The sequence below is a fragment of the Diadema antillarum genome, unplaced genomic scaffold (genome assembly GCF_040938485.1).
Source record: "Diadema antillarum isolate AM-2024a unplaced genomic scaffold, OU_Dant_1.0 seq00000660_RagTag, whole genome shotgun sequence".
Lineage (NCBI taxonomy): Eukaryota > Metazoa > Echinodermata > Echinoidea > Diadematoida > Diadematidae > Diadema > Diadema antillarum.
The window spans coordinates 306,879-378,967 of NW_027271572.1; the positions used below are offsets into that span (position 1 = coordinate 306,879).

At 37.8% G+C, this 72,089-nt stretch overlaps 1 protein-coding gene across 1 annotated transcript; it reads right to left on the reverse strand.

Moving 5' to 3' along the window:
• Positions 1-938: 938 nt before the first annotated feature.
• On the reverse strand, positions 939-42,010 carry LOC139736652 (putative neutral ceramidase C). Its single transcript, XM_071647400.1, has 17 exons — positions 41,713-42,010; positions 38,805-38,957; positions 37,685-37,861; positions 34,802-34,929; positions 33,239-33,316; positions 30,186-30,408; positions 29,215-29,301; positions 28,516-28,620; positions 24,695-24,776; positions 21,855-21,967; positions 17,182-17,316; positions 15,535-15,633; positions 13,724-13,819; positions 11,536-11,679; positions 6,275-6,334; positions 3,229-3,311; positions 939-1,137 (listed from the first exon to the last, which is right to left on the reverse strand). Exons 1-17 carry the CDS (start codon positions 41,863-41,865, stop codon positions 939-941), a joined length of 2,115 nt encoding a protein of 704 aa, XP_071503501.1. The 5' UTR covers positions 41,866-42,010.
• Positions 42,011-72,089: the final 30,079 nt, after the last annotated feature.

Below are 72,089 nucleotides of genomic sequence, written 5' to 3' on the forward strand. Positions count from 1 at the left end.
TTACCACATAATTTGAGACTTTAATATTTATATACCTATTGAGCACACTTTGGAAAATAAGTTGAGATTAAAGTTAAACAAAAATATGTTCTGTTCGATGCTACTTACAATTGTGTATTGCCTGAGGCTTTATCTCAAGAAAATGCTTCTAATCAATGCCAGAATATGAAACTAGGTGTATGGATAATCATCAAGGTTGTGAATGGTATTATCACAATTTTTGCCATTGAAATCTTGGATGTAGACATTACAGTACAATTAACGTTCTGCAGCTTGTATTCTTATATATCCGAAAGTATATTCACGATAGTAATTTGAATAGATTTATGTATTATTATATTTGTGTATAATTATGAATATATTTGCAAATTTTTTGTGACTTTTAGGTAACTATTCCTGAATGGAACATATCCTACATCAGTGATTCTCAACAGTAAAATGAAGACCACAGACACCATCACTGGGTACTTTTTACAGATTCAATATATGGAGATATAAGCCTGCAGCGGCAATATGGCGGCCATTTTGCATTTAATCATATGCAAATATATGTAGAAATGTATAAAGGGAAGCTTGACAGTTACTGCTGATATCTATAATTGTATTCCTTGACCTAGAAAACATGGGTTTAGAAACCAGAATCTATTTTCTGCAGGTTTTATGTCCAGATATATAGACATGAATACTTATAAGGTTGTATGGCGGCCATTTTGCATTTATGCAAATTAGGCACTGATCCACCACTCGAATTTTTGGGAACTTTTAATATGTTATTCTAATAGCTCTTCCAGGTCAAATGCAAGTAGAATCATTTCTGCTGCAATTAGTTGGGGGTCATGTCATATTTTGACTGGCCTATAATGGGATGTGAATGAATTATGAGAAGCTCATATTCTTCCAACCAATCACAAAATGACAAAATCATAATGCAGACAATATCACCCTCGTACATAGTCACTGCCGACCACATCAAAGTAGCTGGAGCAACCATCGTAAGACCTTGTAAATACGACATTCTTTGTGTAGCCGAAGTGGCAGAGGCGGTAGGTACCGAGTGGTTCATCCATGGGGATCTCCCAGTAGACTGTGGCTTGCCATGGAGTGATGTGACCATTATGGTCTCTCTCCCAGTAGAACCTGTCAACCATGAAAAGAATACAGACAATGTGTAACTCACCACCATTCCAATTGCAGCATTTTTTTAATAGAAACACTCAATATCTTTATTCAAACATAAGTTAATGCTTAATGATGGAAAGACTGAGTTTCTTGTTGTGGGGACACCAAGACAAGTAGCAAAGCTGGATATTAGTAAGATATCAGTTGGAGATTTGGAAGTTAAACATTGAGCTCTGTGAAAAACCTGGGTGTATGGCTTGATTCTCGTTTAAACATGGAGAAGCATATATCAACCACATGCAAGTCTGCTTTTTATATGTTGCATAACTTGCGTCACATTCGTAGATATTTGAGCCAGGAAGACGCTGAAACTCTTGTTCACGCATTCATTAGCAATAGGCTTGATTATTGTAATGGGCTATTGTTTGGTTTACCAGATTCACAGATAACCAAGCTTCAGCGTGTACAGAATGCATGTGCGAGACTTGTGTTCAGTTCGTCAAAATTTTCACATATTACACCTGTTTTGAAGAAGTTACATTGGTTGCCAGTAAGACAGAGAATTGTATTTAAAATTTTGATACTCGTTTATAAAGTATTGTATGGTCAAGCACCTGGTTATTTATCAGAATTGATATCAATGAAATCACACTCATATTCTCATAATTTACGAAGTACACAGGATAAGTTGCTTCTAAAGCAATCTCACTTAAAAACGAAAGTAACTTTAGGGGACTGTGCCTTCAGCTGTGCTGCTCCAAAACTTTGGAATAAATTACCTGAGAAACTGAGGAAGGCATCATCACTTGTTGTCTTCAAATCTTTATTGAAGACTTATCTTTTTTCAGAAGCCTTTGATTAATTTGTTATTTATTTTCGTGTGTCTAATCAGTGACAGGAGCTCTGTTACATCACAGCGCAGTAGAGTATATTTACATAGTAGCTGCGCTATACAAATTTGTCTAATTATTATTATTATCATTCAAAATATTTCAAACAATCGCGCTCACCCGAGTATCGCAAGTTCAACTTCCATGCATTCTTGCAGACTTTTACCTGAGATCATTGGAAACTTGGGGCAGGGGCAGCTTTGAGAGCTGGGGGCATGGTGTCCATTTGCATGTTCCATCAAACTGGTAAAAAAAAAAACTGCCAGGCACATTGTACTTTATAGAAGGTTGGACTATGCAGTTTGGAAAAAAAGACTAAAAGTTCTATCACTTCTGATTCTAGAGAATATTATTAAATATTCCTTGATTTAGGAGGTTTAGGCCCCTGGGGCCCCCAAGGAAAGCATATGGTACCCATTTACACACTTTGAGATCCTATCTCCCCCCCCCCCCCCCCCCCCACACACACACACACAAATGATACTTGTCAAGTTTGGTGAAAATTCATTATGTTGTTTTCAGCAAGAAGATGAAAGTGTACAATTTAGGTCTGCATTTGGATTTATCACTTCTGGTTCTAGAGAAGAAGATTTGTAAATATTCCTTAATTTTTGTTTGTTTGTTTGTTTGTTTGTTTGTTGTTGTTGTTGTTGTTGTTTTTTGTGTGTTTTTTATTTATTTATTTTTTTTTTTTTTTGGGGGGGGGGGTTGGGTCCCTAGGGGCCCCTAAGGAGAGAATGGTGCCCAGTTGAACAAATTGAGATGTTAACCCCCTGGCACTCTACCTGGCAAGTTTGATTAACATTCATCAAGGGGTTTTCAAGAAGAATATGACCATGTACAATTTAAGTCCCCATTTGGACCCATCCCCCCCCCCCACTCCCCTGGGTGCACGGTGCCTGCCCATTTGAAGAAATTGAGATTCTATCCCCCCAAGGGATACTACCTGCCAAGTTTGGTAAATATCGTTCATGGGGTTCCCAAGAAGATGAAATTGTAAAAAGTTAATGCATGCCCGACGCACAACACATGCATGACAGACAATGCACGACAGACGACGCACGATGGGCGCCGGACGAAGAGCGATCGCAGTAGCTCACTTAGCCTTCGGCTCAGATGAGCTAATAACAATGCAATGTACTAAGGTAAATAGACCCCATTGCTTTCACTATACACTTGTAGACCTACTGTAATACTAGATTATATTATTTCCACATACCTTGTACACCAGTCATTGTCGGTGTAGAAAACCTCCCGCCGTAGACCAGTCCCACGTTCAACAGTCAAAAATGTATCCCCCAACTACAAAAGACAAGTAAAGAGCATTGGCTTGGAGAAGGTATATCTCCTCTATCATGTCTGCTCAAACTTTGTTGATGGCATGATTATTGACAAACACGAGCTGCTTTTCTTTTTTTTTCAATGCGTTTGGATATCACAAAAAAAATGTGACAGATATTTTGCAAATAACTCAGTACACATTTTGTAATGACCTTTGCATCTTGTTGATGCTCTGTTTGGTCTTCTTTTCCTTCTCATCTTTGATTCATTGTAAAAGATATACCAGTACACATTTTTCTTCTTTTTTTTTCAAGAAATGCATGTCCATACTTGAAATTATACACAATCCTAATGCATATTCTATCTTTCTTTTTTAGAGAAAGAGAGAGAGAGAGAGAGAATTAGAGAACTTTCACTCTACGTTCAAGTTGAAATAATTGAAGAGTAAAATCAAGTACACAGAATAGCAAATGTTTCATTTCATTCAATGAAGATACAAACATTACAAAATTTTGAAAGCTCACTTGACCATTTTTTCCCCCCAGTTATACTGGTCTCAGTCATAGAGGCAAGTGATGACGTAATTCTCCACATTGCATATACAGTCTGATCTCTCCTATCTGGACATATTGGGACCAGCGCTCATCCAGATTAGGGATTTCGCTGGGTTTGGGAGACTCGATGTTTAATACATGAAGCTTCCTACCCAATGGTAGCTACACATGTTACTTATTGCAGGTAGCGTACACTGTGATCACTTGGGGGAAGAGAATGTGTGAATACATTTTATTTAGATGAAACTTAGATGTGGATTTATGCATATTATGTTGGGTTTAATATATAATTCATACGAGTTTGTGTGGGAATTTCATTTTGAATTTGAAATCCCCCTTTTCCACATAATTATTAGATTGAAAAAAAAATCATGCTGACATCGCATCCTGATATCAGAGGAATCCGGATAAAGGGAGGCTGGAAAGGAGAGGTCAGACTGTAATGTAAACATTTCGTCATGGGTGGGTGGGTCAGTACGCTGGCCGTATGCTGCGTGCAAATGAAAGAGGTGATCTTTAGCACCCACGCGCAACACACGGAGGTCACACTTTTGGCGTTGACTTGTGTACTTCCTGTAATGCAGAGTTACTGTGCAGCTAGCATGAGCAGAGCGTATATACGGTACTAGTAATCCATCTAATTTTTCCCTTTTTATCATGACTAAAACATTGTCACTTCACAATAGCAATGCATTTTTAGAGCTTAGCAACATGAAATAATTGCTGAGAAACTCTACAAAACTACTGTAGTTTGGATATAAAGGCAGTGCTACATGATTTTTGTGTACGACCAAATAGAGCTTGTGCTGTGCCAGAGTAGTCGACACATTACGGAAATTAAATAGCACTGCCGCTATGGAGTTTTTACAGTTATAAAATATATATTACAGGGGAAAATACATTAAAAGTCTCTTGCTGAACAAACAAATCTTTGATATTTTTTTTCAAAAAATGAAATCTGGGGGAAACTAGATATATCGCTACGGCTACTGATATGCCTCCGCCATAATGCATGGTTCTCCTAATAGGTCTATAGTACAATGTCTTGACAATGTGTGATGACAGTTTCACACAATTGGCAAAATATTAAAATGACAGGTTTGACACAAATGTGCTGAATGTTCACTTTCCTAGAACTAGGTTCAATTGGATGAATGATTAAAATGTCAGAGTGCAGGTATTTGGGGAACTGATGATTTTTACTTGACTTTTGACCCTTTTATAAGTTTATGCATTGAGTAATTTTCAAGGTATTGAGAAAAAGTATAATTTCAGTATCAAATGGGAAAATAGCATTATCTAAACCTGGCCTTTGACCTTTGACCTCACAGTTCCAAAGAGAATCACTGTTAGGTTGAACATGCATAAATATGTAAGTTTCATGATGATACCTTGAGTTACTTTCGAGATATGGAGGAAAAAGTGCAATTTAGCACTTTCACTTGACCTTTTACCTTTTGACCTTTGACCTTTTGGCAAGAAACTTCCCCAAAAATATATATTGGGTAATACATGCCATACATCAAGTTTAAAAAAAAAAAAAAAAAACTTCAGGCATATATTGCATTTTAAGGAAAGTAGTGATATTTTGAGGAGTTGACCTTGACCTTTGACCCCTGACCTTTGACCCATGACCCCCAACTTCCCTAGATAATCACTGCCCATCGGTACAAGCATATATACTAAGTTCCATGAAGATACCTTGAACCATTTGCGAGATATGGAGAAAAACATGAAATTTCAATTTTTTTTCACAAAAATAACCTGTGACCTTTGACCTTTGACCCTGTGACCCTATAATCCACACAAAGTATTATCCCCCAAGGATATACCCTCATACCAAGTTTAATGTAAAACCACCACACGGTTCTTGAGATATCGACAAAAACAAAACGGGACGGACGGACGGACGGACGGACGACCCGAAAACATAATGCCTCAGGCCACTTCGTTGCGGAGGCATAAAAAAACTACCATCATCATTAACATCAATCATTACTGACGAGTTAAATGAATTAGAAATTATGACTTTCGGAGAGATTAACATTGGTACATCACTGACAAAGGTTTTCCACAGTATGACCAATTACATTTCAACCAAATGGAGGGATGTGTACCTATGACATCATTGCTTAACTTATTTTATTTTATATGTGATTGTGACCAAATACCACCGTTATATCAAAACAAGTGAAAAACAACTTCTATGTAGTAAGCTTAATGACACTGAAGCATTTATTGTCCTGTCTGTTTGACTTTTGCACATTCCTCTCACTGAAGTTAATCTGAACTAAATGCAGTTTTTGCAACAACAAGTATCAAAAGTTCCACAAGATGTTCTACTTCTGGTCAGAATAACAAGAGTAATAATAGACTAAGACAGCCAATGTAACCATTTAAATTGGTGTTCAGAAATGTGTCCCTTTTTACCATTTTAACAGGATCGTTGCGAGGACTGACTGCCCAGAATGTAGCTGTCACGACGGAGCCCTGAAAATATCAACGAAATCATTGTAAAAGCAACGGACACTCTTACATTCAGTGGGTCGTCACGGGTTGGTCAAATACCAGTCGGCAATTGAATGAACATAATCATTTGGTAGAGGAATATTTTGATTTGTTTGCCCATGGGCAGAACATTTTGCAATGTTTTGCAGTGTTCTGCAAAGGGGAAACATTCTAATTTTCTTGCATTATATGGCGAGGATACCAACTGACAGAATGGTGACAGTTCGAACACAATTCTAGCACAATTGACACCAGCCTTTGCAATGCCTTAAAAAAAAAAAATGTCCCTCAGGCTCAGCAGACTTTCTGAGATGAGTTGAAGGTATGTTCTCAAAGTATGTTGACTAACTGACTAAAAATAAATATTTGCTGCCTGGAATATGCAGAAAATTCTAACTTCCTAGTTTGAAATGCTACATTAGGGAAGTTTTCAGTCTCAAAACTTGGTCTTGGGAGTTATAATCTCCCTCACCAGCACTTAAAACGTTGCGGACAAAGCATTCCATATGTTTTCTCCATCAGCATCAATATAGCACATCTTTCTTCAATGATGCAAAGTTGGCTATCTGCTCTGTTTACACTCTAAAGCGGGGTTCCCACTATCACGATTGACGCCACGATTGAAATCGTGGTCTTAATCGTGCAGCAAGCGTGGTGGTCTTATCAGATTGTATCAGATCTTAAGGTCAATCGTGGCAATCGCGCTAATCGTTGGAAAATTTTGGACAGTTCAAAAATTTGCTACGATTAACACTAATCAGGCTGGGGGGGGCGGAATCCGCCCCCCCCCCCTCGACGTTTCGCGCAATATCTTCGCAACGCGATAAGCTCTCGCCGCGATGTTTCATGACTTTTTTCTTTCAAGTATCGCGCAACTTTTGAGACCCAAATTGTTGCGCCCGCGCGTACCGTTTTGACGCGACGCCCGTTCGAAAAAAATTTGTCAACCCCAAAATTGCTCCAAAACGTGATTTTGTGTACAAATCCAATGCAAATTGTGTTTTTTCAATTAATTCACATAGAAATTCATATCTTCACTTAGAATGGCCGAAATTAATTTATTTTAGCATAATAATGCTTCGAAAAATGTCTGTGACAAATTTTGGCCAAAAAACAAACAAAAACAAAAGGTCAAAAAACAAAGAAATACATAAGAAATTCAAAAAACAATAAAATACATAAGAAATTAATTTCGATACAGATTTTTTTTTATCCTATGTCTCAGAAGAATGATACAAGAAACATTTTAAAAGAGAAATTAGCTTAATTGGAGCATTAATAAGTGATTTAGAGCCCAAAACTGATGTTATGCATAAATTACAATAATTAATTAATATAAAATATAAGAACAATTTTTTGGAGAAAGTAACCACACATTTTGATAGAATACGTCGCGGGCGTCGCGTGTGCCGATTTTCGGCGCGATCGTGCGTTCCATAGGCGAGATCTGAAGGGGGGGCGGAATCCGCCCCCCCCCCTCCCCCAGATACTAGTATAGCATAGCCAAAAAAGCCCAGCCTGATTAGGGTTGTGATCATCGCATCAGATCGTCTAGGATCGTATCCAAACGCAGCAAATCTCTTCTCATCGTGCTTCTTAATCATGTTGATCGGAATCGACTTTTTCACTTCACTTCCGCTTATTATTATTATTATTATTTGCCCATTTGCACCTTATTTTACTCATACATTGATTTATTTTGTATTCTGATAGGTGGTAGCCTGCATCTTTAGATCATTATTTCCAAACGGTAAATTGTATGACGGTGTGGGGTTTAATTGTCGTAATTTTTAAGGTACATTATCACAATAATTTGTTTAAATGATTTCATAAAATGAAAGTTGTATTACAGATTTTTAGATGTTTTCATACATTATGTTAATGATGTTTTCATTATTGAGTCGCTATTACCATTATACAGACACACAAAACAGGATATGGGATAACTTTTGTAACGAAAACAAAAAATGAGCAAAAATAAAATGGCAATTGTATGTCTGCATGTGTTGACTAACGTCAGTACAAAGATGAGAATAATTTAATGTATCCTGCTTGAATGGGTACATATCAAAGGCAAATGGTTGATTTTTAAAAGGATATTACATTTTTTTGTTGTTGGGGGGGGGGGGTTGCAGTATCCTGCTGTTTGTGTATCGTACATAGTAATTAAGAGTTGTTGTTTCATCAGCCATCGTGTGACCCCTTTACATCTATTTTGATACTTTTCAATGTCTTTTTTGTATGTTTGGTAGAGCATAATCTTAGAGGAAAATGGTTATTTTCAACTCTCATTATTACTGCAAATGTAAAAGTGACCATTGTCGTGGATGTGAGATCACTCGTATGATTATGACAATGAAGATCACTCTTATTATTTTTCACAGTTAGTTATTCAATAAGTGTAGCAATATACCCCTGCGAAATAATTTTGCGTAAAACCTCCTTTTTGTTAAAAAGTGACATCATTTTGATTACGGAGTCACTTTTCTGTTATGTGTGTGTATCAGTTATGTTAAACATTGTTAAGTAAAACACTAAATCAAGCCGAATAAACCAAACTTTTAATAACCCATGAGATAACGACATTTTGAAATAAAAAGACATATGATTCATACACTTTGCGGATATGAAATCGAACACATAAGCAATACTATCCATTCGGCTAACTTTCTTATATTGAGTGTATATAACACATAATACTATGTTACATAACATTCAAAATGATCCCATCCTCTTTCTTAGCTTCCATTTCATCATATAATTATTTTCTTCATGTATTGGAGAGAAAGGTCATTTTTGTCTCGCTGTTTGTTTGTTTGCTTTTTCTGGGGAAGAGGGGTAATCATCTGATCTTATGTATTTGGGTTCGTGATTTCATTATTTTTTTTGTGGGGGGGGGTGAGCATGTCGATTTAATAATCTATTAATTTCTTTACGTTTAATATTAAACGAGGGAATATCTGATGTTATGGCTGGCCTGGGTGCTGCTTTCTCTCTGATAACATAATCGTCATTAGCAATACTGCAAAGGTTACGTTGTCATCATCGTCAACCTGTCAAGCTTTGCCATCATCAATGGTTGTGGATAAAATTAATAGGCCTAATCACTCTGCATAACTTAAGGGAAACAATGAAATCTATCGTCTGCCGGACTATAATATTCCCATTCGCGTCCAATCGCGCCTTAAATGGGGGTCGCTTCTGATCCCGATCGTAAAAGATATCGTATCTTATCTCAGCAGCCCGTATTGGTTCGCGGTATTCGTATTGGAACGTATCAGTACGTTGCTGCACGTACCAGATCGGGGATCCTGATGGTAATGGTCATGTTAGATCGGTACCAATCATGAACTCAATCAGGACAATCCTGTCGGATCGTATTTGAACGGCAGACCAGATCATGACAGATCGTATCACTTGAAATAGACCAATCGTGACAATATCGCATCCAAGCGTACCAACACGTATTGACTCGCATAACCTCGTATCCAAACGTGAAATTTCAGACGAGTTCAACAAATTTTCCACGATCAGTTACGAATGTCCAATCGTGGCGTTCGCAATGGATCGCACGATAGTGGGAACCCCGCTTTAGCCAAGTATGAGCAACAATGTGATGTAATATTTACACAAATAAATCCCCCTTCCCTTAAAAAAAAAAAGAGAAAGATACTGTAAGAATTGCAGGTCGGAATCACATTTACAAAGAATGGTATATTAATAAAGTTTTGTTATTGTGTTTTTCATACCTCTCCTCAAAACAGCCCTAGACATTATGGTAGAGCTCAGTCTGATATAATGAATGAATTCAAAAGAATAGTATATGAATGAATGAATAAATGGAATGAAATTGAAATTAATGACATTGAATTTAATGAAATGAATGAAATGACATGAACAAAATTAAAGCAAAATAAATGAAATTGAAATACATTAACTGAATAATGTGAATGACATGAAAAATATGAAAGAAATGAAATGAAATGAAATGAATGATTATAAAAGATATCTATAAAATTTATGGAACGAAAGAAGTTTAATGAAATGAATTTGGATCAATGAACAAATGGACCAACCACACATCATACGGCAATGACCCTTCTCTCGTACAGGGAAAATTCTCATGAAAGTCAACAATTCCACATCTTTTTCTCTTTAGGATATGATGTGTATGTGACCAACCACTACATAAGCCATTCAAATCAATGTAATTTCACTTTCTGCATAATGAAAGAGCTCTTGAGTCTTGACTTACTTCTTTCAAAAAGATGGGAGAATACATTACCCTTAACATATGTCAGAATCAGATGTTGAGGAATTGTGTAATTTTTATTATAAAAATGAAATTTTGCGCAATTCTTTTTATATTGCTGAATTCACTCAATTCATATACCGTAAAACATGGTATATTTGCAGCCTGAAATTTTCGCAAACTGGAGCCGATAGCCTTTTTTGCGACATGAAATTTTCGTGAAATTCCTACCGGTATTCAATGCATATAGTGTAGACAAGAACTTTCGTGCGCATTTTACTTTCGCGAATCTTGGCACTCGCGAAATTCGGGAAATTAAAATGCACACCAACATTCCTTGTTTTACAGTACATATTTGGGTATCTTTCCCCTTTTAAATGCAGATCATCTAAACTATTAGGCAAACTCCACGTGGATAAATATCGGTGAAATGTTTAAATAAAGTTTGTAAAGGTTATTACTCTATTTCATGACAACATCCTTCTGTCAGTGACACAACATTTGCTTTTGCATTAATGGCTCCAGTCTTGTTTTCTCCAGGGACTTTTTATAGTAGGGTTAGGGTTACAGTTGTGATAGGGTTTTAGGTTTAGTTTGATGTGAGGATTAGGATTAGGGTTAGGGTTACGTTTGTGGGTTAAATTAAGTTTGGCTTAACATGCAAATGTTTTATGGGAGCAATTGTCACAGGAGCAAATGTCATGGAACCCTTTCTGCCATTGTGTATGGAAAAAGAACAGTAATCACTCAATGTACCTGTACACCTATTTATATTTCCTAGGGTGGCGACATTAGAGGTATTAAGGGTATTCTCATATCGTAACCTTTGTTGTATCTGTTGGTGAAGCAGAAGGCCAAAATATTAATATTTCTTTCATGAAATTAAAAAAGGGGAGAAGAGGGTACCACAGGTTTATGTCTCTGAATTTACCTGTCTGTATTTTGGATCCACGTCAATGTAAATAGAACCCGCCTCTATGCCATCAGGGAGCGAGTCACGCGTGGGACGCATAATGCCGCGCTGAATAGGCAGAAGGTTTGGGGGCAGGGGACCAGCTTCGACATCCTCATTACCCTAGGTGGTAGCATAAAACAGTGAAAAGACAATGAAACAACCAAAAAGGAAAATAATAATCATTTTACACAACAGAATATCTCACAGCTCAAAAAAAACAAGAGACCCGCGGGTCTAGCGCTCACCTGAGTATCGCAAGTTCACCTTTCACGCAGTCACTGATCTAAATTATTCACAGCTCTACCAAAATTTGACCAGGCATTCTCAAGTATAAGATGAAACTGTACAATAAGGGCCCAAATTTTTTAAGATTCCTTAATTTTTTTTTTTGGGGGGGGGGGATTGGGGCCCCCTGGGGCCCTCTGGGTGGGGCATGGTGCCCATTTTTATAAATTGAGATCCTGACCCCCTAGGGATGCTACCTGCCAAGTTTGATGAAAATACATCATGAGGTTTTCAGGAAGAAGATGAAAATGTACAATTCAGGTCCCCATTTGGACCTTCCCAACCAACCCCCCCCCCCTGCCCCCAAGAGGGGCACCCCTTGATCTCCTATGAACAAACTTGAAAATACAGTCATTAATGTACTCACTCATAGTATTATCTTACCTCTATAACTTCTGATTCTAGAGAAGATTTTTAAAGATTCCTTCATTTTGGGGGTTTGGGGCCCCCCTGGGGGCCCCCTGAGTGGGGAATGGTGCCCATTTTAAGAAATTGAAATCCTAACTCCCCAGGGATGCTACCTGCCAAGTTTGGTGAAAATGGGTCATGGGGTTCTCAAGAAGAAGATAAAAAATGTACAATTTAGGCCCCATTAGGACCCCTCCTCACCCCCCCTCCCCTGGGTCCCAAGGGGGGCACCCCTGATTCTGCCATGAACAAACTTGAAACTACAGTTATCAATGTACAAACTCATAGTATTAACTTAGCTCTATCACTTCTGGTTCTGGAGAAGAAGATTTTTACAGATTCCTTAAGTTTGGGGCATTTGGGCCCCCTGGGGGCCCCCTGGGTGGGGCATGGTGCCCATTTTAACAAATTGAGTTCCTAACCCCCTAGGGATGCTACCTGCCAAGTTTGGTGAAAATGGGTAATGGGGTTCTCAAGAAGAAGATGAAAATGTACAATTTAGGCCCCATTAGAACCCCTCCCCACCCCCCTCCCCTGGGTCCCAAGGGGGGCACCCCTAATTTTGCCATGAACAAACTTGAAACTACAGTCATCAATGTACTAACTCATAGTATTAACTTAGCTCTATCACTTCTGGTTCTAGAGAAGAAGATTTTTACAGATTCCTTAATTTTGGGGGGTTTGGGCCCCCCTGGGGGCCCCCTGGGTGGGGCATGGTGCCCATTTTAACAAATTGAGTTCCTAACCCCCTAGGGATGCTACCTGCCAAGTTCGATGAAAATCGGTCTTGGGGTTTTCAAGAAGAAGATGAAAATGTAAAAAGTTTACGCACGACGCACGACGGACGACGGACGACAGACGACGGACGACGGACGACGCACGACGGACGCCGGACGAAGGGCGATCGCAATAGCTCACTTGAGCCTTTGGCTCAGGTGAGCTAAAAAAATCCTGAGCATGATATATTCATTCTATTTAGACTTCTTTTAACATGATATAAAATAAAAGGCATATCCACTTGCAATGTTCATTGATGCAGTAATATTGATATATTTTTTGGTGGAGGTTGTACTGTTAACAATATATGATTTTATATTATATATATATATATACATTTCTTTTTTTTTATAGTTTCTCCATGATTATATGTATGTTTTGCATAAAGAGACATTTCTTCTCCTTAAGCTGGAACAGCAGGTAGAAGCAAATGTTCCATTGAAAAACTATGACTCTCTTTCATGAAAGCTGACCTATAGGACCACACATTTAATGGTAATCTTTCACTCTTCACTGAAGCCAAAGGTTACTACAAGTCAATGAAATGATATACACCTCAGCCTGATCATAATTCACAATAGCAAATAGCAAACATCCGAGCCACACAAGCAAACATTTAGCACAAGATCAAGTACAGATGAATCTTTTAAATCTATTATTGTTCTGGAGGGGATACCACCTCCAGCTCACTTACATTGACTAGGTTATCAGTTAGCATCTGGTACTGCTGTATGTAGGCCATCAGAGTGTTAGGTCCATATATGGTGGATGCTCCCTCATAGCGTTGAATCTGCAATGGCCAGATTATCACCAAATTAGCACCTACAAGAATCAATCTTAACACTTTCACTTTATGGCAACAGGTTTCCATCATTTCCTCACATTGTATTGCTTTTTTAGATTTATCTTCAGATTGTTTTTATCGTGGAAGTTGCATCGTTTTTATTGATAAAGTGTAATTAGGACGTTCAGAACAAAACTCGAACAAATAATTTAGCTTCATCATTCATACAGATAAAAAAACTTGTTATCAGTGACAACTGCCACATTTCTAAGACAAATTTGCATTCAGCCAATAGGATGCAAGGATTTCAGTAGCTTATAACAACTATCACAACTTGTCACTGATAAAGATTTTTATGAAATGGGGTCTGGAACTGCAAGAAATGTGTCTGCATCAGACCATTGGTACAAGGACATATATCAAACAGTTGCACAGTCATTTCCTTCCTCACACTTGACAACATGTGATGGCATGATGGTATGTGTGTATCTTTCTTTATATTCCACATACTAAGAATGTTGCAATAGGATTGGTCCAGAGCTGATCACGTGATGAAACGTAGTTTTGCCCATCACATCACCTGAGAAGAAAAGTTCATTACACTCTATGTTGATAGTCCCTTTTGTTTCGCTGATCTCCACACAGTCCACATAGTCCTAACGCAAGATGAGTACGCGCGAAATAAAAGTGCGTTGCACTGTGGACTATCATGTGACCTAGGTCACTTGATAGTACACAGTGCAACGCACTTTCACTTCGGTGCCGCGCGGTGCGCGCAGCAACTTCATTGTTTTGTCATCTACGCGCACACGTAGCCTAAGCCCTAACGGTTTCAGATGTGGAATAAAATGGGAATTTCTAGGACCCTAGATGTGGAATATAAAGCAAATAATCAACTTTTAGTTTCAGGCAATGAGACAAACTATCACTTCCTCGGCGATCTGAATGTGTACGCTATCTTTCCTCAGCTGCGCTTCGGAAAGATAGCTACATCCAGATCGCCTCGGAAGTGATAGTTTGTCCCATCACCTTCACCAACGTTGATTATTTGCTTACTACCACTCCCCATTCCAGTAGGGGAATTCCCCAATGTTTGGTACAGTGACTAATTCAGGTATTCATACTACACATATCAGACGATCTGTATGTTAGAAAAGAAAAATAGCATGCTCTTTAAATGTCTCACCACCAAACTACACTTTGCTGAGCCCAGACCCTTCTACTATACTGCAGAACAATTACTATAAACAACAGTTTCTCTATTGAGAGAAAGGAAAAGAATGCCCAAGACATTAGACAATGTTCAATCACAAGGTCCCCATTTCAAGTCCTCAAGCAGCAGCAACAAGTGTAGCCCTGGGCAAGGCACTTTATCCTCGCTGCCTAGTCGTTAGGGGTGTGTGTGTGTGTGGGGGGGGGGGGGGGGGAATAAAAGCTGCCTGTCCTTGTGGTTGCTCATTTGTAAGCATTTATTGCTTTCTCACCAGTCATTTAGAATAAACCAATTCTAGTCAAATGTGGTCTCCTTGGTAAAACAAAAATTGAAGATATCATTCATCCTCAAGGCTGTTCATACAGAGAGTACATCACTGCAAGCTAGTCTGTTCTAAACAGACTACTCTAGATTGACTGTCTTCAACATCTCCATTACATAGCCCCCAAACTAACTCGCCCCCACCCCTCCCCCCCCCCCAAAAAAAAAAAAAAAATTCAATACTTACTGCATACTCTTCAGCGGTAGTGATGTAATGAGTGTAGGTGTTGGACAAGCCTGTGATTACAACAGTAGCATTACTTGGCACCCCATTAGCAGTGAGATTCTACAGAAAAACGGAAACAAACAAAGAAGTAATGCATATAACTTCCAAATCATAGACAGTGTTACTATCTTTTATACCACATATGACGGTTTCATATTTTCTGATGACCTCACATTTAAATGACATGTTACAAATTAAAACAATATTTGTATTGAATGATAAAAATGCTACAGACACACAACCTAAATAGAGGAAATTCCATACAGACATTCTGCTCAAGTGTGGATAAATGACCTCACGTTACCATTATAGATCTACCAGAGAAATACAACAAATAACCCTTCAGCAGAAGTCTTGTGTATGAGCATTAGCCTTGCATACCACACATTCAGCTCAATGTCCCTATATCATTTATTAGCTCACAGCTTATATACTATCCTCCAATGGTGGATTTACCAGGTAGACAATGGACACTATGTGTCACAACTCATGCATCTAAACTTCCACCTAAATTATTCAATAGAATGGCCTATAGGATCCAAATTGCTTCTCTTTTATTTTCGCATCTTAAAACAAACTACCGAGTGGTTAGAAATACAAACATACTGAATGTATTCTTATATCTGAATAACTTTGGCACCTGCCAATCTGGTAATGTAAACACTGAAGTCTATTTTCCTGGATTAAAGTTACATTGGCAAAGGCACCACTGATAAAATTTTGTTACAATTTAAGAATTTTATTGCCCTGTCATCAGAAAAAACAAAATTTAACTTCTTCACTGATACATCACTTGTGGCATGGCACGGAATATTCTTATAGTAATGATTAAAAATACCCATATTTTCTTATCATTTTCTCTGTTTTTTTAAGCGGGTTTAATGGCAAACATCTCAAATTGATGAGAATGGAGCTACTTCATTCTTGCGATCAAACTCTCCAACTGTACATGCTGGACCCACATGGGCCTTAAATTCTCATCTCTACTCAGTGCAGTTCTCTTTTACACCTCCCTTCTCCCTTTTCCACCACTTATCATGGAACTTAAAGACCATCATCTAACACGGATAATGAAGAACACTTTCACTGGTTCCATCATATCACAACAATTAGCATTTATCACTTTCCATAATGAGAAATTCCCACCTTAAAACCTCTGCACATCTCACAATACAAGGAAATTAAAAGCATGATGTAATGCATGTTCAGTTTGAAGATACAAAAGATCTAATGATGAAAATTCAGTTTAAGATGAAGACAAAGGAAGCAGTTTTCATCACTTTTAAGATTTTACATCTCAAAAAAGCGAAGGATCTTTCTCTCATTAATTGATTCCTCAAAGATAATGAGCAGTTTCATCTCCTAAGTTTGCTCAATCTCATCACACATGATACATGTGAATGAATCTGATCAACATCAAATCAGCTTAATGTTGTATGTTGAATGTGTTATATGTTATTTAGAAATGTTATTTGTCAATTGTCTTTAAATTAGTGTGTGTGTGTAAAATGGATAATCATAAAGAGCATAGGGAAACTTGATTACAGTGCTATTAATAGATGCTCCCTGTAACTATCATTATCGTTATTATTAGAAGATGCTCGTCACCTCCCGAACACCGTTTCGTAGCCGCCGACCAGCCATCGTGGAGAACTCTCCTGGAGCAGCTATGATGAAGAGATTGCCGATCCTCAGCATCTGTGTGTCCACGATTTGAGGGTGCCACTGCCATGGTCGGAAAGCCTGTTAAGAAAGAAAAGCAAAACAAAATGCGACCTGCCACGACAAAAGGATCTGAAAGTTGCTGACGCCTGAGCTGGGACAATCAAGTTTGAAGTCAGATTTTCAAAATCGGTCAAAACCATTAAATTTCTGTTTCAGCATAATTTTGTAGTCTGTTTCTTCTATCATCTGCCACAATTTTGAAGCTAAATGACCATAGGAAAGACAAGAAATTAGCATTTTTCTGGGCCATGATTTTCTAACTTTCAACAGAACAGAAACGTGCCCAAAAATTTGGATTTAGCACCGCAGATAGACTCTGCCCCTAGCAATGAGGGAGCAATCTTATTGGTCAGTGCGTGGTACCCTGGTTACTGATTGGTCATGCGTACACTGCTGGTGCTAAGTTGAATGAACATTGTACCTTCTATTGTCCACAGATGAAAACCGTCTTACCTTCCCTTACGTCAGAAGGAAAACTTTGAAGGTAGTTTACTCAAAATGCTGATTTCTTAGACCACTCAACATAATCTTATGAAATCATCGATATCTCCGCAAACCAAGTACTTTCATGAGTCATGTTATATATGAAGTTAAAGTGGAAGAGTATGGGAAGAAAGTCATGTCATTTTTAGAAAATCGTCCTCTCCCGACTTTCGGATCCTTTTGTTGTATCGGGTCAAAAATCTTTAATGATGATATGTTGCAAAATGGAAGCCCATTACATTATTACATTAAAAAATCAACAACATCTCACTGCCCACATGTGCTATGCAAAAATGAAGCATATATTATTGAACTCTAACAATGTTTAAGTTATAGATGCACCACTTCTACACTGTGTGGCCTCCCACAAACACAACAATTCGGTGGATTCCATATACGGTGCGCCACCTATCGGTTGTAGCGGACAGGCCGAAATCCGCAATGCCTTATGGGAAAAAGTCGACATCAAAATTACTCGCATTCTATGCACATGCAGCAGCGCAGCTCAGCTCAGCCGGCCGCGCCGGGCGGGCGCCCGGGCTGGTTGGCCTGAAGTTAGGCCCTAACATGAGTAACAGATGACAAAATCAACAAATCACAGAAAAAGCAAACTTACGCTGCAACACATCCACAGCCAGCAGAATGGACTAAAGCGTCTGTTGTGAGTAGTACCCATGTAGCGTACCGTTCTGCCATTTGACGATGCTCAGGCTTTGATGTAAAGTGGTCTGGGTTCAGTGGGTGGTTCTGGATGTGTCCCATATGGACATCTTCAACGTGATTGTCCTTAAACATAAGGTAGCCATCATCTTTTTTGAAGCTTGCTAGCCTTTCTGGGGTCCAATCACACTGTTTGATAAGGTAGGCAAACACCTCTCCAAGCGACAGATCAGGCATAGTACTCAGATCCCTAGTCCATCTTACTGGCCTATCGTACAAGTTCACTTCAGTCTCATCCGCTGATCGTACACACCTTCGTTTCTTTTCCGATTCTGCGTGGTCACACGGTTCAAGGCCCATTCTCAGTAAAAGCGTTCAAATACAAAATTTTGGTGTCGCCGACATTCCATGACAGTTTGCGGTTCCCTGAAACCTATTAGATACTATTTAAATGTTTATGATGTATCACGAGGACTTTATTTGTTAAAAATAAACACGATCACATGCGGTTGTCTGCCTTTTTGTACAAAATTTTGCTGTTAAACTTCGTTAAGACCCCCAAAACGCAGTGTCGCCGGCTATTTCAGAATTATGTTTTATTGCTCCTCTCCGTCCACAAACACTTTCCAAATATCACTTTCATGGACGATGAGCATATCATATGTGCTAATCACAATACTCAAAAAGTTCCAAAATTTTTATTGACTTCTTTTTTATAGCCTTTTGAAACCTGTCGCCAAGTTCACCGCCAGATACGTTACCAGTTTCTTTAGTGTTACAGCATTGCGAAAATAACAAGACTATGCAATGACCCTGTGTATAAGAAACCCTTAGGATATACTTCATACATTGCAAGTACTTAGATTTTTTGTGCCACAGCTCTTTAGTGAGAATACGGTACAACGTTTGAAATATCGGTTTTCTACATTTTTATTTGGACAGATACGTTACATACATTTCACGCCACCCACTGCGACAGATATTGCAATGTCAGACAAATTGTATATTATACATTACTCCTCGGAATGATGCATCGATTCAACATTAAAGTTTAGTACAAGTGAGAAATATTTGGTAGATATTGCTCTCATAATAACATGATCGACCATATACGTTACCACAGATACGTGACCGATTTTTGTTCATTGGTCTTGTGCTTTCTGGGGATCAAATCTGGTCAAAATTCATCCCTATACATTACATGCTTCATTTTGTTGGACCTCAGGATTATATTCTTACACCAAAAGGACAGAGAGGTGAAAAAGAGCAACACTTCCACATGATTTTTCTTTCTGCGTCATTGTCTCACAACTTCATGCCAAGTTTTCCGACAGATACGTTACCACATAATCAAAATGCTGAAAAAAAATTTTACATGTTTTTACAAACAAATCATTGTGTGCTCACAAACTCCAAAGTTCTATTCTATAAAACCCAGCCACTTTCATATTCTATGCAACAACTTTGAACGTTTATTTTACAAGACGAAGCTATGATTCAGCATATCAATTTTTTGCTTTTCAGATTTAGCAGATACGTTACGTATAATTCAGGGCACCCACGGTGACAAATAATGTTATGTAAAACAAAGTGTTCGTAAAACAATTCTGCATAGAATGATGCTTCCATAAAAAATTAAAGTTATGTTCAAATGAAGAATATTCAGTAGAAATTGCTCTGTAACTTCACCGACAGATTCATTTACGGTACGCCAGATACGTTACCAAACTTTGAAAGAGTAAAAAGTAGTTTATGAAAAGCTTCCGAGAAAAGTTTCAGTGTTCTGTTGCATATTTATTCTAGTGTTTTTTAACATATGAAGAACTACTCAAGATTCATTGATAAGTTGAACAATTATCTATTCATTTTCATTAAAAGGGGTGAGCCAAATACGTTACCATAGGTCAAACAACTTTTTAGTATACCGAGTTCATAGAGACTGTACCTACTTCCTTCTAAGTGCCTGCAAAAATATATTTTTTAAACCTTGTTTGCATTATCCATCAAAACTTAATGAATATCTTTAGTCAGATGGATAAATACATTCAGGGCGTAAGATGAGACTATTCTGTGAATGAAGAACTCCGCTTTTACATTTAGGGCTCTTTTCCACTACATTTCATAGTTAAAATATTACGTACAATGTTTAAAATGGTTAATTTGGGCTTACATCATTCATTTTTACATCAATTCATAAGGTAAATAATTAAACAGGTGATATTTATTAATTCATACACAACTAAAATTATTACTTATATTTTACCAGATACGTTACCAAAGGCAATTTGATGTTTTTCAATAGTTATTTCCCCGGGAAAGCAATGCATATTTGTTTCCCGTGGAAATTCCAGATCAGATCTTTCCCTTTGCATGATTTGTGGGATTCGAAACTTTATTTGTAAGCGAAATTTGCAAAAAAATACAAAGTGAATCTTAAGGTTATATTTCATTTCAGCAAAAAACATATTTCAACCTACCACACAGAAATAATTTCTACCAATTAGCAAGGGATGACAACATCTTTACCTCTTGAAAAACCCCAATATCTTTAGGGGGGACAGATGTCTTTTCCTGAACAGAAATTGGATCAAAACAATAAATTTAATTCAAAGTTAGGAGTCCATTACAACATGTAAATTTGCGGTAACGTATCTGATTGGTGATCAAAAATCATATATGATGCTCTATTTCAATTCATTTTAACTCAATGAATGGCCATCATTTAGAATGTTCCACTTTTTGTTTCGTATTTGACCGGTTTTGAAGTTACCGAAAACACATCTTTGAATGTATTACTTTGTGGTTGATTTTTCGGTTTTACTCACATGGAATTGAACACTTAATCTGAGAATGGCCCTCAAGAACATCATATTTATCCCCACATTTCTCCGACAGCTGAACAAGTTCGTCCTTTGTTTTTCTTCGGGTTGGTATGCCATGATCATTAAGGTATTTCTTCAGTTCGTTGACTCTAGTTACCGCGTATACCGATCGCCAGGCGCTAGGCCAGTACAGTCATTGTACAGTAAACAGTGCATTGCGCATGCAGCTAGTGTCTGCTGCGCTGCAGCATAGCTCTAGCTGCATAGCTAGCGCGATGTCGACCCCAAAGTTGAAAATCGGCCTGTCTGCTACAACCGATAGGTGGCGCACTGTATATGGAATCCACCGAATTGCATTGTTGGTGACTGAGTTGAGATGGAGTAGTCTGAAACATATCTAGACTATTCCTCCAGCGCACCGCGCCCCCCCCCCTCCACACACACACACACACACACACACACACACACACACACACACACACACACACACACACACATACCCCAACCACTCTGGGACAAATGCCCATCATGTAATGGTAGCAAAAACCCACTGTACAGTTATTGCCCTGCCCAAGATGCCCAAGTTCTCACCTCTCCAGTTGGAAGGAGGACAGGCTTTGGTTTCTGACACTCCAGCATCTCCTCCGACGGCTCCTTGAGCACATTCCGAACAAAGTCCCAGATGGGGCTCCCCTCCGTGTCGCCTGGGAAATGGAAGATCGGCCCACCAATCATCACTTCAGGAGTGTTTAATTCATGTGAACATCAACATTCCTCACAATGTAGAGTTATCAAAGTCTGGACATTTTTCACCTACTGTGGGCAGATTAATAATGAAAAAAAAAATACAGCAACTGCCCATTTCAATATACAAAGTATATGCACTCACCACAGGATAGGGGGCCTACAAATATTTCACAAAAAATGATATTCTCATACGAAAGACTTGGCTTGTAAAATATTGTTTTTTTCTTATGTGTCTTGCAATAATAGCTGAATGTGAAATTAGCAAATCAAATAACCTTAATTGGTTGATGTCAAAATCGGAAGTGATCTTTTAATGAAAGAAATATTCAACAATGGGATATCATTTCAAAAATTGTTAGAGCAATGACTCTCACTGATTTTAATTTTCATCATGAGTGATGTTGTATAACTGACCATTTCTACTTGAGAACTTTTAAAAGAGTGAAGGGGCCATGAATTTGGCTGATAGCTGTGAATAAATAAATGTGTGACGTATTGTATGAGCCAGGTGCCTTTGAATGTCTTTAAAGACAAATGGCACTATATATATTCTGTTCATCATCATCATAATCATCATCATAATCATCATATCTATTGCAAATATTGGGAATGCTTCTTTTCATCTTACACATTTCCTTGACCTTGTTGCAATAATATAGCAAAACCAGAATTACATGTATCTCTGAAAAGCTAGATAACAAGACTTGCGAGTGAATAATAAAACAAACGACACATGTTGATGGATGATGTACACATAGGACAGCGCTTTGAACACTGACAAGGCAATTTAGGCTATGAAAATACAAGAGACAAGTGACTGAATGGATACATGGTATTTGTTGCTATTTGGATTCATCTCGCATGCCCTACTCTTAAGAACACCAAAGCCCAAATATGAATGTGGATTGAGTGAAAAAAGCAGTGTTAGTAGAACACATCAATGAAAGTTAGAAAAAAAATTGAGCAATTGATTCAAAAGTCATGAATTATTTAGGTTTGGTGCCATCACTGCTGGATAAGAAGACTTTGGCAATTCATTTTGGACAACAATATAAGGAAAATAACAAAGAAAATTACACAAAATGTCTTTTTTCATGAAAAGTACGCATTCTATCACCTTGTTGCTGACATATCTTGAAGGCATAATTTACCATTTGCAGATGAAACAAAAAACCCAGCTTTAGTGCTTCAAAATAGTTCTAAAATGTGAGTTAGGGATAGAAACAACCTATGTAAAAATGTTAATCAGTATAATCAATGTTAAGTATCGTTAAATATACAAAAGGTCAACAGTAGTTGTAATAAAAATTGTTTCTACACTTAACTGTCTACTGTTATGGTTTATTTGAGCAATATAGTGATATCTCCTTATATCTTAGGCTTTACTGCAAAATTTTTATATGTTACGATGTTTTGTGATACAACTGACCTGCACATATGCATTAAATGCAATAACTCGGAACATTTTTTTTAATCACTGCTTCCAATGTTAAACAACACCTTTAAGGGTAATACTATTCCCCCTGCTTTCTGAAAGAAATAAGCCAAGTGCTCTTTTATTATGCTATAGAAAAGTGAAAATATGAAAAAGGGGGATCTGTTGGGAACAAATGGCATTTGACCCGGATGACTCACCATTGTGACACGATCACAGGCTCTGTAGCTGCCAATGTATGACTGGATGACAAGACATGGTCGGTACAGTGAAGACAATATCATGAATGGGATGAGATAAACTGTTCGAGCATGAGACTCGTTGCATCGAGGCATGACAACATGACCATGGAAAATACAAAATTACACCAAATGGTACTTACTAAAATGGGTTCCATTACAAAATATCACTTAAGAAAACAATGTGTCATTCTTTCAAATAGCAATCCCTCACAATTTGTTTTCCATTTTGTGTATTTTCTCCAAAATGCAGGACTATAATGTCACATCAATGACAATGCTTGCAGTCAAAATATTTTTTTGCAAGAGTTTATAACATAACCAATGGTATATCACACTGATATGTTTTGCATGTGTGTGTAAGTGTGTGTGCTGAATAGACTTTGTCAGTGGTATAGTCTTACTGTTGCCCATTTGATTGAAGACTGACAGCACGCTGAACATTACATAACACACACACAAAAATGAATTCAAAACATAATTCATTACATAAAGTGACAGACATTGAAATATGACATATACAAAACATGTTAAACATAATGACACAACAACAAATGATACTCAGTAATGGAGAGCAACCTGTTCATATAGCACCATATACAGCAGCCCTTATTTAACAGCAGGGTATTATGGAGGCTTATCATTTTGTTAAAGATCTAAAACCTCATCCCTGATTAACTTAAAGCGCAGCATTGCAGTGGCTACTAACTTTTTGTCACAGGCCTAAAAAAACACATAAAAATCTGACTACATCATATAAAATACATAGGACTACAGGTATATTCCTCAGAATTTCATAAATTTGACACAAAGATGATTCTATAGAAGGATATGAATCTATGACAGTACAATGTCATGCACCCAAGTAATCCTGATTTGATGAGAATACAATCTAGGCCTACTTATTATTTCCAATGGTTAAAAACAACAACTGTTTGACCGCACTGATACTGGCATCAAGTTGTATGAATTTGTTTTCCATATTGGAGATGAGCATCAGCTGATCCTACCTTGCGTAAAGGTGAAGAAACCCGGCCCATCAGTGGTACCTCCCGCAAAGCTGTAACCCATGGCTGGGGCGCATGTTTTCACCTGGACAGAACCATTTTAGAGGGGGACACATAGACACAAAGATATTGCATAACTACTTCCCTTCACCTCACTCTTAACTAATCAATATTGTTTGTCTATACACACATGACATCAACTCCTTTCTTGAAGATTTATACCAGTATGATCAAAATGGCTGTCATTGCAAAAGATGTCCAGGATGACTGGATGACTTGCCTTTTGGAACTCTGTAGTAGTTCTATCTTTAAACCATAATCTGCCCTGGGGAAGGATTATTTTTGCAGCGCACCTAAGGTCCTTACATATGTGTTCAGTTTGGGATGCACAAACACAAGTAGACTTTACTTTCGGCTGCCCTCATCATACAAAATAGAACAAGTTCGTAAGATGGTAAAGCACATATAAGACAGACTTGTACATCTTGAAAGCCTCGTAAATGATGCTACACATGAAGACTGGTTTACAGTGAATGATAACAAAAGATGGGAAGCACATACTGATGCATCACCAAACCCTTGACATGCACACACTGGTCATCAAAATGAATGTGCAAAATCTGTGAATAGCGAAGTACAGATATGAGTTGCTTGTCCTTATGTTTGTTAGTTGTTGTTGTTGGTTTTTTTTCTGATATTACATCTGATCAAGATGGTGTGGTGATATGGGTCTTGGCACTAATTCTCTGGCTGCTTCCTATGAATTTCCACGCAACCATTTCCAATTAAACATATCCCCAACTATGACCTAACAAAAGGTTATTGAGAAAACACATAATTTCTATATTAATTTTTTTTTTATCTGAAACAATTATAGCGCCACTGTTGGCAGTGTGCAGTGCGATACATTAGTAGAAATAAATTCCTTGTTTGTTTTGTAGGAGGGTATCAAACTAATGAGTTCAAAGTCCTGAAAGACCAGAATTATGTACACACATTGGGAAAGATAAATGTGTGTGAGACCATCATTCCCCTTATCTAATGAATGCCAGAATCACCAAAGGATGCAATGGTTGAACTGTCTATTCAAGCGAATCGCTGTGCAATATTGGATATTTAGTAAGTGAACTACTAGTATTTCTTCCAGTTTTTCACAGCCTTGTGTTTTCAGTATTTCTCTAGAGACAAAGAAAAAAAAAACCCACAAAAAATAAAGATATGTAGTCAGAGCAGCATTGTATCATTCTATAACCACCACACTGATTTAAACACAACAAACACACATGTGCACCATGAAAACTTCACATAAAATGACATCCTTGTATAAATAGATATGATATACAGTCTTGTATGATTAGAAAGCCAAATAATGGTGATGAAAAAAATCTATGTCATCAGTGACCTTGATGCTGCAGTTAAAAGGAGACAAGGTCTATGTGCATACCTTGTGTAAAAGTGAAGAAACCTGCACCATCCGTGCAACCGGAGGCAAAGCTATACCCCAGGGCAGGGGCACAAGTTTTTACCTGGGACAGAGAGGTCAGTGATTCTTTGTACATTGAGCTCACACGCACCTCCCCTCCCTTCCATCCTTCCTTTATATCTTTCTTTTTCTTCTTCTTTGTTTGCTTACCTGCTTTTCCATAAATGTGACCCGCTACAACAAAATGATCCTAAAGTCGGGCGAGGTCGATTATTTGAAAATTGCATGACACAATTTCCTAATCTTTCTGCTTTAAATTGATATATAACACGTCTTATAAAAATAATCGGCTGCGGAGATATCGATGTTTAAAAGAGAGCATGTCAAGACGTCTGGGAAATCACTGTTTCGAGAAAAGCGCCCTAAAAGTTTTCCTTGCGACGCAATCACAATCAAGAGACACGCAAGTCAGTATTCACCTCCGGACAATAGAAGTTAAGCCCTAGCAACCCCCGAAATGCTCATTAAAACACAGCGTTGGCGGTCTCCTCACCGACCAATCAGTGTCCACGATGTCAGGAGAAGCGGCTAGGCACAGCGCAACCCGCCCGCACGCTCCAGTCGACTGGGCAGTGTGCGAGCTTCACGCTTCGGTTAGCGGCAAGCAGCAAACTGACCAATGAGATCACTCTGGTCGTTGTTAGGGGCGGAGCCCATGTGTGGCGCTCAATCCAAATGTTCGAACCAGTTTCTGATTCGTTGAAACGCCAAAAAAACATGGCCCAGAAAAACGCCATTTTTTGGTCTTTCCTTTCATCATTTTGCTTCAAAATTTCGACAGATGACAGACGACATGTCAGACTCTAATAATATGTCAAATTCAGAAAATCGTAAGTTTTGACCAATTTTGATGCTCTAACTTCAAACTCGATTTTCACGGCTTCGACCATGCGCGACTTTAGGACCATTTTGTTGTAGCGGGTCACAAATGTTCTCCTATTTTAATTTTTCAATCATAATAGTGTCATAAGAAACATATATGTGACATCAGATATTTACTGATTCATCATATTCAATCTGTCACATCCATTTTAGCCCAATAGCCCAATAACAGAATATAAACCACTGATGGGGCTACCCTGGGTAAAGAATACTGAATAAATAAATAAACACATGTCAGCTGTGCTGAATATTCAACCAACCTCTTGAAATTCTGCCCGATGTATTGCAATGTGTATTGTTCCATCAGAACAGCATTTATTTTCCTCATGGGCCAAGAAATATACTATATACAACATTTTAACTAGCTAATTGTGGCTTCCCAACTTTCACAAGTGACCAAATTCACCAGCATGGAGTACAGCAAATGGACAGAAAAATTGGTATCATTCATTCACTCATATTTAGAAAGAAGTGGATGCATCCATGCACAAAGTAGGACCAAGACTTGGGCCTACTTAAGTTCTGTATTATCACATACTCTTTTCATGTATTGTGTTCCGCATACTAGTGCAAGTACATGTGTGGACCGTATCCGGGCAATTACCCCCGGAGGGCAATTACCCCCCGGCCAAATACTGGTTAGTGGTAAGGTTAGAGTAAAGATTAGGGTTAGGGTTAGGTTTAGGGTTAGGGTTAGGGTTAGGTTCAGGATTAGGATTAGGATTAGGGCCAGGGGAAGGGTGCGGGGTAATTGCCCAGGGGGTAATTGCCCAAGACCCGTGCGAGTGGCATTCATGTTGGGATCAGAGTTGACATTGGGATTTTTGTGTGTTGTTATCAAATTAGAGAATAACACCAGACTCGCAAAACTTGTGAAAATTATAAATACATGGTGTATACAGTAATAGGGCCTATGTGTCCAATTCTCAAGTACTCCATAGACACTAGTATTCTATGGTTCTCATTATGCCTATTGACCGATTCGGGTTCGTTGAGGGCAGCAGACATTTCATGGCACTGGGCGCAGCCATAGTGGGTGTCTCAGCCGACCCCCCCTGCTCTCCCCCACCCCGGGCAACATGTTTATCACGCACTTGTAACAAAGGTTCGCGCACTAAGCAAGCATTCGCGCACTCAGTACGAGACGCCCATTGGCTAAAGCAGTTTTTCATTCTGCGCGCATGCTAATGTAGGGAGAGGGGTGGGGAGTGGGAAGGGGGGGGGGTCGGCTGAGACACCCACTATGGCTGCGCCCAGTGCCAAAAATACACATAGCGCGTCACAGAATCGGTCAATAGAGAGAGAATAATATCTGTCTATGAATTATGGTATGGACAGGCAATCCAAAGGCATCAATCACTTCTAAAGTACAGGTAAAAAGGTATGAGTATAACATGAATACCTGATACTAAGGCTGTTTCAAAGGCTGGATATAAGGTAGCATGACGTTTGACCTTACCACTGAGCCATCCTCCATGATGACCTCGTAGTCAGACATGTTGACAAACTGATGTATGGAGCCAACTGATCCAGTGATCATCTCGGTGGCAGAATCATACAGGCTCTGCATTGGGAGTCATGAAATATCGATGATTGTGATATTAATGTTGATAACAATATTTATGATGATCATTGATTACAATGCTAATGACATAATAAAGTCAAACCTGTCTATAGCGGCCACCCAAGGGAAATGAAAAACTGACAGGAGGCCATTTTAGACAGGTTCTTTAACATGTTTTTTCTTTTTCTCGGAGGAAATCGTTTTCAGTGGTCGTATACGGCAGGTGGTCGCTATACACAGATGGTCGCTAAAACAGGTTTGACTGTTATAACAACAGGCTATGCATAATAATAATTACATCAAAATGAAAATACCTCTTGCACATTTCCTTTGGCTATTCATTTTTAGAGGTATTTACCCATGCATTAATATATGCAATATATGTCTTATTTTTCGAAGTGATCATGAATATTATTCTAGCAGTGTGGTCATATATGTCTTCATTTCTACTTGTAAATTTCCTTGATAAGACAAAATGATGACATTGGTACTCCAACAACAACTCTAGACTATAGGATTTTGGACCTGTTCATGAACATGCATGCCCTCTCATAGTGAAACAATTATGAAGTATATGGCATACACAGAACTTACCACTGCTTTTTCGTGCTGCCTTTCGCCAATGATCTGAGTACTCTCAAACATGTCCTTTCCTGGGCCGCTTCCAACACACATCTGGGCCTGCAGGCAACGTGAAATCATAGACGTGAAGTGTTGCTTTGTGATTGCCGCTTACTGCACTATTGACTGTTACAAGGTGGACATCTGGGTGCAACCTTGCATACTGTCAATCATTCACTTTTTTACAGGTAGACTTGTGGCTTAGACCAGTGAATTGGGCTGTTCAGTTTTGGACTATGATGCTTTGAGCAAAATTAAATTGTGCTCTTTTTTTGGGTTGTTGTTTTTTCAATCACATTGGCTGTCACTTGCTGTACTTTTAGCTGTTAGGCCTACAAGACATCTGGGTGCAACTTTGCATAATATTTATTGTTTTCTTTTACTAGTAGGCTTGTGGCTTATACAATACATTGGGCTTTTCTGTTCTTGACTGTGATACTTTGAGCAAAAATAAATTGTTGTTGTTTTTCTTGCAATCACAGTGGCTGCCATCACTTTAATACTGTACTTTTAGCTGTTACAAGACATCTGGGTGCAACCTTGCATATATTTGTTGTTTGCTTTTACAATTAAGACCAATGAAATGGGTTTCTCTGTTTTTTATTATCATGCTTAGAGCAAAATTAAATTGAACTGTCTTTCTTGAATCACAGTGTCTGCCACTTACTGTACTTTAAGCTGTGACCTGTGTTGGGTGCAATGATACCTTGCATATAATCATATATATCAATCATTTACCACGGGCGGATCCAAGAATTCCCCTCCCCCATTTTTTCTTTTTATTTCTTTTGTTTTAACAAAAAAATAAAGAGGGGGCAAGTGCCCCATGCGCCCCCCTCTGGATCTGCCATTGTTTACTTTTGCCAATAAGACTTGCAGCTTATATAGACCAAGGAATTGGGATTCTCTGCTTTTTTTACTCTGATGCTTTCCCAGCTTCTCACCCTCCCATTACAGGTACTGGTTTCGTTGTCGCAAGGCAGTCCAGTGTCCATGCAGCGCGGGCCATTGAGGTTGGGCGAGACGTCGCCCTGATTGCTGTTGGGAAAGGCAGCAACAAATCCCGGCTCATAGTACCTCTCCGTGAGGTATGAGGCGTAGCCCTTGTTGTCACTGCTGATGAGGTGGTTGGTGTTGTTCATACTCACAGGGTGGACGGGAAACCAGCTGGATGGGCGGACGGTTAACCGAAGCCCAAATGAAACATAGATCTTGTAACGTTAGTGAGATGTAAAATAGTAGCATCATAAATTTATCACATATCACTATCGAAAGGCTAGATCATATCAATTAAATGATGATATGAACAATTAAGTAACAACAAGATGAATTGATGAATAAGATAAACAAATAATGATAATAATATTGCAAATAGCAATATATGGTATTCTTATTTAGTTTCTGTTATTATTGTTAGTAGTAGTAGTAATAGTGGTAGTAGTAGTGTAGTAATAGTAGGCGTACTATTATCATTAGCTACATCATCATTTTACCATTACATTTACTGTTATCATCATACAAAAATCGAAAATAATAGTAAAGATAATATCATTTATGCTGGTGATGCTAGTTCTACTAGTATTACTACTAATAATCATGACAATAACAAAAATAACATATACTGTAACAAGAACAATTGTAATAAATCTACATATCACAGAAGTGATTATGAAAATAATGATGTTTTAATCATATTACCAACAAGTACAAGCTTATTTTTACATACAGTATAAGTGGATTTTTTTTTTGCGCGACTAATTTTTCATGCTCGGCCAGGCAAGAAGAGTTTCACGTGTTTTTAATTCCATGAAACCAAGACATCAACTACTGGAACATACGGCAGGCAAACATATTCGTGTGCTTTACATATTCATGGACTGTTATTTTTGCGCTACGTTCTGGTTGCGGGAAATGCGCAAAAAATTTTATCACCATGAAAATTTCCACTCTTACAGTATACCGCAGTTGATCTGACACATACTTCGTTTACATTCATTCTAAAACCTTACTACATACGAATTATCAATGTAAATCAAATAAGTTCTTCCTTCGGCTGGCTTTAATATCAGAAAATCTTATAGCATCTCCCTCCACATTGCTGACTTTCATGAACTTATGCACTACTGAACACTGAGATCATTATTGACAGTTTAATTGACCATCAACGAGCAACATACTGTAATATCTCCGCAGTTAACTCCATGCCCATATCAAATGGGATCTACATATGGTGGAGTAATTCTTGTCGCACATTCCAGACTGGATACAATACCCCCCCAAACAAGAGACCCGCGGGTCTAGCGCTCACCTGAGTATCGCAAGTTCACCTTTCACGCAGTCACTAATCTTATTCACAGCTCTACCAAAATTTGACCAGGCATTCTCAAGTAGAAGATGAAAATGTACAATAAGGGCCCAATTTTTTTAAGATTCCTTAATTTGGGGGGATTGGGGCCCCCGGGGCCCTCTGGGTGGGGCATGGTGCCCATTTTGATAAATTGAGATCCTGACCCCCTAGGGATGCTACCTGCCAAGTTTGACAAAAATCCATCATGAGGTTTTCAGGAGGAAGATGAAAATGTACAATTCAGGCCCCCATTTGGACCCTCCCTACCCAAGAGGGGCACCCCTGGATCTCCTATGAACAAACTTGAAACTACAGTCATTAATGCACTCACTCATAGTATTATCTCAGCTCTATAACTTCTGATTCTAGAGAAGATTTATAAAGATTCCTTCATTTGGGGGGTTTGGGACCTGGGTGGGGCATGGTGCCCATTTTAACAAATTGAGTTTCTAACCCCCTAGGGATGCTACCTGCCAAGTTTGGTGAAAATGGGTCATGGGGTTCTCAAGAAGAAGATAAAAATGTACAATTTAGGCCCCATAAGGACCCCTCCTCACCCCCTCCCCTGGGTCCCAAGGGGGGCACCCCTGATTCTGCCATGAACAAACTTGAAACTACAGTCATCAATGTACTAACTCATAGTATTAACTTAGCTCTATCACTTCTGGTTCTAGAGAAGAAGATTTTTGCGGATTCCTTAATTTTGGGGGGTTTGGGCCCCCTGGGGGCCCCCTGGGTGGGGCATGGTGCCCATTTTAACAAATTGAGTTCCTAACCCCCTAGGGATGCTACCTGCCAAGTTTGGTGAAAATGGGTCATGGGGTTCTCAAGAAGAAGATGAAAATGTACAATTTAGGCCCCATTAGAACCCTTCCCCACCCCCCTCCCCTGGGTCCCAAGGGGGGCATCCCTGATTCTGCCATGAACAAACTTGAAACTATAGTCATCAATGTACTAACTCATAGTATTAACTTAGCTCTATCACTTCTGGTTCTAGAGAAGAAGATTTTTACAGATTCCTTAATTTTGGGGGGTTTGGGCCCCCCTGGGGGCCCCCTGGGTGGGGCATGGTGCCCATTTTAACAAATTGAGTTCCTAACCCCCTAGGGATGCTACCTGCCAAGTTTGATGAAAATCGGTCTTGGGGTTTTCAAGAAGAAGATGAAAATGTAAAAAGTTTACGCACGACGCACGACGGACGACGGACGACGGACGACGGACGACGGACGACGGACGACGGACGACGCACGACGGACGACGCACGACGGACGCCGGACGAAGGGCGATCGCAATAGCTCACTTGAGCCTTTGGCTTAGGTGAGCTAAAAAACTAAAAACAAAACAAACACAAAACAAACAAAAAATGTCTGTAGTTAACACTATATGAGAAGCAGAAAGGCTTTAACCCTATTCTAACTGGCCTATTTGAGACCAAGTTTTTATGGGGGGGGGGTTAATTAAAAATTTTAAAATCTTTGTGCGTTGCGGAACTGTGGCGCAAAATGTCGGGGGGGGGGGGGGGTCACTTTGACCCCCCTTCAGTTAGAATAGGGTTAACTCCATACAATTTGTGCAATGTTAGCACCCTTCTGCTTCTGGATTGACAATAAAATCAAGTGATTGATTACAATCCTCATCAATGTGACTAACCTGATGAGCCCTAGATCACTCTCATTTTGGTTGACGAATTTCACGACAGTCATCAGTGTATCTGTGTTGCCCGAATACCTGTGGAAGATAAAAGTCATTCAAATGAACTTGCACACCAGGTGAAGAGTGTATGATTCAACAACTAAAGACTTACAAAACTGTCCTAGTTGATAAATTCTATTTGACTATTTTCATTCAATGAGACTTGCCTGTCTCACAATACCAGGGTGGTTCTTCTACAATGCTGCAAAATAGAAACAAAGTTTGATCTCCACAAAAACAAAAACAATGACGGAAGCTGAATAATTCATTAAAGGCATTTTGATCTTCAATTTCCTAGGGAGGGGTATATCTTATAATATCATCTTGCAAATGAGGGCATAAATCATTTACTAAAATCATATCATTTATCACATGTGTCATTTTGCACTCTGAAAATTGTCTGATCATATATTTTTTTTTCTTCACATGATAATTTCTGATAATAATACATACAAAAGTAAATGAAATGACTAAAGAACATGCCAAGCAAATGATATGCTGATAATGTTCTCGAACACTGCATTATTTCCCAATTCAGTAAAAAAATAAAATCTATTCATTTCCATTCTCAACGAATATGGCCCTTTCCTTAGGAGACTGATTTTCAAAGAGGTTAATGTATAAAGAAATATGATTATGATGGTGTACAAGGTACATAAACAAATACAAATTACACAAATAATTCTAAACATACAAGAACACAAAATACAAAAATACTAAACATAATATATGTATCAAGTACCAAAGTGTGATATCATAGTCATTCATCACCACAGCACAGAAACTGGCTCTAAACAATTTCAATGTTGCCTGCATATCTGTGTACACCGGTTGATAAACAGCAATCACACCCACTTCCAACCCACTGCATGAAGGCTAGCTTGTACAATTAAGGACATCTTTTTGAACCAGTACTAAAGCTATAACAAAAGACTGTGATATCATCACTTTGGTACTCTCTACAGGTTGACTGTGTAAGCATAGAGAGTATCCTAGAAAGTCTTGAAATTATAACTAATGTAGGTAATCTATCATGATTATTCAAACGGGGTGATAACAACTGACAGATACATATTTCAAAACACAACACGAAGCAAATTATAACTACTAATATTCGGTTTAAAAGTACAGGTGTTATCAATAGACTTAATATCATTATCACCTCAGTTATGTATCTTCAACTATGTACTTCAATTTCAATTGTCACCATGAATGGTGAAAAATATCCACATCTTTAACCCATTCGATACTAAATTCTGATATCTCCATAGACTTACTACACAGGCCACCATATATATTCCCATATAGAACAGGTCAAGTAAATATTGTTGTGACTTCCTATTTAACTCCCCTCTCCAATCCAAATTCCAACTTCAAACCCCTCCCTCCCCCTCCCCCTAAACAAAAATGGGGGAGCGGGGGAACAGCAGTGATATTAACAGGGTTTATCATAGCAATCTCTATTTCTTTTATCATTGTTTTATCACTGATTACACAACAACAACTTGTTACAACACTCACATTCTTTTTTCTTCCTCTGGATTATTTGCATACGCCGTGGGACTTCTGTTAATGTTACTGTTGTTCAGATTACCAGCATTGACGTAAATGTTGCCATCCACCATAGCATCATTGGCATTTCTAATACTCTAAAAAAGCAAAATAATATTGATTTTTTTTAAAATTACATGAGCATTCAGGATCAGGTCTGAATCATGCTACGTTTACTGGACTCCAGACGTTTTAGTAACAAACCCAAAATCCGGAATACTTTTATTTTTGACCAAGAGACAAAAAGACATTATTAGTAATAAAACTTTTAGAAAATATTGTGTATTAACATGATTAATTTGTTATACAACAGATGTCCCCTCACCATGCAGATCACACTACCATGTCCATAGATATCAATGGCATTGTTAAAGACTGCTTTAGACTTGGAAACATGCCTCTGTGGCATTAGTCTATAAATGACCTCACACCTCATGTGAAGTTGGATCCCTCGGAAGACCAGTATGACCTTGAAGGTCGAGCTCAGCAGGGCAATTCATCCTTTTATCTTCAGTTATATATTCCAGTTGTATTGTGTCATTGTTACTTTGTGATTTTACAGTGAATGAATACACAAACATATAAACGTCAGTGTACAGAAATGTTAGTATATCAATGAGAATAGAAGGAGGTCCTTCACATCTACAGGTTTCAAACAACATTCAAGAAGAAAGACACCTGTATTGTCATTTTGAGGTCTTGATATAATGTCAAACATTATAACTACACAGCACTGATTTTCTATCTATCTAATCAGATAAGTTTACTTCAAAAAGATAATACGAAAAGCCTGATTGAGTGCAATTCCATAGTATATTCAAGTTGGCTTTAAATGAATGGAATGATATCAAACAACAGAATGGAAAAGGTTTTCTCAAAATGTGACTGAAAATAAGACAGCACACAACTGTGATGTTGCATAATAAAGATAAGATCTCCACCTTATGTCTGTTGCTGACTTACACACAAATTTTCACTAAATTCCTTTGTGTGACATGAATTTAAAAGAAAGAAGCTCTTTTCCTTTGCATCAATCTTTTGTTGTGTAGCAAACACATAGCAATAATGATTTTGGTTGCTGTTGTTGTGGGGGGGGGGGGGGGGGGGGGAGGGTCACAGTTCCCAAATCATCAACAGACCAGAAATGTCGCTATGGCGACTGGTATGCCTCCGCCATAATGCATGATTCTCCTAATAGGTCTATAGCACATCTTGACAATGTGTGATGACAGTTTCACATAATTGGCAAAATATCAAAATGACATGTTTGTCACAAATGTGTTGAATGTTCGCTTTCCTTGAATTAGGTTTGATTAAAGGAATGGAGATAATTTCTATGAGAGCATAACTTTGGGGATTTGAGGACTTTTACTTGACTTATTACTCTTTTATAATTTTATGCAATGAGTAACTGTCAAGGTTCGGAGAAAAATTGTAATTTCTGTATTGAATAGTAAATTTTTAGCATTTTAACCTGGCCTTTGACCCTTGACCTTTGACCTTATAACCCTTAAATTCCAAAGAGAATCACTGTTAGGCAGAACATGCATAAATATGTACTACAAGTTTCATGATACCGTAAAGCCACTTCCAAGATAAGGAAAAGTGAAATTCAGCACTTTCACTTGATCTTTGATCTTTTGACCTTTGACCTTTGCGGCAAAAAAAAAGAGAATCTCTATTGGGTAGCAGATGAATACACCAAGTTAAAGAAAAATCCTGCAGGCATTGCATAAATATGAGGGAAAAGGTGAAATTTTGAAGAGTTGACCTTGACCCATGACCCCAAAATTCCCTACATAATCACTGCCAGTCATTACATGCATATGTATTACTGTAAACGTGGAAATTTTCGCGGTACATTAATTTTCGCGGATTTCGCGCTACGCTCGGCTAGCGCGAATTCACAAACGCGCGAATATATCTTCACAATTTTCTACGCACATTTTGAACGGGATGAATTGTGTGCGCTTCATCGATGATACTGCTACGTAGTACAATGTACAGGCATGTTTACGCTACTAGTACTGTGCGAAGAGACGATACCCTAGATTGCTGTGTACCGTAGCATGCATGTGTGCACCGCACGCATCGATGCTACAGTCCCCCGTGACTACGGTACTAGAGTCACAGCTGTACTACGTATTCGAGTGCTTGTACTCGCAGTCGAGCCGCTCGCTACGTCGCTTGTCGTACGCTGGCATAGCAAGCTATGTAGCAGAGGCTTTGGATGAAAGCAGTGAATGTGTACTACTGTAAAGTAACCTGCTGCGGAGCGCGAATTTAAGAACCAGCGAATACGTTTTCGAGCCGCTCAGCGCGAAAAATTAATCGCGCGAAAATATTGACGTTTACAGTATGTTCCATGAAATTATCTTGAACGATTTCAGAGATATGGAGAAATAAGTGAAATTTTAACATTTTCACTTGACCTTTGACCATTGACCATATGACCCGAAACTCTCACCAGAGAATCTTTGTTGGGTAGTACATGTATACACTAAGTTTCAAGAAAATATCTTCAGTCATTGCATAGATATGGGAAAATAGTGAAATTTTGAGCATTTGACCTTGACCTTTGACCTCTGACCTTGAGCAGCTGCATTCAAAAGTTGATAGGCATAACCTCACCCCCTCATACACACACATGCCAAGTTTTATTAGGATACTTCAAACGGTTTTTTAGTTACGCTGTCCACAAAATTGATTACGGAAGGACAGACGGACGGACGGACAGAAGGATTGACAACCCGAAAACATAGAGTCTCCGGCACCACTTCGTGGCTGAGGCATGAAAACTGTGACATCCACAATTTGATCCACACAAAGGCTCTAGGAAACAGACAACCCTACCTGGACTATCCCCTGGACGATACACTCATGACTGACATTGACGAAGCCCAGGGAGGTGAAGGTAAAGGTGAGGTACTGTAAGTAGCCACCTGGGCCTGAGTGAGTGTGTGTCCCACTCAGCAACACATTCTTCTCGGTGAACCTATCGCCAAACTCGTCTTTCAGTCTAATAAGCACCTTGATGTACAGACAGGAAAAAACAAAATATGTGTGAAAAAAAATAGTAGAAAAAATGAGCAAAGAAAATGTAATTCCGTCAGTGAGGACCACGCAATTATTCTATCAGTATCTTAGAGTACGGTTCCAGATCAACTGGAATGTGAACTTGTAGATATCAGGCATTAATTATGGCCAACTAATGTTCATTTTGGCAAAAACAGGTACTAGTAGTACTCATAATCATGTCCAGCAACTGGACAAGGTGTAACACAATCCCAAATGAAGACAAATTGTGCAGGGTTGTTTTATGTTGTATGCGATGCAATAAGGATTAATTCTCTCACTCATCATCTTCTTTCAATTCTTGTTGTCACGTAAGCTATAATATAACTTGTTTATGATGTAGTATTCAACTACTCAGCTGGCAGTAAATATGGTGATGAATATGGTGAAATATGGTGTAATAGGACTTGACTGAAATGAATTTTATAAAGTTATTTGCCAGAACATAATGGTGGTAATCATTTAAGTGCTTTGGTGGGAATAGCTGAGAAAGATTCTAGCACTGAATCAATATATCCACATACAACTATAAACATGATTTCATTATGTATCATTCACAAAACAGTCCACTGTACTGTAATCCAACATTTGAATTAATCTGTTATGCATTGCAAATATAATTTTGCAATGTTTTCTGCTACACTCATGTAATAATGATAATAATAATTCACAACATTTATATAGCTCATTATCACATGAAACGTCTGTAAGCGCTACGGGGAAAAAAATGTACACTATACAATGTATAGTGAATATAATTTGAAGATATGTGCAAGATTTTTCTCAACACACGATGGACATTTTCTATTTTTTAAGACTTTTCAATGTGTAATTCAAGATAATACATAGCCTTGATAACTTGGGTGCTATCTGGCATGTTTTTAGAGAGGGATCTTACATCCAGATTAATGGCAGTGCATCCCATGGCAATATCGACATTGACAAAAACATTGCAGGTGTCCGTGTTGTTGATCTCACAGGTGATGAATGCACGGCTGTAAAGGCGGGTGTGAATTCCGGCTGTCCTCTGATCGGGGTGGGCATACCCCATCTGTGTGGGATATGAGAGTAAAAGGGAGAGATGAGAGACTGAAGAACCCCATGACCGAAAGGATGAAGAGAAACCAGAAAAGAGATAACAACCCTTTAGTATCTTAATTACCTTAACAAACAACTTACCGAGCAATAAAAGTATATGAATATATATTAGATGGTAATTTAGGGACCTGATTTTCAGTTTCAATTTATTTCTGCAGCTTTTTCAAGAATACAGGTGACTCCTGTCATAATGACGTTTTTGGGATCTGCAGTTTTCTTTCATGTATATATATATATATATATATATACCAAGATTTTATTGAAAATAGGTAATCAATGAAATATATAAAAATACATATAACTTTAAAACTTGAATGTTTAATTTTGATTTATTTTTGCCACTTTTTAAAGAATGCAGGTGACTTCTGTTAAAACAAAGTCTTAAGAACTGCAGTTTTCTCCTGTTACTCTACAACATGGAAATCTTGTTGTAGCCAAAGAATAAAGCATTATACAAACATATAGAAAAATTGTGGGACCTAAATTTTAATTCATTGTAATGAAAGTTTTGTTACAACCATGTTTGATATAACGGGAGTCTACTTGTACAGAGGACAATTGAAAATACAATAACGATATAACATTTTTGGTAAAATTGAATTATATACATATATATATATATATATGTCGATATATGATTTATATATTATATGATTTATATTCATATATGTGATATGTAAATGTATTCATGATTTCACTTTTTTATTTATCTTTCTAATTGTGGGGGCTATCCAAAAGAAACTCAATAATTTTTGTGGCCTAAATGGACCATCAACAATGAATGTTAGTGTCAAGCCTTGCCATATACATATGATATAAGTGTATTAAATAGATAGATATTTTATACACTTTATAATATAATTAAACATACATCTACAGTTGTACACACAAATAATATCATACCACTAAAATGCCATCTTTCTCATCAGACTTGTGTTTGTGATGGTGGAATAGCTCGAACAGTTCCCAGACAAACAGTGAAAAAACTTTTTTTTAATCTCAAAAAGGACCATGTATAAGTTCTTTAACACATAGTTTACATCAATGTGATACTAGTAACCAATAATGTGTTACACATTCACTCTTCAACTGCAATGGGTATAAAAGACCAAACAGAAAAAAAAATCTATTCTTATCATGACACCAAGCTATAATCATCATGTTCTCTGAGTGACTAATTTAAAACTTTGCATGACAACAGTCTGAGAAAAACAACCCCCAAATCCTCCAGTAGCCAGCCTTGGATAGAGACTAATATATCACATCAAGCTAACTGATGGATCTGTAGAGTTGTAAATGCTGGGTCCAAATGTCACACACTTTGAGGTTCACAGCTAAAGAACTGCAAGCCCTAAACAGAGTTTGTACAAACTGATACAAGGACAGAATAACAAACATAGCATCAGTGGGTAAAGGGTGTAGACATATAGGAGTGGGCAGATGTCTAAAAAGCATGTCTAAATTCACATAACCAGTGGATGGCTGTGGACATCTTTACAGCCCTCCCATGGTTTTCATATTCTAAGTCTCCCAGTCCCACTGCATAAACATCTATACCATTAAAATCTCAAGCATTAGTTGGTAATGGCAAACATTCATATGTGCAATATGCAAGCCTGGTAGTTAATGGGGAACTATATACAATTAGACCTTGCACCCTGATCTCGCTTGTTGGTGACCACACCAAAACAACTTAAGACCCTGACATATAATCTCAATTCTCCTCGTTCTCTCTGTAAAGCAGAACTCACAGTGAAAAAGTAGTAAGCAAACAAAAGTTTGCCAAGCTGTGAATTTATCTTATTTTCTTATACTGTCCATCCATGCCAATATGGGGCCTGTTGTTCTCTAATTTACAGCCTTTTCTTCTTTCCTCATAATACCACATAAAAAAGGTTGTGGGGTTGCACAGGATTCGTTGTAGGTGTAAGACAGTAAAGTTGGCATTAGAGTTATTAGAGTTGCTAGGTATAACAGCATTACAAAAACAAGCAATAATTTCTTTGGTATCATTTTGCTGAAATCATGCATTCTTTATAGAATATCAGTTATTTTGCAGATTATACATCCATGGTTACACATGTTCATGTACACCAGATGCCTATGAACACTGAACATAGTATTTGCAGTATACAAAGCTAATATTATGAGAAAATCTTCAGGTCATAGCTCTTTCATTATATTCCAATAAAAAAAAACTCAGTTAGAGATGGAGTTTGGAATGAAAATTGCAAAATGTGTTATGTGGAGTGCACTGCTCATGTAGGGACAAATGAGTGAATTACCCCATTATATAACATTCCTTATGCTCTATTTTGTTTGTTGTTTCCTGCTGACTGATCTGACATAATTATACACACCATATTCATGAACAAAAACTAAATTCGTGACCCATCTATAAGTACAGACGACAATAACAAAATGAATTCAAATATCAGTATAGCCACCGGCAAACTCTCCATAACAAGAACTGTTGCCAGTGTTGCCTGTTGGTTTGTTTGCTTGAAACTTGCCTCATTTTAATGCGATACTGGGCCTTAGCTTTGATTGTTCTTTCGTGATCTATGTCTTTGATTCAGCTACAACTAATAACCTAAGTTTGACAACTCATCCATGAGTTAAACAGAATTAATCATGGAGAAAAGGGTAAGTTTATCCCCTACACGTTGATTCTTTTGCTCCCCCTTCCATCTACCAGTAACACGTACCATGTTCACATCTGCAGCGGGCCCGGTTATATCGGCCTTGCCGATTCCGATTCTAAACTGCGGAGTCGCAGCGGAGACGGCGCACACCAGTGCCAGGAAGAAAACCACCAGTCGCGTACTTATAGTCGACATCGTTGTCCATTGACGTCGCATGGTCACGCCCAGGCCGTCGATGACAGTCGATGATGGTTTGTAGGTCGAGGCTGAAAGGGTGCGATCTAAAATGTGCGAAGCAGTTGGACAGAGGGTCGAGCACAAGTTGTCAAACACTGCATACGGCTTCTACTAATTCGTGTCGTCCGCTCTCAACCAGTGCGTAGTGGATGCCTCGCAGACAGTCAACCTGTGCACCAGTTCCGAATCACCTCAGCTCAGTTAGACAACAGGGGCGTACAGGGGGTCAGGAGGGGGTGTGTAAACAGAGTCCTTTGTCGCGTTTTTAACTGCATGGTCGCGCTAAAAACAGTGCGGTTTTCTTTTCTGTTTATGTTCGAGCTTCTTCCCCTTCCCTATTCTTTCCACTCCCTAGCTCAGTTGTTGTATTTCCTGTACTTTCTCATGACTGTGCCACATCAGGGCCCTGTAAATGGAGAGTTAAATTGATTATATAGTTATATAGTTGATTTCAAGTGTAAGCATATGGCAGCCTATGTGGTAAGGAAATTTAAAACCGATTTTATCTTTTTTATAAAACGGGGCTTTCGTTTACATCAGTGATGTAATTACCTGTATGTACTAGATGGTTGCCTAATAAGCATATCGAACTACAATTAGGGACAGGATATCATGCGTATAATAGTCTTGAAAATACCCCGTCCTTTCCGTTTACCATGGACACACGCATTGAAAAGTTTTGGTGATCACATCTCATCTGATAGACCCCACTGATAGATTGGAAGGAATACCTCCTCCCATAGATTCTCAATCCTCCATTCCCCCACCGCCTGTGTGCGCACTTTAAACACGACCTTTAATTGTAGCATTTGAGGGAAGGTGTCAAGTTGATAAGGCAAACCTGACGCTACACTAACAACCCCTTCCACCAATAGACGGTGATTAACGTTAAGCATACATGAAGCAGGTTTCATTATCTTTATATCATGGTACTTGACATTTGGTCAAAGTGTATCATCTTTTGTTTTGTTGATAGGTCTCTTACTGGTGTACTTTGATAGTAGCTTATATTCGTAAGTGGAAACGATACTTGACTTTTGTGCAAATGTTTATTTACTTTGGAAATTGTATTAAAGACATATATTATGGTATAGTTTCAGATGGGATAAAACTTCAGCTTCCTAACTTTTTCTTAAAGATCATTTTTGGAGATAACGAGAAACCTCTTCTGAGTGCATGAAAGAGCATATAATTGTAGGCAACGGGGTTTTCAAAGTTTATTCGATATAAATTGGTTTTGGAATGGCTGAGATATCCAAGACACTGCGTAAAGGTGGTACCCACCTTTTATTTGTAGGATCGCTTTGTCTTACTTTGTGTTTGGATATCTCTGTCATTCAAAAACGATTTTCATCAAATAAAATTTGAATTCCTCATAGAATTGTATTTCCCCATAGTATCTCTCCAAAAAAAAAGGGGAAAAAAAGTTGAATCCTTGGATCAACCAATACTATATGATATCATTCCTTTAAAGCATCTCTCGCATGAGTATTAGAGTGCATGTGTGTGATTGTGTGTGTATGTGTGTGTGAGTGATGTATGTGTGTGTAGGGCCCTATTTGTGTTTATGTTTATACTTCTTGGCTTGTGTGTGTGTGTGGTGGATGAGGAATCTATTCGTTTCTATATACATGTAGTTCATAATTGATTACACCTTGCCTTTGCAGAAAAGTTTCTGGATGATACATAATCTGCTTTGATTTACTTCAGCTTTTGTCAAATAAAGACACACAAAAAAAAATCACACTGATATAGCGATGAAAATAAACAATGTCAAGAATTACGTATATGAGATCCAACTTTTATGTTTGTATACAACACTGAACAGTGCTTGTGAGAGAGGGAAAAGGGGCGTAAGTAAGGCAAAAAATAACCTCAGTTCTTCTGATTGGATAATGTTTTGGCTATAAGGATACATGTCACCCGTGCATAGAATTTTTTTTAAAGGAAAATGGTTTATACATGTTATAGTACTTCGAGTAAGATCAAAGAAACCAAATTTCGCCCAGCGATTATTGAATGAGTTTGCTGAAATATTTCTCAATACAGAGCAATTGTGAATGGTAAATTTTGAAGTTGGATTGAAGCCGAATTTTGAAAGTGACAGCGATGTAATTTTCTCTTAAAGGGACTGTAATGTTGTATTTAGAAACCACTCTATGAAATGTTAAAGAGCATACAATTCTAAGGGGAATCAAAAGTCTATTTGATGAAAATCGGTTTTGAAATGACTGAGATATCTAAAAACAAGGAAAAACAGATCCTATAATAAAAGTCGTGGCCTGTCAATTTTAATAGGGATCGCATTTTTGGATATCTCAGCCATTTCAAGGCCAATTTTCATCAAATAAACATTGAATTCTTCTTAAAATTACATGCTCTTTCATATTTCATAAGAGGTTTCTCATCTCACACACACACACACACTTACTCACACACACACACACACACACACACACACACACAAACACACACACACAATGTTATAAACCTGAATCCTCACCTCAATCAGTACTGTACAGTCCCTTTAACCTGTACAGAATTATTTTCTTAAAGCAGCTCATTCTATGACTGCTTTATAACATACGGTTTTGGAAGTCTGTCAGCAAAACGACAGACAATTTTGTCCTTATTGAACTAACTTTGTATTCAAATCAACAAACCAGTGGCTGAAGCTTGAATCAATTACAAAAGCTAAAAAGAAAACAAAATGTCAAATGTCATCAGAGGCAGTGGCAATCATAGATAATTCGATATAAATTTTAATTTTAACTGCAATTGTATTTTGAAATCAACATTTGTTTAATCCTCGCTGCATGTCTATGACAGTATAACATAGTCTATATCTGTTTCCTCATTGAAACTGACACTGATATTTTCTTCATCAGCTTTAATTCTCTTACAAGGTGGAATGCGCATTTGAAATCTTTCAGGATCGTCATTCCTTTCCATCCCAAGACACACGTGGTACTAACCAATGTGATTACCGTAACCATAACACTGACAAGCGCCCTCAAAACGTTTTCCTCGCTCCCATGACGTAGCAAGATTGACATGTGTAAACGTTGCTAAGCAACAAAATTGACAGCCAATTAATATCTGCAGTGACATGAATTTGAGTTGTTTTGTTTGACCAATCGACGGGGGTGCTATTTACTACAAAGCAAACTTTTCATGCAAGCTTGCACTCTAATCAAAGAAGGAGGGAAACCACTCCATTTCCGTCACTTTTAGAAACATTTTTCTTATACTCTGCAGTTGTCTTTTCCTCCACGCACGTTTTTTTGTTGGTGCACAAACCACAAGTTCGTTACCCGACTATTCGGCGGGCGTCGTTTTTCCGAAACCCACTAGTTTGGGGTTAGCTTGACAAAAGACGAACACCAGGGGGCGCAGGCTCAAAATGCAATCGGAGCGACTTCCCGTGACCTCTGCGCGCGCGGGCTTTTCAGGCAGACGATCGGCTCTCGACTTGGGCGCTGGAGGCGAGAGAGCCAAGCAGTTTCACTTTACTGCATGGGATAATGACTCTCGTTCTTCACTAATCACGAAGAGAATAGGTAGGAAAACAGTGGGTTCCTTTTGCGTGTGCACCAAGATTAAAGCTTGAGACTCACCCGTCGTGGATTATACATCTGCCTCCCGTATCATCTTCTTTCTGCTCGTATCAATTTGTTGGAAAAAGAAGTCGCACAGTACTGCGCTTACCCCTCGGCGAAAACCCCCCTCCCCTTTCAAATTACGATTCGAACGCGTCAGCATGTGCCCAGCGCGGTAATCGTGATTGCGAAGCCGGATCTTCATCAACCTCCTAGCATGGAAAGTGTTTTCTGCTAATTTCTGCGAGCTTTCTTAAATCGGAGATTAGCTAGAATCGATGCAATTTTTACTAGGGGCGAAAGGAACGCAGAAAAAACTGGGAAGTGCTTGCAGAATAGCCTTGTCACGTCGGGAAGAAGAAGGAAGAAACATGTAAATCAGCAATTATATAAAATGAAGCACTACTAATCGATTACCTGGCAGATTTACATTCTTTATGTGTTGGAACGAACATCTCCATGTACTTGGCAATGTGTAATATACTCAAATATTTTTAACGTTTAAATCTACACTTTCTGTATCCTTTCCTCATAGCGATTCCAAAATGAACAATGTAGGACCTCTATAATTCTTATATTCTTCGACTTTTATTCCTCTCTCTATTCGTGGCGAATATTTTGCTTTCTGGTTTTTTTTCTGTTTGCTTTCTCTTCTCATTTTATCAAAATAAAGTTCATTTCATTTCATTTTATTCCATTTCGAAGAAAAGTGTACGTGTCCTATACTGAACCAGTATTTTGACGCATGCCTTTGTAAACTTGCAAGTGGGATATCAACCCAAACTTGGGATTTAGACCTAGAAATCACTTTTTCCAAAATGTACAATGACAGAGCAATTCAAGCAATATTATGAAATCAACAAACAAGCTCAAGATAACTAGGACAGAATGGTATGTAGATATGAATGTATATATATATATTATATATATATATATATATATATATATATATATATAGTATTATGTTATATTATATTATATTATATTATATTATATTATATTATATTATATTATATCATACTATATTATATTATAATTACAATATATTGTATTATAATGTTTACAGCGGAGCCAAAAGATCGATCGAGAAAACCAAGATTCATATTTTGTTTTTAAAATGTTTAGGGTTTGCTTTACGATTCACTATAGTGGATAAGACTCTTGTCTTCTAAACAATGTCCCGAGTTCGAATCCTGTCCAGTGCTTAGGGCCTATGATTTCCGGACAAGATGTTTTGTCCCACGATGTCCCTCTTGACCATGCAGGTGTAAAACTTGGTGCTTGACAATGCTGGGGTATAATAGTGACATCAGGACCCTCTGGTAGAGTAGTGCTAACACTGAAGAGTTAAACAATGGATGTAGCTCCATGTTTAAACCCTGGCTACTCTGGTTACCCCGAGTGAGTAAGACCATGTAATATCACATCCAAATCAATTCAGTTTTAATTTTCCGTCGAACAAAGAGTGACACAGAATACAAAAGCTTGCATAAAACAATCACATTGTTTGATCATTTGAAAAAAAAAGAATACATAACGCAATGTGAATCGTAAAGTATGATATGATAAGATATCTGTGAACTTAAGTAGAATAACTAAGAACACCTCTGCATGCTTTGAAGATTGACAGAAACGACAGTATGGAAAAGAGTGGTTTACTAAAAGCAGGGTTTGTAATCACAAATCACTCAAAAACGTAATAAATAACTACACACCATCTTTATAAACAGTAATCATCCTAAAGTAAAAAAAAAAGTAAATTCAGGGTAATCAAACAAAGCTCAACCTGCAGTCACTATTTGTTGAGCCGTGTGTATACTCAACAGAAGAATAATGAAAAAAAAAACACCTCACAATAGTACGATTAGTAGATTATAAACATACACACTTGTGCATGCATTTGCTCACACGCGTAAAAGAATATGAACCCAAAAAAAAAAGCAGATAAATACATTCACAAAAGATGCGACATTGTACAAGGAAGGCAGCACAGTGCACAATACAAAACAACGTAGTAAGAGAAGAGAGAGCTAGGACAGAAGAAAGGAAAATTTGCTGAGAAAATGTGAAGATGTCTGCATAATAGAACACGCCACTCCATCGTTAGGGCAGGTGAGATCACGAATGTTATTACATGTACATGTAAAATAATATATTATCATGTGCCAAAAATGACTACTTTCTTAGTTGATATTTCAAATGTAGTAGGTTTAAAAGGTTCTCTTAAACTGTTGTCGAGGTTGTTTCAAAGTTTGGGTCCAGCATGTACGAATGTATTTTGGGTATGCACTGTTCTGAATAAAGGAAGATGGAATTCGTTTTATTCTCGCTTGGGATATTCATGCATGTGACTATTTTCGATGAAATAAATTGTGAAATATCTTGGGGAGATGATTACTATTATACATTTCATGAGCGGCATTTTACTGCAGAGGAATGTATAGAATGTATATAAACAATTTTAATTCAGAAAGTTAATGAAAGCGTTGTAGATGCTTCTGGATATCATGTATCATTTTATTTTGTTACCTGTCATGCATTTGCATTGAGAAATACGAAAATAAAGGTAAATTGAAATTGATAATGATGATAACTGAGTGTGTTGACTTCTTCCTGCACGTTTTCCTTTAACATTGGAAAGGTCTGCTTTCTGGAAGGTCTTCTGTTACAATGGAACTGAAGAGAAGGCGCATTTCAAGATGCATAATTTATTATTTTATCAAATATATATATAATTATGTATTCACATATTACATAATAATGATTATAATCATAAACATAGATATATAGATACTTGTAGGTTGATTAATTTACATTTGGATGATTATGTATATACGTATATATATATATATATATATATATATATATATGAATAACAGCAATTAATTTCTGCTCGGAGTCCAAGAAAGTATAGATTCACAACAATAGTTCAATATGAAAACTCCGTGAGAGACGTAGTTTTGACGAATTTTCGCCCATAGGGCTTTGTCAAGACAATGACAGAAGACAGAATTTATTTTGAAGCAGATATAAATCAAAATAAAATAATCTATTTATCTAATAATTTTATTTTGATTTATATCTGCTTCAAAATAAATTTTGTCATCTGTCATTGACTTGACAAAGCCCTATATGGGCGAAAATCCGTCAAAACTACGTCTCTCACGGAGTTTTCATATTGAACTACTGTTGTGAATATATATATACAATGTATATATATATATATATATATATATATATATATATATATATATATGTATATGTGTGTGTGTGTGTGTGTGTGTGTGTGCTACAAGTATCATTAAGCTGTGTGTAGATTTAAGGACTGTACCCTTCTGGTTCAAAACACTTGTACTTTTATACAATGATTTATGTAACATGATCTTTGTCATTTCTCGAGAAGTAAAGCAGCCGAACGAAAGATATTGGAGATGTTTTCAACGAACCCAAAACTTGCTGTACATTTAGATTGATAACTTGATATAACGATGTTTTTTTCTGATTATTAGGCTAAATCTGCACAGGGAATGAACCAAGTGACGGCAATTCCTCCGCACCTTCTGTAGCCTTAATCAAATTTACTTACATGCATGTCATAAAGTTCAAGTTCGAAACAACATATTCTGAGGAAAATAAAAACAGAAACCACTACGATGGCATACGGTGTTCGGTATTCAAATTTAAATTCAAATTCAATCTCATTTTTTACATTTTTCGACAAAAACATAACTTATAGGCCTTGATCCTCCTGTAAAGTGGTTATTGATTTTGATCAATGTAATTAGAAAATACAGTAATTGCGATCAGTGGGTAAATAATAAGAACATGAACCGAGAGGATATCACCAATATATATATCTATTCAGCAAAAACTTATTTTCCGCCCCAATTCTACCACATTTCTTCAGTTGGAAATATGTCTTGCTCACATTGGTTTTCCGCATTATATGGATGAAGCAACGAAATTAAAATCATGCATACATTATGTACACACACATAACGATATCTGATTGTGAAATTAGCATCAAACTTTTTATAAACTTGTCAGATATTATATATATATATATATACAACTAATTATATTGATTATATATAGTAACGTTATAGTCACTGAATCTACAAAGTTGCCCCTTTCGCTTCGGCGGTAGATTGGTTTCTCAGATGCCAATTGAATTATGTTTTTATGTGTGTTACCGTTAAAATGGTTGAACAAAATGAAATAAATGAATACGAATTTTATTCACCATTGATCTATTAGAAACATCATCCATTATCCAATCATATATTGTAGATGTAAGAGACGAATTCACTCGAAAGAAGAAAACAGAAGCATTTTTTGGCTCCTTCTGACAATGTGTATATGAATAAAGCTTAAAGGGACTGTACAGTACTGGTTGAGGTGGGGATTCATGTTTTGAACATTCCCAAATGAGATAATGAAAAGCCTCTTATGAATTATGAAAGAGCATGTAATTTTAAGAAGGATTCAACGTTTATTTGATGAAAATTGGTTTTCAAATGGCTGAGATATAAAAAAAAATGCTAATAATAAAAGGCGACATGCCACAACTTTATTAGGATCTCTTTGTTTCACCTTGTTTTTGGATATCTCAGCCATTTCAAAACCGATTTTCATCGAATAAACTCTTAATACCCCTTAGAACTGCATGCTCTTTGACATCTCATAGAGTGGTTTCTGAATATCTCGCAAAACGTTAAAAGCTAATCCTCACCTCGGCCAGAACTGTACACACCCTTTAATGTTTCAATACAGCAAACGTGGTTTTAATGTTTGCTTTGCGCCTGCTCAAAACAGAAGTTCATAAGTGACGATTCTCAACGTTATTTCGGTTTGAATTATAGATTAAATTTATTGTCGCCTCATTTGACAATAATTATGTATAATCAAATAATGATATGATCGCAGATGTTACTACAAGAGTGTAGTGCCCTAACCCCGATTCTTTCAGACAGGCTATAGCTATCTGGCTGTGTTCAAATCAGCAAATGTGTCTTTTGAACAAACACTGTAGCTTTTTGTTCAGGATGTGCTTGTACAGCAAGAAATACATTATATCTCTCTGTCCCATTTCTGATATCAAGGAATCATATTTCCTCAAGATTTTAATCGCACGATGAATCAAACAATGGGTATCATGCATGCAGTTGTTACACAATGATGATTTACGGTTCTTTTGAGAATGAATTCGGGTTCTGTACTATTGGATCATTATTGTTATGCATTCTCACATCGCTCATTAGATGGGGAAAAAAGTACATTTTTGGGGACTAAAATCAGCTTTGTGCATTCAAATACGCCACGGATGTCCATGTTTCTGGATGGAGAATAATCAGAGTGATACATGTGTCGTAACGGGGGTTAAAGTATAAAGAAAGTAAAAGGCGCTTACGCCATCTGTCATACTTTCGAGTGGCGTGTGCCGATAAGATTAGCGTGAAATTAGCTATGTTAGTGGACGAATTCTCGGAAGCGAGTATATGAAAAGGGCGCCAGCTCACGATACTACGCAGCCCGTTTTCCTCCACTCCCCCCCCCCCACACACACACACACACAAAACACACACACACACACACACACACACACACACACACACACACACACGCACGCACGCACACACACACACACACACACACACACACACACACATACACACGCATATTATACTCCGTCATTATTATCTCATGACAACATTGTGGCGTATTCCCAATTTGGTCCTTGCTCCCTAGTATAGAACAGACAACCATAGCAACCCTGTGTTGATACATGCATGGTTGCTATCAGACCAAAATGCAGAACGTGATATCCGTCTTTTCTTCCGGGTTACTCAGCTCGTACTGTCTAAACACAGCAAACCTACAAATAAAAGTGATTTTGTTGATTTTGATATTCTAATGGCCAACATCACGCTGCGTGTGTGACGTTCTGACGCCTGCAAGCACAAACGTTCTCTAAATCGCAATCATAGGCCTATTGATAAAGATATGAAACGAACAGGAAAGATTTGATTTACGATGACGTCTTGTCACCAATTTTTATCCGGATATGAGTTCACTACATGAACTAAGGGAAGCTACACTAGCGTCTTCAGAAGATCATGGCGAGATAGATAGATAGATAGATAGATAGATAGATAGATAGATAGATAGATAGATTGATAGATAGATAGGTAGATAGATGAATAGATAGATGAATAGATAGATATATAAATAGATAGATATGGATAGTTAGATAGATGAATAGATGAATAGATGAATAGATGAATAGATAGATAGATAGATAGATAGATAGATAGATAGATAGATAGATAGACAGATAGATACACGTAGATGTAGATAGATTGATAGGCTTCCCCTACCCCTCATCATGTATTCTTCCAAAAGGAAATTTGAACTAGTGTCAAAACGCTCATCAGATATCATACAAAAATAGTGATTACGTTGATTTTAAGTTTTCTTACATAGTAATTGTGGTCACTTGACCCGAGGAAGATGCGACAAATTATACAAAAAAGGTAATTAATGGTGATTTTGTCCCAACCCGTCCAACGCCCAGACTGTCAACCACTGTGAAGCGAATGGATAGGGGGTTAGAGAAGGTTGGTAGCGAGAAGACATTGTCCTGCTTCTCTTACTATCTGGGAAATAGGACTCAATATCAACGCTGCATTTGCTTGAACCGCTAACAATAAAAGTATACCAACCAACCGATAAACAAACTATAACCATTCACCTATCACTTCACTCAGTCCGTGACAACTAAAGTTTACAACGCCCAACAACCTTGCGACCATCCCGGGTCGTTTTTAACTACACGAGGGCTAACACAATATTTTGGGCGCACTGCAGTACCAAATATAATAATATACCATCTCTAAACAATGCGCATTGCTGGGGAAGAACGCCGACGCGACGCGCACGCATTTCCGCAGCTCCCGTATGATTATATTCGGCTATATAATAAATCCAGATATATATATCACTGGATTATGATTTCAGAAGGGGAGATAGCTCTCGCCTACGTCAGGTGACCGCGCTCCGACTTGTTTGTTGTCTTAAGGTGACACGCGAACTTCTTTGTCTTTCGCTCACCGAGTCAAAAGACCGGAGTCACTTTCGAGCGGTGGATGATTCTAAATCATATACCATTATACGATCATGAGCTCTGGCCTACCACTGTCACATGCGCCTTCACGATATTATTTGTACGGATTTCATACAGTTTGGAAGTTACCAAGCGCGTCGGGAATCAGTTCCAATGTAGATCCTACATCCCCTGTCGTTGTGAAATATGACATGTTATATGAAATTTATATGAAATGCATAAAGTTATGCAAATATATATATATATATATATATATATATATATATATATATATATATATATATATACTTATGAAATAACTTTCGTACTTTCACCTGTCCTGGCGACGGAGCGGCGTGTTTCTAGACCTTCCTTCTTTCTTCTCCGCCCCTTTTCCTTTCTCCTTGTCATTACTGTTTTACAATAACATCGTGTTCTTTGTCATGGCTACAATAATGCGTCTCTTTTGCTTATGTATCATTTTTTTTTTTGCGTGACCGACTGTGTGTGTTTGTCTGTACTGTTGTTTCGTCACTGTATTTCCTGGTACACACGTTTCAATAAATATTGTCTGTGTCGTTATAGTGATATTTCATTTTCCACTTGTATTTCCTCTGTACTTTGAAACAAGTACTGTGTACAATATGCTAAAGTATCATCATATAATATCAATCAACAAATGTTGTAGCTGTGCAACAATTTTTTTCTCATAAATATGTTATTTGTACAGATTGTTCATCAATTGATCCGCGTCTTACAATCTTCGCTTTTCAGTCAATGTCAGTAGATCACTCTTTTCCATCACTACATTTAATTTTTTGGTCATTGCATTGTTTCATTTAATTTCATTCGTACGTAAGTAATTGTATTATACTTTATTACTTATACTATGTTTTTAAAACTTTGTCAAATGTATAGTAAACTTGTCAAATGTGAAATACTCTGTATTACAGATTACCTTTTGTTTGATAGAAATAAAGTATAATCGAATTGAATTGAATTGAAATGAACTGAAATTGAATGTACAGATATACACAGACTCAATCGAGTTCATTTCCTTGTTTACCTGAATAAGATAAAACATCATTGCAGGTGTTTCGATCCTGCTTACAAAAACCTACGAGGTCAAGTATACCAGAAGTGTTCTACTAAATAAAAGCAAACTTTGATAAGAAAGGACGAAATTAAAGTTCAGTCATTCCTCCCTCTTTTTAGTTTATGACAGCAAAATTATTATGCGGACGTAAAGGGCGTATCTAAATTATAAAACAATTGAGGCACAGAGAGAGGGGAGAGATGGAGAGAGAGAGAGAGAGATGGCAACGCTGCGGGAGAGGGAGGAAAAAAAGAAACCAACATTGATATTTTCATTTGAACAAGAGGTGCAGAGAACCTAGCCCCATCCTATTTTAAAAGTTAGGGTGAGTGAAGACAAAGCAAGTTTAAGAAATTCAGGCAATGAATTAGAGATAAGGCTATCGACTGGAAAAAAAGTGTATTGTTTATATGCCAAACAGACATTATCCCCACAGGTTATGACCTGGGGGGCGTTTCATCAACGAGTTCGTCGGAGTTTTCACCGACGAATTTGCTATCAGCCAATCAGACCAAGGATTTCATTAGCTTTTAACAGTTGTCAGTGTAAATCCTTGCGTCTGATTGGCTGATAGCAAATTCGTCGGTGAAAGCCTCCGACGAACTCGTTGATGAAACGCCCCCCTGAGTTACGCCTTTCATACCGAAGACCATGGAGAACCTAGTTCGATAACGGGACGCGTGACGCAAAATCAATGCGCATTAGAACTGCGTGCCTGGGATTAACTATAACGGCGACCTCCGCTGTTCGCGACGCTCCGTAGAATTTTACTGGAAAGAGGTTGTATAGACAACACACATTCCACCTTTTGTCTTTCGAGTAATGTTGGACATTTTGCGGTAACAAGCTGTATCTAGTGCTGTGCAGTTGATAGGTTGTTGTTGTTGTTGTGTTTTTTTTTTTTTTTTTTGGAGAACTGGCCACGCGCCTTTCACACTTTTATTGATCAGTAGGATTTTGAAATCGATGGGGGACGCGCGACTATAATCAATACGACACCGGAATGAACAATGGAAACACGCGAACGAAAATCCCTTTCTAATCCGTTGGTACTACGACACTTGCACACACAAAGTGATGAAGCACACCTACAGATTACCAGCACGAGCCCACATATATTAGCATCGACTCAATGCCCCATTTCAATTAGTTAAACTTTGCTTACGTGAGCAGGTCAGAATTATATCTTTTTGTCTCGTTTCGAAAGGAATCTCCCAACGCCTTACAATGTGTCCAGGAATACCTGTCACACTTTCTTTGTCTGGCCATTCCATTTTTCTTCTCTTATCACGAATGAATACAACTCTAACTCATTCTATATGACTACGTATGAATTTTGTTACCTCATCACATAAAAATTCACGAACAGATTTATAATTATTAGATATATTTTGCATTTAGATAATTATATTGTGTTTATGATTGTGCATATTTCTTTTTTTGTCGGAAATAGAACGATAAGTGACGTTAAATCTCATCACAATCAGCAAAAACGGAACATCTTCATCCTTTTTGATAGTTCGTATCTCAAGAACTTTGTTTTCCAATTATATTATTCAGGATATTATATAATCTAAGGACGCATTCATCCGGAGGAACCGACTATAGTAATCACAAGCATTACTTTTATTTGGTTCGGTCATATTTCACATTATTAATCGCTATGGACTTATAGGTTTTGTTCCGTCATCTGTATCAATATAACCTTGTGCTATTCACTTGCTCGTATATCGTTGCATTTATACTTTCGTAATTATAGTTTCTATGACCCGAATTGTGCTGTAATGATTTTGATATTGCTTTTTTCAAGTGATATGAATTGTATGTTGTCGTTGTGAAATAATATGAGAAATAGATTCAAACACAATCAATGATTATCGTTCTTACTCTAATCCTACATGACTCTCCTTTTCCTCTACTTTTTTCCTTCTTTCTTCTTCCTGTATATCATGACACTGCATCAGGCGATGAGTTAAGTACAAAATATCCGGAATATAATTATCATGGTGCCTAGTACATAAGCACTTTGAAAAGTCTGACGGAATTTGAAGTAGCGTTAGTGAGTGAATATGATAATGATAATGATGATATCTAACTTATATACTGCGCCAAATCCACTCTGTTGAGTGCTCAAAGAGCATGAATACAGCGCAAAATTAAGACAAAAACAAAACAAAAAAGTTCTTAAATGTTTTTGAAGGAGTCCCATGTCATAAGCGCTGTGACGTCATCAGGAAGGCTATTCCAGAGTTTGGGATATGCGTGAGTAAATGGTCCCCCCCCCCATGATTTAGTGACTTTATGGACAACGAGGGAACCAGAAGCATGATAGTAATGGTTTCGTGGAGGTGTAACTTTGAATGAGAGGTGTTTCTACAGAGGAATGCAAAAACAATGATAAAGTAGTTTCAAATAAGTTTAATTCCATAAATGTAATGTTTTAGCGAGGGCCAGAGTACATATCTCATTCAGTTATGAACATTGTATATATGAATATAAACAGATTAATGTATATGAGGTTAGATTATTTATATATATATATACATGACATGGCTGGCTTGTTCTGTTGCTGTACGTTGCGGACTGACTTTTATTCGTGTGCCGAGGCGGAACCGTGCTATTTACGCATCCTCATAAAGTGCAGTCACAGTCCGTTGGCCGTGCACGCGATCTGTTATTAATTCGAAGCGACGGACCAAACAATGAAGTGTCAAAGACTGCTTGACCACGAGATGGGGGAAATATTCATTTTCTTTTAATTTTGCTTAAAATCAAGCTGCAGAACGGACTCTGCCTAAAATGAAGAAAAGAATAAGAGAGAGTGAATAAAAATGACCGGGCGGAGGGTATAAAAGAACTGCAGAAGACATGATGGCGAGAGGCTCGTACCATTGCGTACGGATCTCAATGGGTGCAATCGGCCCCTTTGATGATGAGGGTGCTGCTGCTGCTGCTGATGATGATGACGTCGGATGTGAACCCCCCCCCCCCCACACACACACACACCTATTGGAGAGAAAAGAGAGGGACACGCACACGGTCAAACAAGATTTAGAAACCACAGAATGAGCCATCTACAAAACTAAATTAATTGAGCTGTTCCACAAAATGTACAATAGAGTTGTTGTTAAAGGACTGACGTAAAATTTATGCCCATATTGTTATTTTCCTGTGGAGTCATTATCGCACGCTCGGCTTGATTACCTCGTCTATGAATAGCAATAGCATTTTGTTTGAAAACTTCTCGTTATGCTACTAAAAACTTTTACGGCACGTTTATTGTAATCTGGACTGTGGCCATCGTTTTTTTTTTCATACTCAAAATTTTAACTCTAGTTTTGATATTTAAAAAGTCATTTACCGAACTTGAGTTTGATGTTTTAATTGCGTATTCATCTAAACTACAATACTTAACACCGGTGTCCACCATAGTATCATAATCGTCAGGTAAGACACAGTATCATTCCTTTGTGTTTGACGATCCAATCCACTCTTCTCTGTCACTCTCTGTTTTGCCCCCTCTCCATGCTAAACGTAAATTTGTTATAGACCACATCCGAGAAAGATCGATTGATAATCGTCATTGATCGGCTGCTGCGATCGATACCCAATGGCTTCACGCAGTCGCGTGCCGCGCACGCTTTGTTTCTCTCTCTCCCAGTCATTCCGTGTGAATAGTGAGCTTGCTTCTTTTATCTCCAACACTGAGTTGCTGAAATGGGACCATTGTGGTACAGGTGACGAGACTCTGAGCTCTCAATCGGAAGGTCCCGAGTTCCCGATCTCGTCGCAACATCCTTGAACAGGATGGATTTTGTGTATTTCTTTGCTTGTTTGATTTCCATACGATTTTAAAAGAAGCACTGTAAGCCTTAGGGTTAATCTCAGTAAATCCGTGTATCGGTTTACAGCATACAACAACACATGATACATTACCAAATATGATATTCACGACAAGAGAAAGAACGTGTTGGCAAAGAAATTTCATTAAACTTTGTTTTCCCTTGTTAAAAGAAATAAGCATCCTTGATTTCGTATACCTCTGTATTTGCAAATGTTATGCTGTAATTACACTTTGTTGGAAATGAAATACATGAAATGAAATACATGAAATAAAATGAAAGAAAAATATTAACTGAAGAAAAAAGAAGGGCGTATGGACAGCAAAAAAAAAAATAAGAAGAGGAGGAGCATAATTATTTATATCTCACTTGACATACAATCAAATAATGAATAGAGTTAAAGAATAAGAAGGTGGAATATATCCAACAACAGTACGTAGCAATATTGAGGTATTTCACGGTGATGGTGATAGTTCTGAGGAGGTTACACAGGAAAGCAGGATTATCATTGAATTTTCTACCCCTTGTCAGTTTCTACCGGATTCAATATTGTTCCATCATTATAGGTATAGCATTCATTCCCAGCTTCAGATGAATTTGATACTCGTCCAACGAAAATGCCATTCACGGAAGTCATTCTTTTCACGCTTAAACACGACATTTTGACAGATGACGGAATCTCACTGCCTCTAATAGAGTTATCATAAACTGAGTATTTTCACACTAACCCTGCAGTCATTGTAAGACTGACTTCTTGATTCATGGTAGTTATCCTGACAATAGCTAACAAAACCAACAACTGATTGGAGCTTGAAAGAGTAGAGTATCGTGTAAATATGTCAGATTTGAAATCTTTCGTCCCTAAGTATATACGAGTCTTTGGCACAATGACAGCAATAGACACTGATAGATAACGACACGCTAATATGGTAGTCTGAAATACTTTATGTCCTATTCAATGTTTATGTTAAGATTAACATTACCATCATTACACAATGCTTATTAGTATTTGCTTATTCAGATTTCCAAATGATAGAATTACACTTAATGTCTCAATGAGCAATTGTTCCAACCATATTACACGGAGTGTCACACGCAAGACGAAGATGAAGTTTGGTCATAATCTGAGCAAGATAGTTTCGAGAAGAACATCACGATTACTTACGGAATCGTAGGGCAGGCCTTCTTTGTATTCATGCTTATATGTGTATTTTCAATTTAATTTCTTCCTTCGTGTCCATGACAAGCGAAGATAGATCACTCTGGCTTAGTCAACCAGGCAGAGCAACAGACAACATCGACTTACATGACGATTATTTTTCTCTTTAAAAACGTCCCAAAATGGGGCGTTAACTTGTACTGTAATTATGACTTAAAGGGGCATTCCAGGCCATTTATAAGTTAGTCTGAGAAGAAAGAGTAGAAATGTTACAAGCACAACGGTAAAAAAAAGTTATCATAATCGCATGGGAAGTAAGGAAGTTATTCGCTCTTCTTTTTTTTTTTTTTTGCAAAACAGTTCTGGAAGAGTTGATATGAATATGCAAATGAGTGAGTTTATGATGTCATCTTTCTATTGGTCGTGTACAAAAGAAAATGACGACATTCAATTTTTATGCCATAAATGTGTAGAATATTATGTAATTTCTGGCTTAATAGTTTCAAAATTATGATTAGTCAGATGTATTAGAATTTGCGACTGTGGCCTAATCGTGTTTGAACACACACAAAAATGAAAATGTCATAATTTCATGTACAAACTATATGATAAGTTGTGAGGCGCTGACATCAACCTATCACTATTTGCATATTCATATATTCATATTCACTGTTCAAGAACTGTATGTTTTCGTGGGGGAAAAAAAGATGCGACACTTCAAAATGTCATAACTTCCCTATTCTTTAAAAGATTTGGATCAAATTTCCATTGTTATGCCTGTAGAATTTAGTTTTTCTTTTCAGACTTGTTTTTTAGTTCCCCTTTAATGATGTGTCTCTCTCTCTCTCTCTCTCTCTCTCTCTCTCTCTTAATTAGGTTGTTTCCAGGATCGTTATTTAGGGTACGGGTTCTTCAGCTCCTTTAACACATAGATTAAACTTATTTCAATATTGGTTTCTGTATTCTTCAAGTTCATGTCGACCCACTTCGAGCGCACCTCACTGAATAGATTTAATTTCAGACGGCTTTATACAGGTATAGATGTACTCTTGTCGCAATGGGGCCCACAAGGGAAAAACTTAAGAAATTGTAATGTAGGTCACACTAATGGAAACCTGTGTGATTATGAAGGATTATGACAGCCAAGTAGCATCCCTCACACACAATAATTCAATTCGTATTTTATTGCTATACCGTGTGTATGGCCAGTTGTAAAATTGATGGGATTTTTGCAAACCAGCTATGGACGCGATCCTCAGCAACAACAGGTGATTTGGTCCCTTTCAGTAGCTTTGAATACATTGGTCATCTGCTCGGTAATAATACGAAGCCCTCACCACGATTTACGAGTTTACATGTTTGACGTTAGAGCGCGTGGTCGATATGGATTCGCCACTGTCTGTTTTGTACCACACTGCACTATTTTTTTTTCATTATCTGCAATAGATATAAAATGTAAACAAATAAAAACACCATTCTTCTTATGTTTCCAGATTTCTGTGACTCAAAGACAAAATGACAGCTGTACTCTAACGTAAAAACTTATTAGACAAGACGAGATCATTTGGAGAAGAGAATGAAAAGAAATAAGTGATAAACTATCTGAATGTCAGAATAATTATCATCGTAGTGTTTGACAGGGCATTCCAAAATGGATCACATGATTGTGAAGTCCCAAGTGCATTACTTCCATTCATTGCATTTTCCTCTTTTCCGTCTTTGTGATGTTGATGCTCTTAGAGCAGAATAACCAAGATAGATAGGGATAGATAGATAAATAGAAAAATAGGTAGGTAGGTAGGTAGATAGATAGATAGGTAGATAGATAGATAGATAGATAGATAGATAGACAGACAGATAGATATATAGATAGATAGAGATAAATATATAAATAAGTAGGTAGATAGATAGATAGATAGATAGATAGATAGATATAGATAAATATATAAATTAGAAGGTAGATAGATAGATAGATAGATAGATAGATAGGTAGATAGATAGATAGATAGATGGATAGATAGATAGAGATATGTAGATAGATAAATAGGTAGATAGATAGATAGATAAACAGAGATAGAAAGATAGACTGAGAGAGAAAAAATGTTTTGACCCTGCATGAAAAAATGAGTTATGCTTTCATTGTCCTAAAAGATGTCTGATGTAAAAGATCAACACAGGTCCGACAGACTTACACGGGAATCACAGAGGAATGTGCTTTTCCGGAGTCTGTGAAATTCGTATTTTTTTTTATACCAGGGGCCCGTTGCATAAAAGTTACTGTTATGGTAACTTTGCGATCCAATGGTAACTTCCATGGAATTCTTGATTTTGATTGGCTGTTGAGTATTGTTCCCATGCATGGTAGTTACCATTGGATGGCAAAGTTACCATAATAGTAACTTTTATGCAACGGGCCCCAGGAATACCTGAAACACCACGAGTGATCTACTATTTCTGGATGTTCAGAACACAGTCAGCTGACTTATTCTCCATTAAAACTGATATCGGTTTTTCGTATCTGTAAATCATACATGACATATTTTGCTTGTGTTGTATGTGGACTCACGCCGTACCTCAACACCTTTCAAACATTCACATAATTTGCTAACATCCTTTATAACCTCTCCTAAACATTATACCATAGACAAACTCCTCTAAAATCTCATATTTTCATAAACACATGGCCGTTGTCAATGGAAACGGTAAGATGACTCTTTTTCGGGGGACTGAGTACGACAATTAGGATCGGAAGCAGAAGGAACATCGACGATCTGATGTGTAAACTGACGTCAAACCATCCCACAGACAGCTTGGATACAGCCATGTGGGGAAAAGAGGGGTTAACGAGTAGAAGGATGAGAGGGTAAGGCATAAGGGGTGGTCAAGGGATAAGGATGACATGAAGAAAACGGTGAAAGGACAAAAAACGAGACAAACACGAATAAACAAGATTGATAACTGGGGAAGGAGGAGATGGAGGGGTAGAGGGAGAAACATAAAATACAAAGAAGAAGAAAGAGGAGGAGGAGGAGAAGGAGGAGGAGGGAGGAGAAGGAAAGAAGACAGAGATGATACTGGCGAAGAAAAAAATCAGGGAAATGAAAAGGGAAAGAAGATGAAGATGAGCTGGATTAAGACTTAACTGATGGAGATTGAAGCTCGGTAATTAGTGATTGCTTGATGCACGGAAGTTACAGATAACGCGATTCACGGAGAAACACGAAGATCCCACAGTGCGAAAGAGAAAACACTTCTTGGAATAACGTAGGAGAGGAGAGTTGGTTATAGCAGGATGACGAAGAACGATGGCGGGGTGTACGGGGGCTAGGAGAAACATAAAGTGTGGAGACGGGCTACTGGATCAAAATGAATATACACCTGACAACGTGATTGATGGTATGGATTCTTTGGGGAGTGAAAAGGGGGTGATCCAGGTTTAGACAGTGGGCGAACAACCACTGCATTGTAAGAATAAAGCGTGGTTTGCTTGTAGGACTTAACGCCAAAACTGTAGTGTTTAGGTCATGCACCAGGCAAAGTGTAAATGTTCTAACGCGGCTTCTTCCCCTCCTTCTTCCTTTATCGGCACCAGCGACGATTTATATTAATTTTGACATCTTCAGCATGTCAAATGATACCAGCTTTTCGGCAAATGATCCATCTTCCTGCACACGCGCGCTAGACGTGGGGTGCCCCCGTTCGGAAGGGCTCCGGCACGATCCCACCCCGACAATTAATTACTGCCTATAACGTTTGCCGATACACCTCGCCCCGACAATCGAATCCATTTCCATCGCTGAAATCAAAACAAAGAATGACGAGATGTATTTCATTTCCTTCCTTTTCTTTTTTATACTCCTCCCTCTCTCTCCTATTTATTTCCCTCCCTTTCCCCCTTACCCCCTCTTTTTTTTCTTCTTCTTTCTTCTTGGGCATGTGGTTTCCGCTTTATTTAATAAAGTAACTTGACCGGCTGTGATGTTCTCGTTCTGTCAAGTTTAAGGGTATTTTGATGCCTGTTTCTATTGATAGCGTCACGAAATGTAAATAAAACGGATATGTAACCCGGACTCATGAAAGAGGTGCCGTGTACTAATATACGAGTGGGCCTGCAAAACTACATGGTATATCATAAAAAGGGTGAAAAAAAAAATCGGTTCGTTAGAGTCTCTTCGCCTTGTACTAATGATAGCACTGAAATATGTATTCATGTGAAATAATCCCGTCTATATTATCTGTGACAGCACTACATCAGATGAGCAGATTGCTGCTGAATGTATGGAATCCGGATGTACTGAGGCATTCAGAATCGTTGTTTGTTTTCCATAGCTGCTTCGGGTTTCTTATTCTTTTTTGAGTAGAAAGAGATCAATACTCTGTAAAAGTTTGACAAAGTTTATGTTGATGCACGAAGTCGTGGATGATTAATGTAAAGATCAGGTTGATGATAATGGTAAGGCGAAGGCACTCATGGCTAGTGATGTGTTCTGACGAACGAGAGTACAATTTTGACCGAGTTGCCTGAGGACGAGTGACCGGGATGGTGATGTGAATTATGATGGTTGAATTGATGTTGGCGATGAATCTGGGGCAATTTATGTTTTTGACTAACCTGGAATGGGGTTAATAATATCAAGAACTGATAACTGCTAGATTTTTGTAGATGACATTGCTCTGAAAAGGATGTATGAGACGGCTGGAGGAATCGACTGAAGGTTGTCATCTCGTTTGTTATCACTGACAGGTATATATCCTCCACTTTGCCATGGCGCTCCTGTAATCTAACAGAAATTACGATATAGATGATGCTAATAATGATGCTAATGTTGACGATAAATCCAACGGCGAAGGTGGTGGTGATGATGATAATGATGATGATGAATATGTTATCATGTTGTAAATAGCGCCCCTAACGCTGGCGATATTTGTTTTTAGCTACCGTATAATTATGTTGCTCATAAATCTTGTCATGTCGAGAAGTACAGTGTAGTTAATATAGGCAAGTGTTTGAAGCGTGCATGTGTGCGTGTGTGTGTCTGTCTGCGTGTCTGATTCTCCATGCAATTGCTGTGTGTTTTGTTGACATACCCTACATGTGAAGTGCCATTTGCTTATACGCAGTTTGACAGCTTTACACCCTAATAAAAGTGCCTAATTGGGTTGGTTAATTTCTAATCAGTGTCGCCATATACCGCATATCCTTTGCCTTTTCTGCTAGAAAATCCCCTGTTGAGTATTCCGGGCATGAAGTCTCAAGCCTACGTCTAGACGAATCGTATGTCAGCTAAAAGGAGCAATCGGCCATTATTTTCATTGCTCCCAGCGAAATTCGAGGGGAAAAAAGAAATCTAGACGAAAATAACACCATCCCGCATTAATCTTACAGTTGATGGTTCATCTTCTTTTATTTACACTTCTCACTCTGTTCATCTCTCTCTCTCTCTCTCTCTCTCTCTCTCCCTCTCTTTCTTTTACTTCTATATTCGATATTCCCTCTTTATAATCACGGGCAAAAAGAAATCTATAGAAAAATATCAGCACACACACACACACACACACACACACACATATATATATATATATATATATATATATATATATATATATATATATATTCCATGTTGATCTTGGGTATATGGTTCATATTCTCTTTTTCTTTTCTTTTCTTTTTGCATTTCTTACTCTGTCCTTCCCTTATCCTTCCTATCTCTGTCTCAGATCTCTCCTCTCTTCTTTCTTCGTCTATCCTTCTTCCGTATAGTTCATCTGTTTTGTTTTGTTTTTCTTTCCCTTCTTTCTCTGTCTCAGAAGTAACCACTTTTTCCGGGCCATATTATTCCTTTTTGTTTTTGTTTTTTTCAACAGCTTTTTTCAATAAATATTAATTTCAATCCACTGATTTTTCTATATATGCTTAACTTGGACTTCTTTCATAGAAATCAGGCAATATGTTTGATATATCTATCTTTCTATTCAGCTATCTTTATAAGTGTTTGGAGAGTGATTCCTCCTCCTGCGTTGGTTATTTTGGTTATGTCGCACTTTTTTATTACCTGATTGTGGACTGGAGTGCAAGTAAATCCAAGCTCAAAACACCAATTACGATTTTTATTTGGTTTTGCTGATCATTATTAAAATGGGATGAGCAAGATGATCTTGCGGCTAACGTTAAAAGATAAAGGGGGAAAGAGAATATCTTTTATTCTTCGTTATTCTTTTTTTTTTTTCAGCAAAGAGTACAGCGGACCTCAACGGGGCGGTGAGCTTATAGCCACGGGGGCTGAGCGGGCGGCAAACGGACAACGAGCTGGGACTTCAGCTGCGCGGCGAATACAGTAAAGGGGCCCCCCACGCTGTGTGATTGTGTGTTGAGGCGTGTAACATGGAGGGATGTTGGATTGAAATTCATTGCCCGTGATGCCGAGAAAGTTTAATCCCCCCGCCGGCTACTAACCGAACGAACCCGGGCGCGGCCACGGTGCCGAGAGCCGCTGCGCCCCCGCCACAACTCCTCCAACGTTGCGTCAGGCGCGGGTGGACTTATGGATGAAGATCCGTCGCTAGTAAGGAGGTTCAAATATCATGACATATTTTGGTTTGATTAAAATTTGATATTCGGCGCGGAGGGTTTTGTGACGGAGATGCGAACTCGGAGATGCGAACTTCTTACAAAGGTTTCCGTTTCGCACGAACCGTTACGCCATCGATTTACAGTCGAATATTATATGATATGACACTAAGCGCTCTATATTTCAGCTATAAGTTGTCGACATTATGACTGCTCGATAATTGCTGCCGACTCAACATCATCTCTGAACAAAAAATGCAAAGTGTCAAAGAAGCACTCAAAGAAAAGGTGCGTTTGATTTATCACATCACACACACAAAATATCTGAATACTGGCATAATTCGTACATTTCAATGAATAATTGCTGCTCTCTGTGTTTTGGTTCAAAGCCTTATTGCGGCTTCATTTAGCAGAGCGAAAAGAGTTAGAGCATTGTTTCGTCATAATTACTTCTGTCTGTGTGCTTTTGATTTCCACCGTACCATTTAAAGGATTATGATTAGAGTAATGGTTATGTTGTGGGTAGAATTGATATTTGGCTTTGTGCTAGCATGCAGATATTTTATGGGAGCAATTGTCGCAGGAGCAAAATTAATGTCATGGAACCGTCGAGAAGATAATCGCTAGACTTATATCTGTCCATGTGAAATGCAAAGAAATGAATGACTGAATAATCTTCGCCAAAATAGTCTTTAATTAGCAAATATTTGTGGAGCATGTCTTGTGAGTATAATATCTCATTCTCACACATGCACATGCACACATACACACACACACACACACACACACACACAAATATATATAGAGAGAGAGGGAGAGGAGGAGGAGAGGGGGTATACCGCTAACAGATGAATTTTGAGTTTTTTAGCTTCTTTCTGTAAAAATTAAGTAATGTTATCGACAACCAATGCATGTGACAACTCTCCTTTGATTTTGTTTTTTTATCTGTTTGTAGTTTCATTAATTCATTATTCGTTCTCTTATGCATTTTCTGAGGGTCCCATATCGTACAAGCTTTGCTTTTTAGTGGGACCCTCCATTTCCGTTTCCATCCTTATGTATGTATTAATGTACATATATATATATATATATATATATATATATATATATATATATATATATATATATATAATCATGCTTTCTTCATTTTGTTACTCATTATCACATGTATCATATTTTCCAATTATTACTAATATGTTCTGCTTTGAATTGTATATAATTTTCTCTGTTTATTTGATGGAAATGAAAATAAACTTTAACTTTGAACTTCCGAGATTGTGATTCGGGTTCTACTCCAATACTTCACATCCAGAGGTTTGTGGTTGGATTTGTATAATAGGCCGTCACGATGAGCCCTCTATTTTGAAATCATGGTAACTGTGCCACGCATGCTTCCTAAAGCCACATGTTAATTAAAAAGTGAAAGGAAAATCTAATTGTGCACAGAGTAAATGCATCCAGGTTCAAAGTCACCCCATAACAACATGGCAAATGAATCGGTACTCTAGACATGGATGACAGAGGCGACATCTCTATCTGCATGTTTTTACAATTCATCTTTGCGTCAAGTCGATTAGAGGCAAAATGCCAGTGATGATATCTGATGGGCGAAGTTGAACAAGCTCTATCATGTAGGTAGATCTGAAATGAGCTATCCACCGTTACATGAATATATTGTTATCATTGTCACATGCCAATTTGTTTTTCATTGTGTTTTGATACTTCAACCTTGATTCATGTTTCAATATTATGCAATGTTCAACACTATTGATTTTGCATGATTATGATTTCACTGTTTCGGAAATAAATACAAATAAACAAACAACAGCAAAGAGGCTATTAATGCAAATATTGTGGTCTTTTTCCACACACACACGCAAATTGAGAGAATACCAAAAGACATGAAAAGTAAGTGCTATTATCAATGCTAAGAAGTCATCATAACAGGCATCAATGGTGTTAATGGTCAAAATTGGTCATGTTTCTTATAGAAACATGTCCAGGCAGCAGCCTGGTAGTTAGCACTTGGCTGCAAATCATCGCCTACAACGCCAATTACTGCAAGAAGGAATATGGGTCAATTTTGATACAACTCCCCCCCCCCCTCCCCCCCCCCAAAAAAAAAAAGAAAAAGAAAAAAATAGGACTTTTTAAACCTTTATTCAACATTTTCCCGTCGTAGTTTAAAAATATCTTCGTACCCTCAAGGTTTGTGTCGAAACGTACGCTTCTTGATTATTCTTTAATGAGACTTAATCTCACCCTCAAGTTAATTTCCCCGGCTAGTTCTTACAATTATGTCTCCCTTTGGAGGTCTTTTAAAGCTAAATTTGTCGTTTTGGCTGATACCATTCAAGCCCATACGTGCTGCACTTAATGATAGCAGAAGTGATACTATCATGATCAACAAACACAAAAAGACTGCAATTACTGAGAAATTCATGATTTAGGCCACGTCCTCGGAAAAAATGAAGACGTTGAGGTTAACAATCGATGATTTCGAGCATTCCCCGCGTATGCCGGTATGAATCAGATCAAATCCTCGAAAGGACGCGATATTTCTGTCATGATTGTTAAGGTATATACTGGCATAATCATCGATGAAAGAGTAGGCTGAAAAGCGTCTGATAATATAGAACGACCATAGTCCCAATTGTGTTAAAGGTAGCTGTGTAGCACTTGTTATCTTCCAGAAACATCACACTTTCTTAAAATCCGTCTGTCCCGGCTGTTTGTAAGAAAAACCGAAACCGTCTAAAGTAGAGATCATGAAATTGTTTTCAAAATATATAATAGATTAGTATATGTTTGAACTACATCTATAACGTATTATCTGTAATTCACTTCAAAGGCGGATTTCAACTTTAAGGAGATAAAGCGATCCGGACCTGTTCGAGAGATTAGTCGGTCCGGAGCGCCCCCGGTCGTCGACGCGTACATAGCCGTCACGAGAGCGGACGTTTAGCTGCTAAGACGGCTCGCAATTAGGACGCGTTTTGTTGTCAACGACGAGGGTGATTAGTGTCGCTGCGGGCCTCGCCGTCATCCGCGGCTTTGAGGATGATGTCAGCCACTAGCCCTGGACGTCGGCTCGTAATGGGTGATCAGATTAAGGAAGGACATCGCAGGGGGAGGCTGATGATGTAGGGTGGCTGGGCCAAGAGATGTCACCATAATATACTGGCAGAGAATTGTTGATTGGGTGACGTAGCCTAACTCTATCCTTTTTGATGTGCGTCCCCATGTGTGTTTTTTTTTTAAATCTCTCTCTCTCTCTCTCTCTCTTCCCCCACAAAGGATTATGTGTATCTGAGTTCCTTATACCATGCATCGATAAGTTTACCTTTGTATAGTCTTTCATCGTGTTTGCTTTATTCTTTTTTTTTCTCTCTCTTCAGCTCTCCCTTTTGTTCTTTGTTTTCTACTTTTCTTCCTCTTGAATTTCTTCGTCGTCTCATTCTTCTCTCTTACTTTGCTCCTCTCGTTAATTCTCCATTCTACCTTTTCCTCCCCCTCTCTTCCTCTCGTACCTCTTAATGCCGTTTCTACCATCTCTATATAGCTATCATTTATCAATCATTATATCATCTATCACGTTCTAATTTTTCTATTGTTCTTCATGTTTCTTGTGTTAATCTATAAATTTTCACATTCTTTGCTGCATTTCCCAACACTCAACATTTTCACATTTTTTATTTCCCAACACTCATGGGTGTATCTACTGTCTTCTGCTTATACCATATCATATGTCTCAAACCTTAATTTTCTGCGGATCTCCTGCGCTCTAATGTTAATAATCACTCTTTTCACCTGATTCAAACTCATACCAAATACATCCAGCGCAGCGCAGGTTTTACTTTTCCTACTATACTATATATCTCTATACCAGTCGCTTGCTTAATTGCACTTACTGTTAAACGCTCATGATTATTGATCCTATTGTTTGAGAGGTACGCAAACTGCACTTATGATAACAGTTATGATGATGAAATTGAATGTTGATCAGTGTAATTCAAATTTATGATTCTTTCGTCGAGTTGTTTCTATTGCAACTGATGACAAATTGCCCTAGATCTACATGAATAAACACCGAATATGTGTTTTAGTAGTAGTCATGATAAAACTGCTACTATACTACTACTACTACTACTGCTACTACATTAATAGTAACTGCTAATAAAACACTGAATAATTTCGGTGATATAGGTCGATATAATAGGGCAATTTGTCATGAAAATGATAATGATGATGATTATATATACATATATATATATATATATATATATATATATATATATATATATATATATCAACATGCGCTTTCCTCGCCAGGATAAAGCGTTTTAATGCCATTTTAGGTTTTTATCATATATATATATTACTTATTTTCGCCAAACCCAATCTGTAAAGTGCTCAAGTCAGAGCAAGTCAGAGCAAACTAAAGTAAAAAACAAAAAGGTTTTGTAATGGTTTTTAAGGAGTCACATATCATAAAAGCTTTGATATTATCAGGAAGGCCATTCCAGAGTTACAGCAGTAATCAATGTCTTACCATCAACAATAACAGCAATAACAATAATAATAATAATGAGGATGAAACTTATGTACAATAACAATCATATCACAACCACAACCATCAGCAAACTAATATAGCTCTTCTCTTGACGAGGAACCTAATGTGCTTTAGAAGACGAGAAAAGGAACTTAATGAACAGCTTCTCATTATCTCGTGAACTAATGATTACTGATTAACTGAAATTGAAAAACTAACAAACTTTTTTGTTAGTCAAAGAAAGAGTATTCCACAACTAGAACCAAAGCAAAGGAATGAAAACTCTTCAATTACGGAGATGACGTACTAGCCGAAGTTGTACAGGGAATAGATATTCATTAATCATTAACGATTTATCATCTTCTATCTGCACATAAGACCGTTCCAAGGCTATCTTGCATGTATATGATACGCGTCATAGTTCCATATCCATACATTGACAATAATTATATCCCTCTTGCGAAAAGTGAGTTTGTATGCGAAGTTTATGATGCTAAATATGAATACTTTCGGTTCAACGACCAGAGTGTAGTATATCATAGTTCCGCAAGTCACACTCTAATAAGATTCAGTTAGAGCCATTATTTACCATTTGCGGATAAAACAAAAACCCAACTTTAGTGCTTCAAAATAGTTCTAAAATGTGAGTAAGGGAGAGAAACAGCCAATATAAATGTATTAATCAGCATAATCAATGTTAAGTATTGTTAAATATACAGAATGTGAACAACAGTTGTTTTTAGAATTGTTTCTAGAATAAACCGTCTTTACAGTTATGGTCTATTGAAAAAATAGTGATCTCTTTATATTTAAACTTTATTGCGAAATGGTAGGATGTTTTGTGTACAACTGATCTACACATATGTATCACAATGTGATAACTCGTAACATTTTTTATCACTGCTCCCAATGGTAAACAATACCTTTGATATTATTGAAAAGCGCAAAGTACATATCTTTTACTTTTTCCTCTCTCTCTCTCTCACCGTCTCTTTATAGAAAGATTCAATTCTGTTTGTGGTGATGAAAAATTGCTTTTCGATATTTTGCGTTCAATTAGTATCTATCGGGTTTTTTTTTTTCAAGCGATCCTTTTGGCTATAGTCTCACTCCCCCCCCCCCCAGTATTTTTCTCTCATACCATGATATCCCCCTCCCTTGATTCAAATGAGCGGCGATTTTGTTAAAATCCTTTCTACGCCTGACAATGATGTTAACAAAGTGAGAGATTATCTCGCGGTTGTTAGGTCAACCCAACATATTGCGTCTATTGTTCCCCTTTATCTGAAAACGTAAAGATTTTGATTATGGATGAGATATCGCGCAATGAAAAGCTAGAGCTGATGCAGCATGCGGCACAAAGCGAGAACGTCGGTGAAAGGCTTTAGCCTCAGGCGACTGCGGCACACATTTATATCTCTCACTTTTTTTATATAGTTTTAAGTTCAACAGCATCAACAATTTGGCGGATTCACATCCAGGCGGGATGTTCGCAGTAACCAAATGACGCGGGGCATCATGGGATATGAAGTCGTCTGCTCAAACCAGGTGTAGTAAAAGCGGACAGACCATTTTTGTCGCATGTCACATACAGCTCCAAAGTGATAGATGGCTATGTAGTCCGAATGCTACGGAAAAGTGAATGATGTAGTATCGCAAGGATATTCATTATTCATATTATGACACTATACACTTTTATATACAATCACCTCCTCTCCCCCCACACACGTACAGACCCTCATTCACCGAGCTAGAACGAAGTTCAGACTCGGAGGGAATGGGCGGGAACAAGAAGGAAACGATCGAACTTTAATACATGAACAATATCATTGTTTTGTGCTGCATGTTTGACAATCCATATGATTCTTTTAAATATTCAGTTAATGTTTTGATTTTTTAACTAGACCCCAGTGAGAACCAGCACTTATTATGGAGAATTGAAATCAAGTAACTTTAGCACTCTCAAATGTTTCCTACGTCTCTTTTCCCACATCATGTTATCTCACAGTTAGAGTTAAGTGATAGTAAAGCATACAATGAGAAGTCAATGGATTGCACCGCGTTTTATAATCCCACCAATTTAACCTGTGCGGGAGGAAAAAGATGAAGTAATTTACAAAGAAGAAAACTTACCTGTCTTTGCTCAATACGCATTCTCTCACGGTGGATTAGATCTTTCGAATTAAGTACATGTTAAGTTTGAACAACAACGACTGCTTTTATCATTCAGAGGAAGCATCTATTAAGGGCTCGACACTTGATTTTTTTTAGTCGGATACCTCGTT

Bases quoted from the DNA above. Each gene is read 5' to 3' on its own strand.
- LOC139736652 (XM_071647400.1), bottom strand. From the start codon at position 41,865: ATGCGACGTCAATGGACAACGATGTCGACTATAAGTACGCGACTGGTG. The intron at 28,621-29,214 runs GTAAGTTCTGTG...CTCCCAATGCAG, and splicing joins GGCAGCACGAAAAAGCAGTG to AGCCTGTATGATTCTGCCAC. The intron at 24,777-28,515 runs GTAAGGTCAAAC...GGTTCTGTCCAG, and splicing joins TCATGGAGGATGGCTCAGTG to GTGAAAACATGCGCCCCAGC.